The 58,545-nt window shown below is 40.0% G+C and overlaps 4 protein-coding genes and 1 pseudogene across 4 annotated transcripts; 2 read left to right on the plus strand and 3 right to left on the minus strand.

Moving 5' to 3' along the window:
- On the minus strand, window positions 8,124–9,071 carry LOC102181025 (olfactory receptor 7E24-like). The gene has a single exon (XM_005682438.1). The coding sequence runs from the start codon at window positions 9,051–9,053 to the stop codon at window positions 8,124–8,126; it is 930 nt and encodes a 309-aa protein (XP_005682495.1). The 5' UTR covers window positions 9,054–9,071.
- Window positions 13,342–14,408, minus strand: LOC102181294 (olfactory receptor 18-like). The gene is made up of 2 exons (XM_005682439.2): window positions 14,384–14,408; window positions 13,342–14,294 (listed from the first exon to the last, which is right to left on the minus strand). Exon 2 carries the CDS (start codon window positions 14,269–14,271, stop codon window positions 13,342–13,344), a length of 930 nt encoding a protein of 309 aa, XP_005682496.1. The 5' UTR covers window positions 14,272–14,294; window positions 14,384–14,408.
- LOC102181590 (olfactory receptor 7G2-like) lies at window positions 32,802–33,833 on the plus strand. The gene has a single exon (XM_005682440.2). The coding sequence runs from the start codon at window positions 32,841–32,843 to the stop codon at window positions 33,831–33,833; it is 993 nt and encodes a 330-aa protein (XP_005682497.2). The 5' UTR covers window positions 32,802–32,840.
- LOC102181862 lies at window positions 34,981–45,112 on the plus strand (annotated as a pseudogene).
- LOC102182122 (olfactory receptor 7E24-like) lies at window positions 51,233–52,213 on the minus strand. The gene has a single exon (XM_013965134.2). It carries the CDS (start codon window positions 52,160–52,162, stop codon window positions 51,233–51,235), a length of 930 nt encoding a protein of 309 aa, XP_013820588.2. The 5' UTR covers window positions 52,163–52,213.

The following is a 58,545-nucleotide window of genomic DNA, read 5'->3' on the forward strand; positions in this document are numbered from 1 at the left end:
CTCCGTTGTGTATATGTACCACAACTTTCTTATCCATTCGTCTGCTGATGGACATCTAGGTTGCTTCCATGTCCTGGCTATTGTAAACAGTGCTGTGATGAACATTGGGGTTCACATGTCTCTTTCAATTCTGGTTTCCTTTGTGTGTATGCCCAGCAGTGGGATTGCTGGGTCTTATGACTGTTCTATTTCCAGTTTCTTAAGGAATCTCCACACTGTTCTCCATAGTGGCTGTACTAGTTTGCATTCCCACCAACAGTGTGAGAGGGTTCCCTTTACTCCACACCCTCTCCAGCATTTGTTGCTTGTAGACTTTTGGATAGCAGCCATTCTGACTGGCTTCCCTGGTGGCTCAGAGGTTAAAGCGTCTGCCTGCAATGCAGGAGACCTGGGTTCAATCCTTGGGTTGGGAAGATCCCCTGGAGAAGGAAATGACAACCCACTCCAGTATTCTTGCCTAGAGAATCCCATGGAGGAAGGAATCTCGTAGGCTACAGTCCATGGAGTTACAAAGAGTCGGACACGACTGAGCTACTTCACTTTCATTCTGACTGGCATGAAATGGTACCTCTTTGTGGGTTTTTATTTTATTTTTTTTGATTTGCATTTATCTCATACTAAGTGATGTTGAGCATCTTTTCATCTTTTCATGTGTTTGTTAGCCATCTGTATGTCTTCTTTGGAGAAATGTCTGTTTAGGTCTTTGGCCCATTTTTAATTTGGTCATTTATTTTTCTGGAATTGAGCTGCAGGAGTTGCTTGTATATTTTTGAGATTAGTTCTTTGTCAGTTGCTTCATTTGCTATTATTTTCTCCTATTCTGAAGGCTGTCTTTCCACCTTGCCTATAGTTTCCTTTGTTGTGCAGAAGCTTTTAATTTTAATTAGGTCCCATTTGTTTATTTTTGCTTTTACTTCCAGTATTCTGGGAGGTGGGTCATAGAGGATCCTGCTGTGATTTATGTCGGAGAGTGTTTTGCCAATGTTCTCCTCTAGGAGTTTTATAGTTTCTGGTCTTAGTTTAAGAACTTCACATATTGATGAATATGTTTTTATTGAAAGAACAAAGCCATTTAGCATTGCTGATCTTGAAGATAGTATTGATATACAATGCACCAATGATTAACAATTAAATTTTAATATATATCTGAATTTGTTTTTCATATTTTCAAATTTTTAAAAACTGGAGTATAGTTGCTTCACAATGTTGTGTTAGTTTCTGCGGTACAGCAAAGCGAATCATGTATGTGTATACACATATCCCCTCCCTTATGGACCTCACTCCCACTTCCCCATCCCACCCACCTAGGTCAGCACAGAGCACCCGGTTGATCTCTCTGCACTATACAATAGTTTCCCATTAGCTGTCTGTTTCATACAGTACACAAATGTCAATTCTAGTCTCCCGATTTATCCCACCCTTCTCCTGCTCCATGACCACAAGTCCATTCTCCATGTCTGCGTCTCTATTCCTGCCCTGCAAATAGATTCATCTGTACTATTTTTCTAGATTCTTTTTCTAGATATTTGTTTTTCTCTTTCTGACTCACTTCACTCTGTATGACTGTCCATCCATGTCTCTACAAATGACCCAATGTCATTCCTTTTCATGGCTGAGTAATATTCCATTGCATATATGTACCACATCTTTATACATTCATCTCTTGGTGGATGTTTAGGTTGCTTCGATGTCCTGGTTATTGTGAATAGTGCTGCAATGAACATTGGGTGCATGTGTCTTTTTGATTTATGGTTTTCTCAGTGTATGCCCAGTACTGTGACTGCTGAATCATATGGTAGCTCTATTTTTAATTTTTTAAGGAATCTCCACACTATTCTCCATAGTAGCTTTATCAATCTACATTCCTACCACTCCCTAACACCATACACAAAAATAAACTCAAAATAGATTAAAGACCTAAATATAAGACTGGGCAGTTTAAAATACTTAGGGGAAAACATCAGAACACTCCTTGACAAAAAGCACAGCAAGATCTTTTTTGACCTACCTCCTACTGCTGCTGCTACTAAGTCACTTCAGTCATGTCCAACTCTGTGCGAAACCATAGACGGCAGCCCACCAAGCTCCCCTGTCCCTGGGATTCTCCAGGCAAGAACACTGGAGTGAGTTGCCATTTCCTTCTCCAATACATGAAAGTGAAAAGTGAAAGTGAAGTCGCTAAGTTATGTTCGACTCTTAGCGACCCCATGGACTGCAGCACACCAGGGTCCTCCGACCATGAGATTTTCCAGGCAAGAGTACTGGAGTGGGGTGCCATTGCCTTCTCTGGACCTACCTCCTAGGATAATGAAAATAAAAGCAAACATACAAATGGGACCTAATTAAAATTAAAAGATTTTGCCCAGCAAAGACAACCATAAATGAGATGAAAAGACAAACCTCAGAATGGGAGAAAGTATTTGCAAAGCAATACTTTGGACAAGCAATGGACAAGGTATTAATTTCCAAAATATACAGCTTATGAAACTCAATATCAGAAAAAATTAGCAACTCAATCAAAAAATGGATGGAAGACCTATGCAGACATTTCTCCAAAGTGTGTTAGTTGCTCAGTCATGTCCAACTCTTTGTGACCCCATGGACTGTAGCCTGCCAAGCTCCTCTGTCCCTGAAAATCTCCAGGTAAGAATACTGAAGTGGGTTGCCGTTCCCGTCTCCAGGGGATCTTCCTGACCCAGGGATTGAACCTGGGTCTACTGCATTGCAGGGAGATTCTTTACCATGAGCCATCAGGGAAGGCCTCCTCCAAAGACATAGAGGATGTCTTCTTAATCGATGGCATACACTCTCAGAGAAAGGTCAGAGGGTGAGTCTGTGTTTTGCTGTGTTTGTTTGTAGCAGCTAGGTAAAACTTCTTAAAGATGCCTCTAATCCTAAGTATTTGTGAAGGGTTGATTTCTCATCAGTCCTACCTTTTATGAACAGTCAAAAAAATCAAGACCTAATCAGGTCCTAAACACTACTTTAGCCTCCTTATGCCAGATTAAGAAGTTTTCATGCCAATTCTTCCTTATAGTGAGTTTCTCTTTCTCCTAAATTCAGCTCCCTGAATATTGGTTGGATTGGCAGGACAGAATACTGTCAAGGTGCCTTGTAAATGGAGTTTCACTGTCTGCATTTGAATCTGACTTTATCCCCTTCTATACTACAGGGCTTGATCAAAATTACATTAAAAATAAAATTTCCACCCTCAGGTGTAAAATGATAATAATGAATGTTGCTCTCATTTTGTGGGGGATAGTAATTCAGATAAAGGGCTTCCCTATTGGTTCAAAGAGTAAAGAATCTGCCTGCAACGTGGGACATTAGGGTTCGGTTTCTAGGTTGGGAAGATTCCCTGGAGAATGGATTGGCAACCCATGCCAGTATTCTTGCCTGGGGAATTTCACTGACAGAGGAGCCTTGGCAGACTACAGTTCATAGGGTTGAAAAGAGTTGGACATGACATAGAGAATAAAACTTTCACATTCACATTTTCAATGCAAATAAAATGGCAAACTACATTAAAAAAATCACTTCAGCCTCTGGTGTGTAAATTCTTACATAAGTTTTCGTATTACTGTGGTTATTGTCATGGTTTCATCACTGTCCCTTCCAGAGCATCTGGATAACTTAGGGGGACACTTTAGAGGGACCTGTTTCCTAATCAGGTAGAAATGATGCTCAAGGAAGATAGAACCAGTGTGGAAGGAAAGCAAAAACTTAAGTGTTCCGGGATCCCCACCACTAACAATAACATAAACCTCATGCTTAGAGCTGAATCTGCGCATGTTAGTGGCCTCCCGCCAACTATTCCAACTGTCCCACTGCTTTGATGGTGAGCAAACAAGGCTCCTCCAATGCCTCCTGCACTCAGTGTCTCCCACTGCACTTGGCACTCTCTGGGCTGGGCTGTGTCTCTGCTGGACCAGGACTGAAGGATGTAGATTGGCTGCCCCTCCCCTACCTACTGTTGGATGAGGGCTGAGGCTTTGTCCTCAGGACAGGCAACAAGACAGACTCAGGTGTGGGCCTCTGGTGCAGACAACAATTCTGGGGGGATGAGACACACAGGTATTGATCCCACTGCACTGGAGCTGGCTAATTGAAGGGCTGGGAAGCACAGGCTGCTTATTTACAGTGATGCAGCATGGAGAACTTCATGCACATAGCAAATTAGCCAAACTGGTCCACGGTCTCTCAATCCCTGAGAGTTTGTTAATTTAATGGAGGAGGAAAAGGAGAAAAGTGAATGTGTTAGAAAGGATCCTGTAGAGCCTAGAGGAGGCTGGCTTCTGCTTCTCACCTCTGCCTTACAGTTTATTTTCTCATCATAAAATTCAGACACATTTTTTTTTCAATTAAGGGAGGCAATACATGATTTTATGTCTGTAAATCCACTGAATTAGTCATGAAATTTAGCGAGATTGAGGTCTTCCCTTCCAAGATTCTGATAGTATTTCTATTTTCATGGTTAAGAGTTCTGTCTCTGGCATTGTCGTTTTTTTTCTATAGTTCTTGTCTGGAGTTTTGGATTTTCTGCCTTGGAGATTTATGGTTTTTGGAATTTTGAATGACAGTCCAAATTCTAGTTCTAATACGCTTGGAATTTTAAATCCTAAATTCTATTAATTTAAGGGCTTCCCTGGTAACTCAGACAGTAAAGTATCCACCTGCAATGCAGAAGACCTGGGTTTGATCCCCGATTCAGGAAGATCGCCTGGAGAAGGAAATGGAAACCCACTCCACTATTCTTGCCTGGAAAATTCCAAGGACAGAATTAATTTAAAATTCTAACTCTTAAGTTTTCTCTTCACTTGATGTATATTGTTACATTACACAACTCTTTATTTTAACATATTTGTCTCGTAACTTGCTAGCTTGCTCAAACACTTCAAGGGGCATCAGAGAATCTACATACAAAATGGGGGCCAGTGTTGTAGTCTTATCAAGGTTTGACTAGAAGAATGTTTGATTCCAAGCTCACTTCCATGTCTGTTCATAGTACTGACTGCTTTGGAGACTAGAGGATTCTCTTAGTTTCTTACCTCTTATGAAGCAACTGACTTCCATCAGAGCAAGGTCAGTAGACGGGAGAGGACTGGCAAGAGAAAGCTGAGCTATTTCACACATTAATGGTGGAAGCGACAGGCCAATAGTTTTCCAAATTCAGTTTACTGGAAACAAGTCACTGTGTTCAGTCCAAGGAGACACGTATGTACAAGGGCATGAACAGAGGTGGTGGGGATCTTTGAAAGCATCTTTGAAGCTACCCACTTAACCAGCCTCATTCTCCCTCTGTACAGTTGACTCTAAAAAGAATAAAGCTATGGAGATATTTCTCTGTGTTCCAGCCTTGGCTCCAAAACATCATCTTTTCAAGAAAAATTCCCCAGAGAAGAACTAGAACATGAAAAACTTGCCCTGTTGTGGGTACTTCTGCAGATCCCACCTTGCTGTTCCTAGTCTTACAGTCAGAACTCTCTTGTTTCTCTTACACCCATAGAGTCCTTCCATCACTGTTAGAATAAGCCACATCCTTTCCAGTGCTGGAGTTCTACAAACATCTCAGTGTTCATCCCTTAGTCGTGTCTGACTCTTTATGACCATTGGACTATAGCCCACCAGGCTCCTCTGTCCATGGGATTCTCTAGGCAAGAATACTGGAGTGGGTTGTCGTGCTCTCCTCCAGGGGATCTTCCCAACCCAAGAATTGAACCTGGGTCTCTGGCATCTCTTGCATTGCTTATTTCTACTCAATAAAGAGGTCACATCTCTCTCTAAATATATTTTTCTTTAAAACCTTTGTGTTTGAACTCTTGGTGTTCATTAAGACAGTGTCTTTTTAGTTTTAAAGCAGGATATGCAAGATGTGGTCTGTTGTGACCTTCTACATCTTATCCTTGCAGTACTCCTGGCTCATAGTCTGTGTATGAGGAACTCAGAGATTAAGTCTTCATTAAATAATAGACAGAAAACTAGATACACAGTTTTCTCAATTAAGCTGTACATATTTATCTAGTTTTCTGCCTATCAGATAATAAGAATATTCAGTTATATTGGACATGGGACTTCCCAAGGGGCGCAGTGGTAAAGAACCTGCCTGCCCTGCAGGAGATACAAGAAATGTGGGTTCTATCCCTGGGTTGTGAAGGTCCTCTGGGATAGGAAATGGCAACCAGCTCTAGTATTCTCGCCTGGAAAATTCCATGGACAGAGGAGCCTTGTGGGCTACAGTCCATGGGGTTGCTAATTGTTGGATATGATTGAGTACTGAGCACATTCAGCACAAATTGGACATGGAACCCTGGGAACCACTGCACTTCTGGTGGTATCTGATATAAGGGCAGTCTTGTGAGGATGGTTCTCTCGATTCTGTGGTGTGGCCAGTTCTCTTCAGTAGGAAAGGGCAATGGAAAAAGTAAAGCCAAGTTGAAGCCCCTCAGAGGTCTATAAAAACCACCAGGGTGCTCTAAAGATGATCCCTTGGAGTTGGCTGCAGTTGGGTGAAAAGGAATCAAATACTTACATACTCATATCATACAGTCTTCGGATGTAGGCTGCCTTGGGCTCTCTGTAGCTGAGGGAGATCCCTCTAGAAGTTGATTCTTTTTTAAAAAAGTTTATTTTAATTGGAGGATAATTACTTTATAATATTGTGATGGTTTTGCCATATAGCTACATGAATCTTGAGGGCTGAGTAACACCCAACATTTGGGGAAAGCGTCTCTCATTTCTAACTGATTTTGTGTGTGTGGTAAAACAACATAAGATAAATTTTACCCTGTTAACTATTTTTAAGTGGACAGTTGAGTGGCATTAAGTATATTCATATTGTTTTGCAACCATCACCACCATTCATCTCCAGAACTATTTTGTCTTCCCCAACTGAAGCTCTGTGCCCATTAAACACTAACTCCCCTTTCCAACTCCCAAAGCCTCTGGCAACCATCATTCTCTTCTCTGTCTATAGGAATTTGACTACTTTAGGTACTTCATATCGGTGGGGATCACTCAACTTCTGTTCTTTCTGTCTGATTATGTAATATGATTGGGCTTCCCTGATGACTCAAAGGGTAAAGCGTCTGCCTGAAATGAGGGAGACCTGAGTTCAATCCCTGGGTTTGGCAGATCCACTGGAGAAGGAAATGGCAACCCAGTCTTGCTTGGAAGATTCGACAGACGGAGGAGCCTTGTAGGCTAGTCCATGGGATTGTGAAGAGTCGCACACAGCTGAGCAACTCCACTTATGTAACATAATTGGGGAGAAGTTAGATGGAATGGGAAGGAGAATTATCAGGAAAATTGGGAATTGACTTTACTTTGGTGGGTACTCTATATCTACCCCTCAGGAAGCACACATCCCAGTTTTCCTAGTAAAGTCCCAATTAACAACTTCTTATTCAAACTTAGTATTCATGGTGTCCTATTTTAATGTCAGAATACTTTGGTTTGGAAATGAAATGAAATACCCATCCTATTTGCCAAAATTCATTAAGGAGCAAAAATATATTAGATGTCTTGGTCATTAAGGTAGGGTTTAAATACACATAACAAATAGGGAATAATAATAGGAAAACATAGAATCAATTGTTGTTTAGTCACTAACATGTTTTGGGACCTCCAGGACTGTAGCCTGCCAGGCTCCTCTGTGCATGAGATTTCCCAGGCAAGAATACTGGGGTGAGTTGTCATTTCCTTCTCCATGGAATCTTCCCAACCCAGGGATTGAACTCTCATCTCCTGTACTGCAGGATTCTTTACTGTTAGGCCAGAAGGAAAGCCCATAGATTCAGTATATGAGAAGAAATAGATCTGTATTTATTTGGAGGTGATAGAAATAAGACTGCCTGTGACCAAGGGCTTTGGGTAATACATAAGGAAATTGAGACGTGTACAATGAGGTGGTGTGCAAAATCTTGGAAGGGTTATGACCCCCAAATAATGTCCCAATTTCAGTAGAGCTAATTTAAGAGGGAAAAAAGGTGTAACCAGAAAGCCAGATTGCTACGTATATGCTATGGAACTGCAGATTCATCACAGTTACTTGTTGCACATATTTGATTTTACCATCTTTTATAGTCTTAACAAACAACAACAGAAAAATTACACAAGTATTGAAATTAGGCTTTTCTGATGATAATTCTCCGCAGGGCACTCTTGATGTCCTTGTTCCTTAGGCTGTAGATGAAGGGGTTCAGCATAGGGGTGACCACAGTGTACATCACCGAGGCCACTGCACTCTTCCTATGGGAAGATGAGACAGCTGAGCTGAGATACACCCCAAGGCCAGTTCCATAAAATAAGCAAACAACTGACAGATGAGAACCACAGGTAGAGAAGGCTTTGTACTTCCCATCTGATGGGGAGACTCTCAGAATGGAAGATATAATTCGAGTATAAGAGTAAATGATCCCTGAGAGTGGAACTCCACCCAAGATGGCACCAATGAAATAGATTAATATGTTATTGATGAAGGTGTCAGAACAGGAAAGGTTGAGGAGCTGAGAAAGTTCACAAAAGAAATGAGGAATTCCCACTTCTGCACAGGAGGTAAGCTGTGACACCATCAAGTAGTGCAGCAGGGAGGTCAAAAGGCTGATGGAAAATGACACCAGGACCAACAAGCCACAGAAGCGGGGGTTCATGATGACCAGGTAGTGTAGAGGGTGGCAAATGGCCACCAACCAGTCATAGGCCATCACTGTCAGAAGTAAACTCTCCAAACATGCAAAAAGAGAAAAAAAGGTGAGTTGAGTTAGGCAGCCTGCATAGGTGATTGATTTCCTATGTTTCTGGAGGCTCACTAGCATCTTGGGGATGGTGGTGGCGCTGAAACTGACATCAGTCAATGATAGGTTAGAAAGGAAGATATACATGGGGATGTGGAGGTGGGAATCAGAGGTGACAGCCAGGATGAGGAGCAGGTTCCCAAGGATGGTGACCAGGTACATGGACAGGAAGAGCCCAAAGAGAAGGGGCTGCAGGTCTGGATCATCTGAGAGGCCCAGGAGGAGGAATTCTGAGACACCTGTTAGATTCTGTGGTTTCATGTTGATGGGACACCTTTCAAAAAAAGTAGAGAGTGTTGAATACACAAAACAATGTTAGAGGCACCTAGATAAGTGTCCAAGCTGAATTTAATCAATTCACAAATAAAGTATTAAGGGAAAAACATAGGAAGAACGTTCCTTGACATACATAACAGTAAGATCTTTTTTGACTCACCACCTAGGGTAATGAAAATAAAATGATAACATAACAACAAATTAAAATTAAAAACTTTTGCACAGAAAAGATAACCATACATGAGATGAAAAGACAAACCTCAACACAGGAAAAAATATTTTCAAATGAAGCTATGGACAAAGAATTAATCCCAAAATATAGAAAAAGCCTGTGAAACTCAGTATCAGAAAAAAAAATCAATAAAAAATGGGTGGAAGGCCTACATAACATGTTTCCAGAGACACACAGAATTTTTTCCAATCAGTATCAAATACTTTCAGAAAAAGATTGGAGGTTGAGTTTATATTTTGCTGTATTTGTTTGTTGTGGCCAGGTAAAACTTCAATATCCCTCTCCTCCTGAATATATACACGAAGGCTTGATTTTTCATCAAATCCCACCTATTATGAACAGTCAAAAAATTTAAGACCTAATCAGGTCTCAAACACCAAGTTGGCCTCCTTATGCCAGCTTAAGAGAGCTTTTCATGCCAATTCTTCCTAATAGAGAGTTTATGTTTCTCCTAAATTCAGCCCCCTAATTGTTGGCTGGATTGGTACGAGACAATACTGTCAAGGTGACTTGTAAATGGAGTGTCACTTTTGCCCTGTAAATGGAGTGTCACAAGTGACAATACTGTCAAGGTGCCTTGTAAAATAGAGTGTCACTGTCTGCATTCGAATCTGACTTTATCCTCCTCTCTACCACAGAGCCTGATCAAAATTACATTAAAATTAAAATTCCTATCCTCAGGTGAAAAATGATAATAATGTATGTTGCTCTCTTTTGGGGAATGGGAATGCAGATAAAGGGCTTCCCTGTTGGATCAAAGAATAAAGAATCTGTCTGCAATAGAGGAGACCTGGGTTCAGTCCCTGGGTTTGGAAGATCCTCTGGAAAACAGAATGGCTACCCACTCCAGTATTCTTGCGGTTTCCCTGGTGGTTCAGATGGTAAAGAATCTGCCGGTAATGCAGGCGATCCAGGTTTGATCCCTGGATTGGGAAGATCCCCTGGAGAAGGGAATGGCAACCCACTCCAGTATTCTTGCCTGGAGAATTCCATTGACAGAGGAGCCTGGCAGACTACAGTCCATGCGGTCTCAAAGAGTTGGACATGAATTAGTGACTAAAACATTCACACTTTCAATGCAAATACAATAACAAACTACACTGAAAACTTACTCCAGCCTCTGACGTATGAATTCCTACATAAGTCTTTGTAATACCGTGGCTATTGTCACCATTTCATCACCATTGCCTTCAAGAGCATCTGGAGAACTTAGGGGACACTTTAGAAGGACCCATTTCCTAATCAGGTAGAAAAAATGCCCAAGGAAGACAGAACCAATGTGGAAGGAAAACAAAAACTTGAATAAGCACTCTAGGATCCCCACCACTAACAATAACATAAACCTCATAGGCTTTGAGCTGATCTTTGCATTTTGGTGGCCTCCCACTGACTATCATAACTCCCACTGCCTTGATGATGAGCATACAAGTCTTCCTCATCCCTCCTGCACTCAGTGTCTCCCACTGCACTTGGCACTCTCTGGGCTGGGCTGTGCCTCTGCTGGACCAGGACTGAGCGCTGCTGATTGGCTGCCTGTCCCCTACCTGCTATTGGATGAAGGCTGAGGCTTTGTCCTAAGAACAGGCAGTAAGACAGACTCAGGTGTGGGCCTCCTGGTGCAGACAACAACCCTGGGAGGATGAGACACATAGGTATTGATCCCATTGGACTGGAGCTGGCTAACTGAAGGGCTGGGAAGCACAGGCTGATTATTTACAGTGACGCAGCCTGGAGAACTTCATGCACGGAGCAGATAATTAGCCAAACTGGTCCAGGGTCTCTCAGTCCCTGAGGGTTTGCTAATTTATTGGAGGAGGAAAAGGAAAAAAGTGAATGTATTAGGAAGGATCCAGTAGAGCCTGGAAGAGGCTGACTTGTACTCCTCACCTCTGCCTTCCAGTTTATTTTGTCATCATCAAATTCAGACATTTTTTTTTTCAATTAGGGGAAGCAATACATGGTTGTATGTCTGTAAATTCACTGAATTAATCATGAAATCTAGAGAGATTTTGGTCTTCTCTCCCAAGAATGTGATAGCATTTCTATGTTCATGGTTAAGTTTTCTGCCTCTGGCATTGTCATATTTTTCTTTCTATAGTCCTGGTCTTGAGTTTTGGGCTTTCTGTCTTGGAGGTTTATGTTTTTTGTTATTATATTTTTTTAATTTGGAGCCAAGATGCCCAAGGTGAGAGTCACTCTGGGAACCACTGCACTTGTGTTGGTGTCTGAAATGAGGACAGTCTTGTGGGAACTGTTCCCTAGACTCTGGTTTGGCAAACTCTATGTAGCATGAAAGGGCAGTGGAAAAGTCAAGCCAAGCTGAAGACCCTCAAAGTTCTATGAAAACCACCAGGGTGCTCTAAAGATGATCCCTTAGAGTTGGCTGCAGTTGGGGGAAAGGAGCCCAATGCTTACAACCCTACATTATGCAGTCATCAGGTGTGGGCTCTCTGAAGCTGAGGCAGATACCTCTAGGAGTTGATTCCTGAAGGCTAACACCCAAATGTGGAGCAATTCATCTCTTATTTCTGACAAGAGTTTTTTTTTTGTTGTGGTAAGAAAAAAAAAAAAAACCCATAACATTTACCTCCCAAACTATTTTTAAGTGTACAATTCAGCAGCATTAAGTACATTCACATTGTTTAGCAACCATCACCACCATCCGTCTCCAGAACAATTTCATCTTCCCCTAATGGACACTCTGTGCCCATTAAACACTAACTCCCCTTTTCCTGATCCCAAAGCCTCTTGCAACCATCATTCTCTTTAAATTTGACTACTTAAGCTGTGGAATCAGTCATTTTTTTGTCCCTTCTGTCTCACTAAGTAATATGATTGGGGAGAAGTTAGATGGAATGGGAAGGAGATTTATCAGAAAATTTTGAAATCAATTTTTCTCTGGTAGGTAGTCTCCTCTCTACTCCTTGGGAAGCATATACCCCAGTTTTCCTAGGAAAGTCCCAATTGATAACTGCTTATGTAAACTCAGTATTCATAGTGCCCTATTTCAATTTCAAATTTCTCTGATTTAGAAATGAAATACCCATCCTATTTTCACAAAAAGATAATTAATGAGCAATAATATATTGGATGTATTGATTGTTATGGTAGAGTATGGATACATATGACAAATAGGGAATAATAAAAGGAAAAGTATAGAATCAATATGTAACAATAAATAGAGCTGTGTTTCCTTCCTTGGAAGGAAAGCTATGACAAACATAGTCTATTAAAAAGCAGAGACATCACTTTGCTGACAAAGGTCAATATCGTCAAAACTATGGTTTTTCTAGTCATGCACAAATGTGAGAGTTGGACCATGAAGGCTGAGCACCAGAGAATTGATGCTTTTGAATTGTGGTGCTGGAGAAGACTCTTGAGAATCCCTTGGACTGTTAGGAGATTAAACCAGTCAATTCTAAAGGAAATCAACCCTGAATATTCATTGGAAAAACTAATGCTGAAGCTGAAGCTTCAATACTTTGGCCACCTGATGCAAAGAGCTGACTCATTGGAAACTACTCTGATGATGGGAAAGATTGAGGGCAGGAAAAGTGGGTGGCAGAGGATGATATGGTTAGATAGCATCACCAAATCAATGCACATGAATTTGAGCAAACTCCAAGAGATAGTGGAGTACACAGGAGCCTGATATGCTATAGTTCATGAAGCCGCAAGAGTCGGACACGACAGAGACACTGAACAACACCAACAAAGAGCTGCATTTATATTGTAACTATAGAAACAAGACTGCCAGGGACCAAGGGCTCTGTGTAATGCATAAGGAAATTGACAAGGTGTAGTGATGTGGTATGCAAAATCTTGGAATGGTTATGACTCACATTGGGTGGCTAAATAATGTTCCAATTTCATTAGAGCTATTTTAATAGGAAAAATATATAAACATATATGGTGTGAGACTGAATATTCAGAATCACTTGTTGCACATATTTGTTGTTACTGCCTTTACCAGTCTTAGGAACATATATATATATATATACACACATACACATATAGTTACATATGACACAGGTATTGAAATTAGGTTCTTCTGATAATAATCCTCCAGAGGGCACTCTTTATGTCCTTGTTCCTTAGGCTGTAGATGAAGGGGTTCAGCATAGGGGTGACCACAGTGTACATTACTGAGGCCACTGCACCCTTCCTATGGGAAGATGAGACAGCTGAGCTGAGGTACACCCCAAGGCCAGTTCCATAAAACAAACAAACAACTGACAGGTGAGAACCACAGGTGGAGAAGGCTTTGTACTTCCCACCTGAAGATGAAACTCTTAGAATGGAGGAAATAATTCGAGTATAGGAGTAAAGGATCCCCGAGAGTGGAACTCCACCCAAGATGGCACCAATGAGATAGATTAATATGTTATTGATGAAGGTGTCAGAACAGGAAAGGTTGAAGAGTTGAGGAGGATCACAGAAAAAATGAGGAACTTCCACTGTGGCACAGAAAGTAAGCTGTGACATCATCAAGTAGTGCAGCAGGGAGGTCAAAAGGCTGATGGAAAATGACACCAGGACCAACAAGCCACAGAAGCAGGGGCTCATGATGACCAGGTAGTGTAGAGGGTGACAAATGGCCACCAACCGGTCATAGGCCATCACTGTCAGAAGGAGACTCTCCAAAAATGCAAAAAGAGAAAAAAAGGTGAGTTGAGTTAGGCAGCCTGCATAGGTGATGGATTTGCTGTGTGTTTGGAGGTTCACTAGCATCTTGGGGATGGTGGTGGTGCTGAAATTGACATCAGTCAAGAACAAATTGGAGAGGAAGAAGTACATAGGGGTGTGGAGGTAAAAATCGGAGCTGACAGCCAGGATGATGAGCAGGTTCCCAAGCACGGTGACCAGGTACATGGACAGGAAGAGCCCAAAGAGAAGGGGCTGCAGGTCTGGATCATCTGAGAGGCCCAAGAGAAGGAATTCGGAGACACCCGTTAAATTCTTTTTTTCCATGTAGATGGGGCACCTTGTGAAAAGAAGAGTGTTAAGTAAACAAAACAAATATAGAGGCACCCAGAGAAGTGTCCATACTTTGGATTTAAGTGGATTCATGTTGATGTATGGCAAAACCAATACAATATTGTAAAGTAATTCACCTCCAATTAAAATAAAAAAATTTAAATTAAAAAAAATAAAATATTCACACTTGATGACCACATGGCCTAGCAACTTTAGCAACATTTCTCAGTTGTGAGCTCATCTTTAATGAGGCCCCAAATATCATTTGCTTCTTTATTTACCTATTTTAGAGGCATGAGGCCAAAGAATGCAAGAAAAGTAAGGACTTTTTGACATAATAAATCCATCAACATGATGTGATATGTGTCCCCTTAATTTTGAAGGAAAAACCTATAGTAAAAGTTTTTTCTCTCTTAGAAAAGTCATTCTAATTAAAGGACACTAAAAAACGCTCAAATATACTGTATCTTATCCAAATACTCTACAAGAAACTCTCTTGATTTGTAATGTAGTGCTAAACAGCTAAAACCACTCTCTGGGGTATAAATTTTAGGGAGAATGGCATTGAAACATGTATAATATCATATATGAAATGAATCACCAGTCCAGGTTCGATGCATGACACTGGTTGCTTGGGGCTGGTGCACTGGGATGACCCAGAGGGATGGTACAGGGAGGGAGGAGGGAGGGGGGTTCAGGATGGGGAACACGTGTATACCTGTGGCGGATTCATGCTAATGTATGGCAAAATCAATACAATATTGTAAAGTAATTAACCTCCAATTAAAATAAATAAATTTATATTAAAAAATTCCTAATCAGCATTTCTATTTTTTAAATTAACTTCTAGAGATTTTTCATATTTATTTGGTTTTATGGCATCCATCTTCCATGGAAATATGTGTTCACTCAAATGTGTGTGTTGTGGTCAAAGTCTCTTCACATGTAACTCAAATATAAGTATTTGCTCTTAGTGGACTTCATATTTCTATAAATTCATTTTTAATATCTCTTTTTTCCTTTATTTATTTTTAATTGAAGGATAATTATAATATTGTGTTGGTTTATGCCATATATCAACATGGTGGAGCCATAGGTATACATATGTCCCCTCCCTCTTGAGGCTCCCTTCCAGCTCCTACCCCTCTAGGTTGTCACAGAGCCCCAGTTTGAGTTCCCTGAGTCATACAGCAAATTCCTCATACAGCAAATTCCTACTGGCTATACATTTTTTTCTTTTTTAAATATTTATTTATTTAATTTTAAAAATTTATTTATTTTTAATTGAATGATAATTGCTTTACAAAATTTTGAAGCATAAAATCATACACTATCACTGATCCTGAAGATAGCACTCATATACTATGCACCAATGATTAATTAATAAACTCTAATTAAGACCCTGAACTTGCTTTTCTTATTACAGAATATTTTTCTATCAGTACTATAATAGTCTCAGAGAAAGTTCTGAAATTGAGATGGCTGTTTGCTGTTTTTCTGTTTGTAGTGGCTAGGTAACACTTCTTAACTATGGTATATCTTTAACCCTAAAGGTTTGTGAAGGGTTGATTTCTCATCAGATCCAACCTCTTATGAACCATCAAAAAATTTAAGACCAAATAAGTTCTCAACATTAAGTGGGCTTCTCATCCCAGTTTAAGAGCTTTTCAAGCCAGTTCTTTTTTTTTTTCTCACTTAATTAATTTATTTTTTATTGAAGGATAATTGCTTTACAGAATTTTGCTGTTTTCTGTCAAACCTCAACATGAATCAGCCATAGGTATAAATTCTTTCTTATAGAGAGTTTGTGTTTCTTTTAAATTCAGCTCCCTGAATGTAGTTTGGGTTGGCAGGAGAGAAATCTGTTTAGGGGTCTTGTAAATGGAGTTTTGGGCTTCATTGGTGGCTCAGCGGTAAGGAATCTGCCTGCAATGAGATTCAATCCCTGGGTTGGGAAGATCCCCTGGAGGAGAAAATGGCAACCCACTCCAGTATTCTTAGCAGGAAAAACCCCATAAACAGAGGAACCTGATGGGCTACAGTCCTTGGGGTCTCAAAGAGTTCAATATGACTTAGCGACTGAATAATAACAAACAAAATGGAATTTCACTGTCTGTATTCAAATTGGACTTTACTGCCTCTCTACCACAGGGCAAGATTGAAATTACATTAAAATATCTATCCTAAGATGTGCTCCTATCCTCAAGTGTAAAATGATAATAAAGCATGTTGCTGTCTTTTGGGGGGTAATAATGTAGGTAAAAGAAAACAAGTTACATAAAAACATTAGTTCAGAGCCTGGCACATGAATTCCTACATAAGGCTTTGTGATATTGTGGTTATTGTCACAATTTTCATCACTATCACCTTTGTGATCATTTCAAGCACTTGAAGGACACTTTGCTGGGCTGTGCTAAGTTGCTTCAGTCATGTCCAGCTCTTTGCGACCTTGTGAACTGCAGCCCGCCAGGCTCCTCTGTCCATGGAATTCTGCTTGTAAGAATACTGGAGTGGATTGCCATGCCCTCCTCCAGGGGATCTTCCTGACCTAGGGATCGAACTTGTGTCTCCTGAGGCTCCTGATTTGCAGGCAGATTCTTTACCACTGAGCCACTGGGGAAGCCCAGAGGGTACTTCAGAGAAAACTATTACCTGCTCAAGTTTAAAAAAAAGATGCCTATGGAAGACAGAATAATTATGGGAGGAAAATAGACATTTAAATAAAAGTTCTAGCATCCCCACCAGTAACAACAACATCAACTTCATAGTCTTCTGAGTTTATCTATCCATTTTGGTGTCCTTCTACTGGCTATCCTATCTGTCCTCTGCTTTGATGATGAGAAAACAAGGCTCCCCCAATCCCTCCTGCATTCAGTGTCTCCCACTGCACTTGGCACTCATTGGGCTGTGCTGTGTCTCTGCTGGGGCAGGACTAAGGGATGCAGATGTCTTTCATCTCCCCTACCTGGTGTTGGATAAGGGCTGAGAGTTCGTCCTCAGAACATGCGGGAAGACAGCCTCAGGTATGTGCTTCCTGGTGCAGACAACATCTACAGGAGAATGAGACACACAGATATAGAACCCATTGGACTGGAGCTAGCTAACTGAAGGTCTGGGAAGCACAGGTCGATTATTTACAGTGACGCAGCCTGGAGACCTCCATGCATCTAGAAGATAATTAGCCAAATTGGCCCATGGCCTCAGTCTCTGAGGATTTGCTAACTTCATGGAAGAAGAAAAGGAGAAAAGTGAATGTATACGGAAGGACCTAGGCCCTTCCTACTCCCAAGAAGAGGTTGACCTCTACTTTTTACCTTTGAGTTCCAAGTTGTTTATTTCACCATAAAATCCACACACTTATTTCTTCAATGAGAGAAAGCAATATGTGATTTTATATTTGTAAATCTTTGATTAGTCATATGATTTAGAGAGATTTATGCCTTCCATGGGCTTCCCAAGCAGTGCTAGTGGTAAAGAACCAGCCTGCCATTGCAAGAAATGCAAGAGACGTGGGTTCAATCCTAGGTTGGGAAGATCCCCTGGAGGAGGGCAGAGCAACACACTCCAGTATTCTTGCCTAGAGAATGCCATCGACAGAGGAGCCTGGCAGGCTACAGTCCATGGGGGTCACAAAGAGTTGGACACTATTCCAGCAACCTCACCCGCACATATGCATGTCTTCCATACCAAAACTCTGATAGTATTTCTATTTCCTTAATTAAGATTTATATCTCTGAGAGCTTGCTACTGTTTTTTTTTTTTTAATAGTCCTGTTTGGGGTTTTGGAATTTATGCCTTGGAAATTTATGGTTCTTGCTATTCTGAGTGACAGTTCCAATTCTAGTTCTAATTCTGTTGGAATTTAAAATATTTCAATTCAATTAGTTTAAATTTTAGCTCTACTTTTTCTGCTCAATTGATGTATGTTGTTATATTGCACACTGTTTATTGTAGTGCATTCTGTTATTTTGCTTAAATACTTCTAGGCATCTTAGAGAGTCTACATTCAAAATGTGGGCCTGGGCTATATAGTCTTGTCAAATCTTGACTGGAAGAGTATCTGAATGCCAGCTCACATACATAGCTATTGGTAAGACTGAGTCCTTTGTGGGCCAGAGGACTCCCTTAGTTTCTTATCAAATGGGCTTCTGACAACAGGACAACTGACTTCTATCAGTGCAAGGTGGTGAGATGTCAAGAGAGGGCTGGCAAGATCAAATCTGAATCCTGGTGATGGAGGGTGAGGCGGGATGGATTGGGAATTTTGAATCAGCAAATGCAAAGTAGTGTATATATTAAATAGAATGAATAAACAAGGCCCTACTGTGTAGCACAGGCAACTATATTCAATATCCCTTAAAAAACAATAATGGAAAAGAAAAAGCAAAGCTCAGCCTTTCTGGATGTTTGTGTTGGCAGATTGAGTTTTTCTCATTTTAAGAAATTAGAAACTAACAAATTATTGCTTTTTTTCCTTCAGCTTCCCCCCAAAACCCTATGCATGTTGCTCCTTCTCCAATTGCTGTGTTTGTGGCGGATTCATGTTGATGTATGGCAAAACCAATACAATATTGTAAAGTAAAAATAAATAAATTTATATTAAAACATTAACCTCCAATTAAAATAAATAAATTTATATGAAAAAAGAAAAGAAAAAAGTGCTACTTTTTCACATTATGAGAAAAATATTTTTATCTTCAAGTAATTGGGGGGAAAGATAGTCTCATTAACAAAGTCTTGTGGTTTTTCTCACATATATTATGACCACAGTCATAAGAGCTGGGAGTTGCAGGTAATATATTCTAATCTTGACCTCAAGTCCTGAGTGTGAATCCTGCTGGATGCTTTCAGCTCAATAACTCAACGTCTTTGTGGTCAGAAATGATATCTTGAAAATCAGAAAAACTATTTGGGACTTTATTCAATTGGAAGTTTTCAAAAGGTAAGTGATGGAATCTGATCGACTCTTCAAGTCACATAATCCTTTTCTGCTCTGAGGTGAATTCTAAAGTCTGGAAGCCTGAGTTCAAATCCCTTCATCACCTCTTACAAAAGCACCATGAATCCATGTATGTAGAACTTAAACTTACCTTATACTTAAGTGAAATTATGGTAAAGTGGGGCGTGAGAAAAGCACCCAACTTATAGGTGTATGGAAAGAATGAAATTAGCTAACATAAGTAGATGCTGAGATAGCTGCCTAACAATAGCCAAAATGCTGTTATTAGTGGTGGTGGTAGAATATAATAATGATTATTTCAGTATTATGAAAGTGAAAGTGAATTGAAAGTCACTCAGTCATGTCTGATTCTTTGTGACCCCATGGATAGTCCATGGAATTCTCCAGGCCAGAATACTGGAGTGGGTAGACTTTCCCTTCTCCAGGGGATCTTCCCAACCCAGGGATCGAAGCCAGGGATTAAACCCAGGTCTCTTGCACTGCAGGCAAATTCTTTACCAGGTGAACCACAAGGGAAACCCAAGAATGCTGAGTGGGTAGCCTATCCCTTCACCAGTGTATCTTCCCGACCCAGGAATCGAACCAGAGTCTCCTGCATTGCAGACAGATTCTTTACCAGCTGAGCTACCAGGGAAGCCCATTTCAGTACTATGATTTCTAATAATTTTACTGTTAACCAGAAAATTTAGAACACAGATTTTGTGATAAGAACTCAAATGGCAGGACACAGAAATGAAAATAAAAGTTAGAAGAACAGATCTTTAAGGATCCATTAACAATGAAGAGGCTTAATTCACTCATGGATTTGAACTCCCAGCAGAGCTATGATGATCTGGGTCACCATCTGCTCAGGAAGTGTACTGGGTATGTACAAACCAGTGGATCAAGTTAATTATCCATGCTCCATAGTGGTCAATGCTTCAGAAGAGTGGTCCTCGTGTGTGACCATCACAGTAGCAACATCAACATTTAGGAATATTTTTAGACAGGCACATTTTAAAAAAATTATTGGTTTATTTTTGGCTGTGCTGGGTCTTTGCTGATGTGTGTCGGCCTTTCTCTGACTGCAGTGAACAGGGGCTACTCTCTAGTTGCGGCGCTCAGGCTTCTCATTGCAGTGGCTTCTGTGGCTGCAGAGCACAGGCTCTATGGCGCACAGGCTTCAGTAGTCGCAGCATTTGGGTTCAGTTGTTGTGGCTGCCAAGCTGTATACCACAAGCTCAGGAGTTGTAGTGCGTGGGCTTAGTAGTTCCGCAGCATGTGGAATCTTCCTGGATCAGGGATCAAACCTGTGTCTCCTCCACTGGCAGGCGTATTCTTTACCACTGGGCCACCAGGGAAGCCCTAGAAGGGCACATTTTTGAGTGCCATACCCAACCTTCTGAATTCAGTGCTCTGATATAATTGAATCACTTTGCTGTACAGAGCAGACTGGTGGGCTGCCGTCTATGGGGTCGCACAGAGTCGGACACAACTGAAGCAACTCAGCAGTAGCAGCTGTATGCCTGAAACTGACACAACTTTGTAAATCGACTATACTCTAAAAAACTTCTAAAATATAAAATTTAAATTTAAAAGTACATTCATTTTATTTTATTTTTTAATTTATATTATTATTATTTTATTTTTATTGTAACTTTATTTTGCTTTACAATACTGTATTGGTTTTGCCATACATTGGCATGAATCAGCCATGGGTGTACATGAGTTCCCAATCCTGAGACCCCCTCCCAACTCCCACCCCCCACACCATATCATCTCTCTGGATCATCCCTGTAAACCAGCCCCAAGCATCCTGTAATTGGAGGTTAATTACTTTACAATATTGTATTGGTTTTGCCATACATCTACATGAATCTGCCACAGGTATAAAATTATATTGAAAAAAATTAAGAACCAGAAAACAAAACAAACAATAAAAGTAAATTCATATAGAAAGAATTCAGTTCAGTCACTCAGTCGTGTCCAACTCTTTGCAACTCCATGAATTGCAGCATGCCAGGCCTCGCTGTCCATCACCATCTCCCGGAGTTCACTCAGTCTCACATCCATCGAGTCCGTGATGCCATCCAGCCATCTCATCCTCAGTCATCCCCTTCTCCTCCTGCTCTCAATCCCTCCCAGCATCAGAGTCTTTCCCAATGAGTCAACTCTTTGCATGAGGTGGCCAAAGTACTGGAGTTTCAGCTTAAGCATCATTCTTTCCAAGAAATCCCAGGGCTGTTCTCCTTCAGAATGGACTGACTGGATCTCCTTGCAGTCCAAGGGACTCTCAAGAGTCTTCTCCAACACCACATTTCAAAAGTATCAATTCTTCAGCGCTCAGGCTTTTTCACAGTCCAACTCTCACATCCATACATGACCACAGGAAAAACCATAGCCTTGACTAGATGGACCTTAGTCAGCAAACTAATGTCTCTGCCTTTGAATATACTATCTAGGCTGGTCATAACTTTTCTTCCAAGGAGTAAGCGTCTTTTAATTTCATGGCTGCAATCACCATCTGCAGTGATTTTGGAGCTCAAGAAAATAAAGTCTGACACTGTTTCCACTGTTTCCCCATCTATTTGCCATGAAGTGATGGGACCGGATGCCATGATATTCGTTTTCTGAATATTGAGCTTTAAGCCAACTTTTTCACTCTCCTCTTTCACTGTCATCAAGAGACTTTTTAGCTCCTCTTCACTTTCTGCCATAAGGGTGGTGTCATCTGCATATCTGAGGTTATTCATCTTTCTTCAGCAATCTTAATTCCACCTTGTGTTTCTTCCAGCCCAGCATTTCTCATGATGTACTCTGCATAGAAGTTAAATAAGCAGGGTGATAATATACAGCCTTGATGTACTCCTTTTCCTATTTGGAACCAGTCTGTTGTTCCATGTCTAGTTCTAACTGTTGCTTCCTGACCTGCATACAGATTTCTCAAGAGGCAGGTCAGGTGGTCTGGTATTCCCGTCTCTCTCAGAATTTTCCAGTTTACTGTGATCCACACAGTCAAAGTCTTTGGCATAGTCAATAAAGCAGAAATAGTTGTTTTTCTGGAACTCTCTTGCTTTTTTGATGATCCAGCAGATGTTGGCAATTTGAACTCTGGTTCCTCTGCCTTTTCTAAAACCAGCTTGAACATCAGGAAGTCCATGGTTCATGTGTTGCTGAAGCCTGGCTTGGAGAATTTTGAGCATTACTTTACTAGCATGTGAGATGAGTGCACTTGTGCAGTAGTTTGAGCATTCTTTGGCATTGCCTTTCTTTGGAATTGGAATGAAAACTGACCTTTTCCAGTCCTGTGGCCACTGTTGAGTTTTCCAAATTTGCTGGCATATTGAGTGCAGCACTTTCACAGCATCAGCTTTCAGGATTTGAAACAGCTCAACTGGAATTTCATCACCTCCACTAGGTTTGTTCATAGTGATGCTTTCTAAGGCCCACTTGATTTCACATTCCAAGAAGTCTGGCTCTAGATGAGTGATCACATCATCATGATTATCTGGGTCGTGAAGATCTTTTTCGTACAGTTCTTCCGTGTATTCTTGCCACCTCTTCTTAATATCTTCTGCTTCTGTTAGGTCCATACCATTTCTGTCCTTTATTGGGCCCATCTTTGCATGAAATATTCCCTTGGTATCTCTAATTTTCTTGAAGAGATCTCTAGTCTTTCCCATTCTGTTGTTTTCCTCTATTTCTTTGCATTGATCACTGAAGAAGTCTTTCTTATCTCTTCTTGCTATTCTTTGGAATTCTGCATTCAGATGCTGATATCTTTCCTTTTCTCCTTTGCTTTTCGCCTCTCTTCTTTTCACAGCTATTTGTAAGGCCTCCCCAGACAGCCATTTTGCCTTTTTGCATTTCTTTTCCATGGGGATGGTCTTGATCCCTGTCTCCTGTACAATGTCATGAACCTCATTCCATAGTTCATCAGGCACTCTATCTATCAGATCTAGGCCCTTAAATCTATTTCTCATTTCCACTGTATAATCATAAGGGATTTGATTTAGGTACCTTCTTCAATTTGAGTCTTAATTTGGTAATAAGGAGTTCATGATCTGAGCCACAGTCAGCTCCTGGTCTTGTTTTCGTTGACTGTATAGAGCTTCTCCATCTTTGGCTACAAAGAATATAATCAATCTGATTTCGGCGTTGACCATCTGGTGATGTCCATGTGTAGAGTCTTCTCTTGTGTTGTTGGAAGAGGGTGTTTGCTATGACCAGTGCATTTTCTTGGCAAAACTCTATGAGTCTTTGCCCTGATTCATTCCACATTCCAAGGCCAAATTTGCCTGTTACTCCAGGTGTTTCTTGACTTCCTACTTTTGCATTCCAGTCCCCTATAATGAAAAAGACATCTTTTGGGGGTGTTAGTTCTAAAAGGTCTTGTAGGTCTTCATAGAACCATTCTACTTCAGCTTCTTCAGCGTTACTGGTTGGGGCATAGTCTTGGATAACTCTGATATTGAATGGTTTGCCTTGGAGATGAACAGAGATCATTCTGTCGTTTTTGACATTGCATCCAAGTACTGCATTTCAGACTCTTTTGTTGACCATGATGGCTACTCCATTTCTTCTGAGGGATTCTTACCCGCAGTAGTAGATATAATGGTCATCTGAGTTAAATTCACCCATTCCAGTCCATTTTAGTTCACTGATTCCTAGAATATCGACATTCATCCTTGCCTACCCTTGTTTGACCACTTCCAATTTGCCTTGATTCATGGACCTGACATTTCAGGTTCCTATGCAATATTGCTCTTTACAGCACTGGATCTTGCTTCTATCACCAGTCACATCCACAGCTGGGTATTGTTTTTGCTTTGGCTTCATCTCTTCATTCTTTCTGGAGTTATTTCTCCACTGACCTCCAGTAGCATATTGGGCACCTAATGGCCTGGGGTGTTCCTCTTTTGGTATTCTATCATTTTGCCTTTTCATGCTGTTCATGGGGTTCTCAAGGCAAGAATACTGAAGTGGCTTGCCATTCCCTTCTCCTGTGGACCACATTCTGTCAGACCTCTCCACCATGACCCGCCCGTCTTGTGTTGCCCCGCAGGCATGGCTTGGTTTCATTGAGTTAGACAAGGTTGTAGTCCTAGCGTGATTAGATTGACTAGTTTTCTGTGAGTATGGTTTCAGTGCCTGCCTTCTGATGCCCTCTTGTAACACCTACCATCCTACTTGGGTTTCTCTTACCTTGAGCATGGGGTATCTCTTCATGGCTGTTCCAGCAGAGCACAGCCGCTGCTCCTTACCTTGGATGAGGAGTATCTCCTCACTGCCGCCCTTCCTGACCTCCAGCTTGGGATAGCTCCTCTAGGCCCTCCTGTGCCTGCGCAGCCACCGCTCCTCGGGTTGCTCCTCCCGGCTGCCAGCCCTGGCCTCGGGCTCGGGGTGGCTCCTCAGGGTCACCGACCCTGGCCTTGGGTGCGAGGTGGCTTCTCCCGGCCGCCACTGACCTTGGACGCGGGGTAGTTCCTCCCGACCGCCACTGAACTCGGACGCAGGTAGCTCCTTTCCGCCGCTGTCCCTGACCTTGGATGCAAGGTAGCTCCTTTCCGCTGTTCCTGCGCCTTTGCAGCCTGGCACTCTAGGCTGCTGCCCCTGACCTTGGACATGGGGTAGCTCCTCTCGGCCGCGCTTAGTGAAAGAAGAAAGAGTTAGAATGAGTATAAATTAAATAACAAAGGAAAATACTGAAGTTTTTAAAGAAAAATGTTTTTAAGTGAATATTGAATGGAGCACCATTCACAACGTAAGTAATGGATGAAATCTCATGTGAGCTAATAGACAAAACTGCACACTAGTGCCTTTCAGTGACTTGTTTTTGATCACAATACAATTGAAAATGAAGAACTACAATTCAATTAAAGGAAAATACATTGAATCTATTGTGTGAAAATTGGAAAGATTGGTTATTAAAGCCTAAAAGGAGATTATGAAATCTGTATATATTGATCACAGTCACAATGCATCACTGAGAATATATCAGATTTTGCTAGGTAAAATACAGACAACAAAACTTAAGAAAACATCAATGTATCTAAAGATGAAATATCTCTAGTTGTTTGAATGTTACAACATCTTGTTGTTGTTCAGTCACCCAGTCATGTCTGACTCTTTTTGACCCCATGGACTGCAGCACACCAGGCCTCCCTGTCCCTCACCATCTCCCAAAGTTTGCCAAAGTTCACGTCCATTTCATCGGTAATGCCATCCAGCTATCTCATCCTCTGATGACCTCTTCTCCTTCTGCCCTCAATCTTTCCGAGCATCAGGGACTTTTCTAATGACTCGGCTGTTTGCATCAGATAACCAAAATACTGGAGCTTCATCTCCAACATCAGTTCTTCTAATGAGTATTCAGAGTTGATTTTTCTTAAGAATGACTAGTTTGATCTCCTTGCTGCCCAAGAGACTTTCAGGAGTCTTCTCCAGCATCACAGTTTGAAGGCATCAATTCTTTGGCCCTATGCCTTCTTTACCATCCAGCTCTTACAACCGCATGTGGCCACTGGGAAGATAGTAGCCTTGATTATACAGACCTTTGTCAGCAGAGTAATGTCTCTACTTTTCAACACACTGTCTAGATTTGTCATAGCTTTCCTGCCAAAAAGCAATCATCTTCTGATTTCATGGCTGCAGCCACCATCTGCAGTGATTTTAGAGCCCAGGAAGATGAAATGTCACTACTTCCACCTTTTCCTCTTCTCTTTGCCATGAAGTAATGCAGCTGGATGCCATGATCTTAGATTTTTAATATTTAGCTTTAAGCCAGCTCTTTCATCCTCCTCCTTCACCTTCATCAAGAGACTCTTTAGTTCCTCTTCACTTTCTGCCATTAGAGTGGTATCATCTGCATATCTTTTTTTTAATGTTTTAAAACTTTATTTCAACATAGCTATACTTACAGAAATATGCATAACCAATATGCATCTTCATATCTTGATTCCAGCTTGTAACTCATCCAACCTGGCATTTCTCATGATGTGCTCAGTGTATAGGTTAAACAAACAGGGTGACAGGAGTTAGCCCTGTCTTACTCCTTTCTCAATCTTGAACCAATCAGTTGTTCCATACAGGGTTCTAACTGTTGCTTCGTGACCTGCATACAGGTTTCTTAGGAGACAGATAAGATGGTCTGGTATTCCCATCTCTTTAAGAGCTCTTCACAGTTTGTTATGATACACACAGTCAAAGGCTATAGTAAAACAGAGTAGATGTTTTTCTGAAATTCCCTTGCTTTCTCTATGATCCGCCAAATATTGGCAATTTGATCTCTAATATCTTAACTATCTTTATAAATATATTACTTGGCCAATATGTAAAATAGGTTTCTACACTTAAAATTGGAATCAGGCTTTCTGATTTTATAAATTAAATAGAGATGCCTTTGTATGTAACATTAATAAGGAATAGATTGGGAGTTTGGGATTGACAGGTAGACATTGCTATATTTAAAATATAATGACTTTCCATGAAAAAATAAATAAATAAACAAAATTCTTTGCCTCCCCCCCCACACAAACAATAGGAAGGAAGCCTAGAATTAATTAGAAAAAGAATGTTTATATGTGAAATGCAGGTGTATATGAATGGGTGGATAGAATACATGGTATACAGTTGGTCTAAGAAGATCAAGGATTATCCATCATGAAATTCTCTCTTGCACTGCTGTGGTCTTTAAGGATTTGCACAGTCCAGGGATCAGAATGGCACCAAAAATATTTGTCTAATGAGGAACTTTGGTTATTGATCCCCAGGGGTATAGCTATGGTTAGCCGTCAGCCTGTGATATGAAACAGCTCTTTTGCTTCCTAGGAAAGGCACACCTGAGCCAGCTTTCAGAGGTATTCTTCTTGACCAGGAGTCCATGGTCTCACATGCTCTGTTTGCCCTTCCTGAGGACAGATCTGTCTCCAATATCCAAGCATCATGTCATGTCAAGCATCATTACACACTGATGCCAGTTAGGTGAAGTCCCTTAGTTAATGATTTGGGGATTCTTTTTTATTTTTTGGTGACAGGAAAAGGTGTTTACTAAAAATTTATCTAAAGGACATAATGAGCAGAGTTCAAGCATGTAATGATCAGAATAAAGTGCCCTATGAGATTCCAGACAACCTGTCTTTTTGTTGACAAGTTTGTACCAATGTTCACCCAGTTCTCAATTTGCTGGTCTTCTATTTCCTGTAAAAATGGAAGAACTCTTTATCTACTCTTTATTCTCCTAAGCAGAAATATGCCCTTTCTCAAACCTGATGCCTCATAAAACTTTCTGACATTTGCGTGAATACCGTGGTGGTCGTGGGGAAGAGATTTGGTCAGTTTTTCCTTTATTTCCCTTTCTGGTTCTTCAAATACCACTGCACAGAAGTTCGTTTGCATTATTGCTGTACTTGGGCTGCAAAGACACAAGGGGTAAGTAGAGACACATGGAGCCTTAGCTGACTGTCCTCCTAGCAAACCTGTATCTATAAAATTTCTAAGAATTTAATACATGAACAGCTAAGATAGTATAATACCTTTAAAAATATATAACAATCCTTAAACTCTTTTGAAACTTTAAAATGGTGACATTCTGTTCCCAACTCCAGGTCTTAAATATAATGTTAGAAAATTATACACTTACAAAAGGCATCTGTTTTGTATCCTCTCTAGATCTTATTCCCTCGTCCTGAGAGTCAAAATCATCTTGAATGTGATAGTTTTCCCCCTTGCATTGTTTTATATTGTGCATGTGTTCACAAACATATGTAAGAAAAATGCATTAACCATAACACCTATGAGTTAGGAAACAGAGAAATAAAGTATGATGTAATAATATAGCGTTGAAATCTGCCTGCAATGTGGGAGACTTGGTTTTGATCTCTGGTTGGGAAGATCTCTTGGAGGAGGGCATGGCAACCCACTCCAGTATTCTTGCTTGGAGAACCCCATGGATAGAGGAGCCTGGTGGGCTACAGTCCATGGGGTTACAAAGAGTCAGACACAACTGATTGACTAAGCACAACAGTATAGTGGGGTTTCCCAGGTGGCTCATTGGTAAAAGAATCTGCCTGCCAATGTAGGAGACACAGACGTGGGTTCGATCCTTGGGCCAATAAGATCCCCTGGAGGAGGAAATGGCCACCCACTCCAATATTCTTGCCTGAAAAATTCCATGGACACAGGAGCCTGATGGGCTACAGTCCATAGGGTTTCAAAGAGTTGGCCACGATTGCATGACTGAGCACACACACAAGAGTATACTGGAATACTCTCTGGTAATTAAAATGAATGAAGAGGGATTAAAAATATCAACAATAAAGAGAAGAAAAATTACACAAGAATGCCAATTGTAAATGACATATACTATGTGGTCCTAACTATATAAAACTTCAAAACGCAGTACAATGCAATTGTCCACAAAACAATAACCCTGCTTATAGTAAAAATTGTTGAAGAATAATGTATATGTAATTAATTTAGTGGTTCTCTTGAGGAAGGAAAAGCATCAAGATTTGCCAAGCATGATGTGGGGACTCCATATATATCTGTGTTATTTATTGCAATGAAACACCTAGAATGAGGACTGTGATGTGTGGGAATTTGATACTTTTCACAAGATAGAAATGCTGCTTGTACTTATTTCTGTATTTCTTTGCTTGAATAATCCTCCAGGTTTATATTTGTTGTGGATTATTACTTATAAGTGTTTGATATATATTTTAAATTTTCTAGTGTTGTAGACTTTGTCATTCAAAAAATTTATCTTACCATTTTCATAACTGGTACTGATATGTGTATCTGATTTATCATTTTTTTCATTTTAATTTCTATCTATTCCATCATGTGTCCATGGCCAATGAACGTAGATATCATCAATGTTTCCTTCATATCTTTTCTATGTGATAATGATTTCTAACTGGAGTTTAAGCTCATAACACATTTCTGAAAGTTTCAGTTGCCATGGAAGCATATTCATTCCCCCTTTCTATTGTATTTTTTCAATCTGATCACTGCTTCCTTCTGAGGAGTGTAATGAGCCAGGTGCCTTTGTTCATGAAGAAAATTTTAAAATAGGATAGGTGAGTACAAGGGTCTCATATGCTGAGTACTATGCTGATGGCTCTTTATTCATTTCTCATCATTTCAATATTCCATAATGTTTTATAATAGCTCCCATGAAACAGATGAGTACATTGAAGTTTCTTACACAGTTGAACAATTTTTGAATTCTCAGAGAAAGTGCTGGTCCTGGATTAAGTTCATAGTATTTGAGTCTAAATAATGTATCAGCTAATAAGGACTGGCACAGCCACATCTGTCTCCCCCAGCTGCGGAGGACTATTGTTTTATTGTTTTATAGTCCTGTAGGATGCCTGAATATATATGTTGTTGTTCAGTCACTCAGTTGTATCCAACTCTTTGTGATCCCATGGACTGCAGCACTCCAGGCTTCCCTGTCTTTCACCATCTCCTGGAATTTGCTCATGTCTATTGAGTCAGTGATGCTATCTGACCATCTCATCCTCTTCCACCCTCTTCTCCTTTTGTCATCAATCTTTCCCAGCAGCAGGGTCTTTTCCAGCCAGTTGACTCCATCAGATGACCAAAGTATTGGAGCTTCAGCTTCAGCATCAGAGCTTCCAATGAATATTCAGGGCTGATTGTCTTTAGGACTCACTCCTTTGATCTCCCTGCTGTCCAGGGGACTCTCAAGAGTCTTCTCCAGCACCACAGTTTGAAGGCATCAGTTCTTTGGTGCTCAGCTATACAATTTTTATTTTGCCTGCACTGGGTCTTTGCTGCAGTGCTGGACTCTTTGTTGCTAGTTGTGGCATGTGGGCTTCTCCCTGTGGTGCACAAGCTTTGCTTGTTGCAACAGGAGGCTCTAGAGGAGGTGGGCTCAGGAGTTATGGTGCACAGGCTTAGTTGCCACATGGCATGATGTATCTTAGTTCCAAGACCAGGGATGGAACCCACCTCCCCTACATTAGGAGGTAGATCACTAGGGAAGTCTCAATGCCTGAATATTTTTGCAGTGTCACATATCTGTCTTATCTTGTAGTTTCCTGTTTTCTAAGGACCAAAAATTGTTGTTCAGCAGGCATGCTCAGTCTCTTCAGTTGTGTCTGACTCTTTGTGACCCTATGCACTGTAGCCCACCAGGCTCCTCTGTCCATGGGATTTCCCAGGCAAGAATATTGGAGTGGGTTGCCATTTCCTCTTCCAAGAGATCTTTCCAATCCAGAGATCAAACCTGTGTCTCCTATAGCTCCTGCTTGGGCAGGCAGATTCTTAACCACTGAGCCAACTGGGAAGCCCAAATTTTTGCTATTTTAATCTATTTTTTGAAGCTTATGAATTTAATTCTCTCTCATGTAGGTGTTTTTTTTTAATGATATCTCACCTATCATCTTAGGGGAAGAAATCCCCCTAGGATGAAACAGAATGTAATATTTGTCCAGCTTCTATTAGAATTAATTGTTAATGCAGATAAGTTGCATATCATGAAGGAATCTACATGACATTTTCTTTTTTAAAGTGAAAATTGATACAGTAAAACATCAAACTCAAACATAATCAACATCTTTTCTAAAAGTATTCCATTTTGTTACTATTGTAAATGAATCTTAGTTTTTACCTTTATAAACTACCAAAAATAAAGAGCTGGTTTTATGAAAAGGTCAAGTAAAATATTGTTATGGGTGAGGATATATGTCTCTTCTAGTCTTTGCTCAGTGCAGAGCATATACTTGTATAGATGCTGTGACCTGCTACACAATACTTCATGGGTAGAGACGAACATATGTTGTAGGCAGGAGAAAAGATCTGGCATGTTTTCAAGATGAAAATATTAAACTGTTAAAGGGAAATTATAAAATCTGAGTGTTGGTTTGGGAATGCTAATTCTGTACTATCCAGAGTCAACTCAGTGGTGAGAGGATCTGAGCTCAAACTTAATATTTTCTATCCACTGTGTATTTCATGACCTTGATATAACCTCACCTTACCTAAGTGTTTGCATGGATGAATAAAGATATATTATAACTTAGATATGATAAATGTAACTTAGATCTGATAACTCGTCTATAATCTGATAAGCCCCTCAAGTCATTTTGAGGTATGTCAAATTTGGGGCACCACACTCCACAAGACAGATTAAATATATGCATTCTCATTTTTCTGCTTGTTTGAGGTAAGAAATAATTCTGAAGGAAATGTCACATTTTATTCTTTTTTTTTTAATTTTTACTTTATATTACAATACTGTATTGGTTTTGCCATACATCGACATGAATCTGCCACGGGTGTACATGAGTTCCCAATCCTGAACCCTCCTCCCAGCTCCCTCCCCATACCATCCCTCTGGGTCATCCCAGTGCACCAGCCCCAAGAATCCTGTATCCTGCATCGAACCTAGACTGGCGATTTGTTTCTTATATGATATTATACATGTTTCAATGCCATTCTCCCAAATCATCCCACCCTCTCCCTCTCCCACAGAGTCCAAAAGACTGTTCGATATACCTGTGTCTCCTTTGCTGTCTCTCATACAGGGTTATCATACCATCTTTCTAAATTCCATATATATGTGTTAGTATGCTGTATTGGTGTTTTACTTTCTGGCTTGCTTTATTCTGTATAATTGGCTCCAGTTTCATCCATCTCATTAGAACTGATTCAAATGTATTCTTTTTAATGGCTGAGTAATACTCCATTGTGTATATGTACCACAGCTTTCTTATCCATTCATCTGCTGATGGACATCTAGGTTGCTTCCATGTCCTGGCTATTGTAAACAGTGCTGCGATGAACATTGGGGTACACGTGTCTCTTTCAGTTCTGGTTTCCTTGGTGTGTATGCCCAGCAGTGGGATTGCTGGGTCATAATGCAGTTCTATTTCCAGTTTTTTAAGGAATCTCCACACTGTTCTCCATAGTGGTTGTACTAGTTTGCATTCCCACCAACAGTGTAAGAGGGTTCCCTTTTCTCCACACCCTCTCCAGAATTTATTGCTTGTAGACTTTTGGATCTCAGCCATTCTGACTGGTGTGAAGTGGTAGTTCATTGTGGTCTTGATTTGCATTTCTCTGATAATGAGTGATGTTGAGTATCTTTTCATGTGTTTGTTAGCCATCTGTATGTCTTCTTTGGAGAAATATCTATTTAGTTCTTTGGCCTATTTTTTGATTGGGTCATTTATTTTTCTGGAATTGAGCTTTATTCTTTATTTCAGTCTCAGCACTTGGCACAAGGTGTGAAAATGTGTTGGTGATCAGTAAAAATAAATGCAAACAAAGTGTGAAATGTGATGATGGAGGGGAAAATTAGCAAAGGGAAATACTTAAATGCTTTCTTGGGTTTACAATATACATAGAATTTTATTTTTTATATTTAATACTTAAGCACTGTTTTTTTCAAACTTTACCATATATCAAATTCATCTGGTGGGTTTGTTGAAACTTGAATTTCTGGCCCTTGTCCCTATAGTTTATCAGCAGTAAATCTACAGTAGTACCAAGAATTTGCAGTTCTAATCAGTTCCCAAGGGCTGCTGCTGCTCACCTGGGGATCCTTCATTTTATTTTATTTTCACTCCATTTTTCCTTCAGATTCATCAACAATATGGAAACCAGAAATCAAACAGATGTTTCCAATTTTTATCTCCTGGGATTGACAGATGATCCAGAACTACAGCTCCACATTTTCTTCCTGTTCTTGTCCATGTACCTGATCACTCTCCTGGGAAACCTGCTCATCATCCTCGCTGTCAGCTGTGATCCCCACATCCACACCCCCATGTACTTCTTCCTCTCCAACCTGTCCTTTACTGACATCTGCATGAGCACAGCCACGATCCCGAAAATGCTGGTCAACATCCAAGCACAAAATCAGAGCATCACATATTCAGGCTGCCTCACCCAGATGTGCTTCGTCATGGTTTTTGCCTTTCTGGAAAATTTTCTCCTTACTGTCATGGCTTATGACCGTTATGTGGCCATTTGTCACCCCTTAAGATACTCAATTATCATGAACCCGCAAACCTGCACCCTGCTGATTATATTCTCACTGTTGCTAAGCATTCTGAATGCTCTGCTCCTCAGTCTGACAGCATTGCGGCTGTCCTTTTGTAAGAACCTGGAAATCCCTCACTTTTTCTGTGAACTTGCTCAGGTTGTCAAGCTAACATGTTCTGATACTCACATCAATGACCTTTTGTTATATTTGGTGGGTAGCGTATTTGGTGTCCTTCCTCTCTCTGGCATCATTTTCTCTTATACTCAAATTGTCTCCTCTGTTTTGAGAATGCCATCAGCGGGTGCAAAGCTGAAAGCTTTTTCCACCTGTGGGTCTCACTTGTCAGTTGTTTCCTTATTCTATGGGACAGGTTTTGGGGTTTATATAAGTTCTATACTGACTGGCTCATCCAGGAAGACTGCAGTGGCTTCAGTTATGTACATCGTGGTTTCTCAGATGATGAACCCTTTTATCTACAGCCTGAGAAACAGGGACATGAAGGGAGCCTTGAGAAAACTCATCAGTGGGACACCTTCTTTTCAGTGGTTGTGCCATCTACCTTGGACTTGTGTTTATAGAATGAAGCAAAATAATAGTTAATAGATATATTTAGAATATTCCATTCGTATGTGGCAGAATATACATTTTTTTCAAGTGTGCATGGACATTCTGTAGCATAGATCATATGTGGATCATTGATATACAACAAAAGAGGCAAGAATATGTAATGGGTAATTGACTATATGTATACAAATGAGTTGTATATAAATAATATATAAAAGAAACCTCCTGCAATAAAGGAAACCCAAGTTCAATCCCTAGGTCAGGAAGATCCCCTGGAGAAGGAAATGGCAACCCATTCCAGTATTCTTGCCTGGGAAATCCCATGAACGGAGGAGCATGGTGAGCTACAGTCCATGGGGTCACAAAAAGCAGACACAACTGAGTGACTAACAATTTCACACTTTCATGTATATATATTACACACACACACGTATGCAATATTACTCAGCCATAGACAGGAATGATATATTGCCATTTGCTACAGCATGAATGGACTTGGGGGTTACTATGATAGCGAAATTAGTCACAGAGAGAAAGACAAATAAAGTATGCTATCACTTACATGTGGAATCTAAAAAATAAAATACATGAGTGGATGTAACAAAATTAAACAGACTCACAGATATTGAGAACCACCCAGTTGTTACTAGTGGGAAGAAGAAGGTAGGAGAGGCAAGAAATTGGCAAGGGATTAAAGGTACAAACTACTATGTATAAAATAAATTAGCTACAAGGATGTGTTTTACTGTAAATGTAGCCAATATTTGATAATTCACTTCATGGTACAGAAGAAACCAACACAACACATACTCCCATAAAATATATAATAACTTTAAATGCAGATTAATTTATAAAAATTTTGGATAACTACACTGTACATCTGAAACTAATCTAAAATGTAAATCATCTACACCTCAGAAAAGATAAATAAACACTAGGGGTGCAATGTACAACATGATGACACTAGTTAACATTGATGTATGATATATAGGAAAGTAGTTAATCTTGAAAGTAAGAAAATGTATTTTCTTTCTTTTTTCTGTCTTTTTATTGTATCCCTTGATTATGACTGTTAGCTGAACCTGTGATAATCATTTCACAATGTATCAAATTATCTACTGTATAACTCAAACTTATGCAATGATGTGTGTTAATTATTTCTCAATAAACTAAGGAAAAGGAAATGTACAATGAAATTATTGTGGCAAAATTGGAAAAGGTGGATATGAACTCTGAAGAGGAATTAACTACCATGTTGATTGAAACAAAGCTGTACAAACAGAAGTGGAAAGAAGTAGATGGTGTGCAGCTGCCTTGCCTCAGAGGGTCGGACATTGGGCATCATGAACTCATCCATTCTAGAGTCTTGATCTGGAAGGTCCAGGGATCAGCATGACACTAAAATAGCTTGTCTGATGAGGAGCTTTAGTTATTGATCCCCAGGGAAGCAGAGATTGCAAGAGTCTGCCTGTGACCACCTCACTCAACAGTCCTTGCTCAGTAAGGAAGCAGGACACCTTTCTTGACCTGGAGCCTGTTGCCTCAATCAGTTTGTCTGGTCCTTCTGAGGAGAGATCTTCCACCTTCAAGATCCATGGGAGATATTAATATCAAGCACCATACTTCAGTGATGTCAACCAGGTAACACAAAGTCTCTTTGAGACTGTTATAGTATAATTTCTTACAGTAGAAGCAGTGAGGAGAGACATAAGATTAAAACCAAGACCCTCATGACCTGACTCTCTTTTTGACATGTTCACATATATGTTTGTAAGCATTCTCACCCAGCACTTTTCCCACTGGGATCCTACACTCGCTATAATGTCAGGACCCATTTTTCTCCTGAGTAGAAATCCTCCCCTTCACAAACATGGGTGCTATAACATTTTCAGATGTTTACTTGAATTCTTGTGCTGCTGGTGAAGGGGTCTGTACAACGTATTAGTTTGCTGTGCTGTGTGCTTTGTCACTTAGTCATGTCCATCTCTTTGTGACCCCATGGACTGCAGCCCACCAGGCTCCTCTGTCTATGGGAATTCTCCAGGCAAGAACACTGGAGTGGGTTGCCATGCCCTTCTCCAGGGGGTCTTCCCAACCCAGGGACTGAACCCAGGTCTTCCACATTGCAGGCATTCTTTACCATCTGAGCCCCCAGGAAGCTAGTGCTGCCATAACAGAGTAGCACAGACTGGGTGGCTTAATAACAAATTTATTGTCACAGTTCTGGAGATTGGAAGCTAGATCAAGGTGTCAGCAAGACTGGTTTCTTCTGAGGCCATTTTTCTTGGCTTATAGCTGGCCATATTCTCCATATTTCTTCATGTGGTCTTGCCTCTGTATGCATGTATCCAAATCTCTTCTTGTTGGATTAAGGTTCACCTTAATGATTCCATTTTAACCAAATTACCTCTTCAAAGATCTTATCTTAAATACAGTCATATTCTAAAGATTAGGATGTCAGTATATGAATGAAATTAAATTAAAAGACACTTGCTTCTTGGAGGGAAAGCTATGACAAACCTAGACAGCATAATAAAAAGCAAAGACATCACTTTGCTGACAGAATTCCATATAGTCAAACCTATGGTCTTTCCAGTAGTCTTGTAGAGATGTGAAATTTGGATTATAAAGAAGGCTGGGCATGGAAAGATTGAAGCTTTTGATTTGTGCTGGAGAAGATTCTTGAGAGTCCCTTGGACTGCAAGGAGATCAAAACAGGGAGTCCTAAAGGAAATCAACCATGAGTACTCCTTGGAAGGATGGATGCTGGAGCTCCAACACTTTGGCCACCTGATACAAACAGTCAACTCATTAGAAAATATCCTGATGCTAGGAAAGTTCAGTTCAGTCACTCATGTCCTACTCTTTTTGACACTATGTACTGAAGCACGTCAGGCTTCCCTGTCCATCACCAACTCCTTGAGCTTGCTCAAACTCATGTCCATCGAGTTGATGATGTCATCCAACCATCTCATCCTCTGTCATCTCCTTCTTGTCCTGCCTTCGACCTTTCCCAGCATCAGGGTCTTTTCTAATGAGTCGTCGATTTTTGCTTCAGGTAGCCAAAGTATTGGAGCTTCAATTTTCAGCATCAGTCCTTCCAATGAATATTAAGGGTTGATTTCCTTTAGAACTGACTGGCTTGACCTCCCTGTAGTCCAAGGGACTCTCAAGAGTCTTCTCCAACACCACAGTTCAAAAGTGTCAATTCTTCCATGCTCAGCTTTCTTTATGGTACAACTCTCACATCCATACATGACTACTGGAAAAAGCATAGCTTAGACTATACAAACCTCTGTTGGTAGAGTAATGTCTCTGCTTTTTAATATGCTGTCTAGGTTGGTCATAGCTTTTCTTCCAAGGAGCAAACATCTTTTAACTTCATGGCTGCAGTCACCATCTGCAGTGATTTTGGAGCCCAAAAACATAAAGTTTGTCACTGTTTCTGAGGAGATCTTACAATAGCTGAGAAATGAAGAGAAGCTAAAGGCAAAGGAGAAAAGGAAAGATATACCCATTTGAATGCAGAGTTCCAAAGAATAGCAAGGAGATAAGAAAGCCTTCCTCAATGATCAGTGCAAAGAAATAGAAGAAAACAATAGAATGGGAGATCTCTTCAAGAAAATTAGAGATACCAAGGGAACATTTCATGCAAAGATGGGCAAAATAAAGGAAGAAATGGTGTGGGCCTAACAGAAGCAGAAGCTATTAAGAAGACGTGGCAAGAATACACAGAAGAACTGTACAAAAAAGATCTTCATGACCCAGAAACCACAATGATGTGATCACTCATCTAGAGCCAGACATCCTGGAATGCAAAGTCGTAGGAAGCATCACTACGAACAAAGCTAGTGGAGGTGATGGAATTCCAGTTGAGCTATGTCAAATCCTAAAAGATGATGCTGTGAAAGTGCTGCACTCAATAAGCCAGCAAATCTGGAAAACTCAGCAGTGACCACAGGACCGGAAAAGTTCAGTTTTCATCCCAATCCCAAAGAAAGGCAATGCCAAAGAATGTTCAAACTACCTCACAATTGCACTTATCTCACACACTAGCAAAGTAATGCTCAAAATTCTCCAAGTGAGTCTTCAACAGTATGTGAACCATGAAATTCCAGATGTTTAAGTTGTATTTAGAAAAGGCAGTGGAACAAGAGAACAAATTGTCAACATCTGTTGGATCATCAAAAAATCAAGAGAGCTCCAGAAAAAGCATATACTTCTGCTTTATTCACTATGCCAAAGCCTTTGACTGTGTGGATCACCACAAACTTTGGAAAATTTTGAAAGAGATGGGAATACCTGACCTCCTTACCTGCCTTCTGAGAAATCTGTATGCAGGTCAAGAAGCAACAGTTAAAACTGGACATGGAACAACAGACTGGCTACAAATAGGGAAAGGAGTACGTCAAGGCTGTATACTGTCACCCTGCTTATTTAACTTATAGGCAGAGTACATCATACAAAATGCCAGGCTGGATGAATCACAAGCTGGAATGAAGGTTGCCTGGAGAAATAACAATAACCTCAGACACGCAGATGGTAGAAAGTGAAGAACTAAAGAGCGTCTTGATGAAAGTGAAAGAGGGGAGTGAAAAAGCTGGCTTAAAACTCAACATTCAAAAAAGTAAGATCATGGCATCCAGTCCCATCATTTCATGGCAAATAGATGGGGAAACAATGGAAATAGTGAGAGATGTTATTTTGGGGGCTCCCAAATCACTGCAGATGGTGACTGCAGCCATGAAATTAAAAGATACTTGCTCTTTGGAAGAAAAGCTATGACCAAGATAGATAGCATATTAAAAAGCAGAGACATTACTTTGCCAACAAATGTCCATCTAGTCAAAGCTATGGTTTTTCCAGTAGTCATGTATGGATGTGAGTTGGATTATAAAGAAAGCTGAGCACCAAAGAATTGATGCTTTTGAACTTTGGTGTTGGAGAAGACTCTTGAGAGTCCCTTGGACTGCAAGGAGATCCAACTACTCAATCCTAAAGGAATTCAGTCCTGAATATTCGTTGGAAGGACTGATGCTGAAGTTGAATCTCCAATGCTTTGGCCACTTGATGTGAAGAATTGACTCATTGGAAAAGACCCTGATGCTGGGAAAGATGGAAGGTAGGACAAGCAGGGGATGACAGAGGGTGGGATGGTTGGATGGCACCACTGACTCAATGGACTTGAGTTTGAGAAGTCTCCAGGAGTTGGTGATGGATAGGGAAGCCTGGTGTGCTGTAGTACATCTGGTTGCAAAGAGTTGGACATGGTTGAGTGACTGAACTGAACTGGTTCCATTATTTCCCCATCTATTTGCCATGAAGTGATGGGACTGGATGCCATGATCTTCCTTTTTTTATGCTGAGTTTTAAGCCAGGTTTTCAAGAGGCTCTTTAGTTCCGTTTCTCTTTCTGCCATAAGGGTGGTGTCATTTGCATATCTGAGGTTACTGATATTTCTCCCAGCAGACTTGATTCCAGCTTTGTTTCATCCAGCCCAGCATTTCTCATGATATACTCTGCATGAAAATTAAATAAGCAGGGTGACAATATATAGTCTTGACATACTCCTTTTCCAATTTGGAACCAGTACGTTGTTCCATGTTCGGTTCTAACTGTTGCTTCTTGACTTGCATACAGATTTCTCAAGAGGAAAGATTCCCATTACACAATGAGGACACTAGGTTACTCATTTAGTTGGACAAGTTTCTGCTTTCATAAAACAAGTAGTGGAGTCTGGATTAATTTCAGAGTTATGAGTCTAAGTACTCTTCCAAGCAATTAAGGCTGTCAAAACCACACATGTCCGCCTCCCTAACCCCCGGGGCCCCTGGCCCCGGAGACTGAGAGCCCTTCCCTAGTAGCTCAGATAGTAAAGAATCTGCCTGCAGTGTAGGAGAACCTGGGTTCTCAAGATCCCCTGAAGAAAGAATATGGCTATCCACTCAGTATCCTTGCCTGGAGAACTTCATGGACTGAGAAGCCTAGAGAACTCCATGGACTGAGAAGCCTAGAGGGCTACAGTCCATGGGGTCACAAAGAGTCAGATGACTAAGCCACTAACACTAACTAACTAGGAGAGGGAGAATCTCTGCTTACAGGGACACTCCTTCTAGGATGTTTGACATTTAGTGTTGTCTTGTAATATTCTTGTTATCTTCTAAATACTAGCAAATTGTTGCTATTTTCATCTGGATGTTTTAGGAGCCTATGCATTCAGTTTTTTCCTTACACTCATATTCAGCTTTCTTTTTTCAAATATGGATTTTTTTTAATTTTTATTTTTACTTTATTTTACTTTACAATACTGTATTGGTTTTGCCATACATTGACATGAATCCACCACAGGTGTACATGAGTTCCCAAACATGAACCCCCCTCCCACCTCCCACCCCATATCATCTCTCTGGATCATCCCCATGCACCAGCTCCAAGCATCTTGTATCCTACATCGAACATAGACTGGCGATTCATTTCTTACATGATAGTATACATGTTTCAACGCCATTCTCCCAAATCATCCCACCCTCTCCCTCTCCCTCAGTGTCCAAAAGTCTGCTCTACACATCTGTGTCTCTTTTGCTGTCTCGCATACAGGGTTATCATTACCATCTTTCTAAATTCCATATATATGTGTCAGGATACTGAATTGGTGTTTTTCTTTCTGGCTTACTTCACTCTGTATAATAGGCTCCAGTTTCATCCATCTCATTAGAACTGATTCAAATGTATTCTTTTTAATGGCTGAGTAATACTCCATTGTGTATATGTACCACAGCTTTCTTATCCATTCATCTGCTGATGGACATCTAGGTTGTTTCCATGTCCTGGCTATTATAAACAGTGTTGCGATGAACATTGGGGTACACATGTCTCTTTCAATTCTGGTTTCCTCGGTGTGTATGCCCAGCAGTGAGATTGCTAGGTCATAAGGCAGTTCTATTTCCAGTTTTTTAAGGAATCTCCACACTGTTCTCCGTAGTGGCTGTATTAGTTTGCATTCCCACCAACAGTGTAAGAGGGTTCCCTTTTCTCCACACCCTCTCCAGCATTTACTGCTTTCAGACTTTTGGATAGCAGCCATTCTGACTGGTGTGAAATGGTACCTCATTGTGGTCTTGATTTGCATTTCTCTAATAATGAGTGATGTTGAGCATCTTTTCATGTGTTTGTTAACCATCCGTATGTCTACTTTGGAGAAATGTCTATTTGGTTCTTTGGCCCATTTTTTGATTGGGTCATTTATTTTTCTGGAATTGAGCTGCATAAGTTGCTTGTATATTTTTGAGATTAGTTGTTTGTCAGTTGCTTCATTTGCTACTATTTTCTCCCATTCTGAAGGCTGTCTTTCACCTTGCTTATAGTTTCCTTTGCTGTGCAGAAGTTTTTAATTTTAATTAGGTCACATTTGTTTATTTTTGCTTTTATTTCCAATATTCTGGGAGGTGGATCATAGAGGATCCTGCTGTGATTTATGTCTGAGATTGTTTTGCCTATGTTCTCCTCTAGGAGTTTTATAGTTTCTGGTCTTCTGTTTAGATCTTTAATCCATTTTGAGTTTATTTTTGTGTGTGGTGTTAGAAAGTGTTCTAGTCTTATTCTTTTACAAGTGGTGGATCAGTTTTCCCAGCACCACTTGTGAAAGAGATTCTTTTCTCCATTGTATATTCTTGCCTCCTTTGTCAAAGATAAGGTATCCATAGGTTTGTGGATTTATCTCTGGGCTTTCTATTTTGCTCCATTGATCTATATTTCTGTCTTTGTGCCAGTACCATACTGTCTTGATGACTGTGGCTTTGTAGTAGAGCCTGAAGTCAGGTAGGTTGATTCCTCCAGTTCCATTCTTCTTTCTCAGGATTGCTTTGGCTGTTCAAAGTTTTTTGTATTTCCATACAAATTGTGAAATTATTTGTTCTAGCTCTGTGAAAAATACCATTGGTAGCTTGATAGGGGTTGCATTGAATCTATAGGTTGCTTTGGGTAGTATACTCATTTTCACTATATTGATTCTTCTGATCCATGAACATGGTATATTTCTCCATCTATTAGTGTCCTCTTTGATTTCTTTCACCAGTGTTTTATAGTTTTCTATATATAGGTCTTTAGTTTCTTTAGGTAGATATATTCCTAAGTATTTTATTCTTTTGGTTGCAATGGTGAATGGGATTGTCTCCTTAATTTCTTTTTCTACTTTCTCATTATTAGTGTATAGGAGTGCAAGGGATTTCTGTGTGTTGATTTTATATCCTGCAACTTTACTATATTCATTGATTAGCTCTAGTAATTTTCTGGTGGAGTCTTTAGGGTTTTCTATGTAGAGGATCATGTCATCTGCAGCAAGAGTTTGACTTCTTCTTTTCCAATTTGGATTCCTCTTATTTCTTTTTCTGCTCTGATTGCTGTGGCCAAAACTTCCAGAACTATGTTGAATAGTAGCGGTGAAAGTGGGAGCCCTTGTCTTGTTCCTGACTTTAGGGGAAATGCTTTCAATTTTTCACCATAGAGGATAATGTTTGCTGTGGGTTTGCCATATATAGCTTTTATTATGTTAAGGTATGTTCCTTCTATTCTTGCTTTCTGGAGAGTTTTTATCATAAATGGATGTTGAATTTTGTCAAAGGCCTTCTCTGCATCTATTGAGATAATCATATGGCTTTTATTTTTCAATTTGTTAATGTGGTGAATTACATTGATTGATTTGCGGATATTGAAGAATCCTTGCATCCCTGGGATAAAGCCCACTTGGTCATGGTGTATGATCTTTTTAATGTGTTGTTGGATTCTGATTGCTAGAATTTTGTTGAGGATTTTTGCATCTATGTTCATCAGTGATATTGGCCTGTAGTTTTCTTTTTTTTGTAGCATCTTTGTCAGGTTTTGGTATTAGGGTGATGGTGGCCTCATAGAATGAGTTTGGAAGTTTACCTTCCTCTGCAATTTTCTGGAAGAGTTTGAGTAGGATCGGTGTTAGCTAAAAGCAGTGCTAAGAGGAAAGTTCATAGCAATACAGGCATACCTCAAGAAACAAGAAAAAAAGTCAAATAAATAACCTAACTCTACACCTAAAGCAACTAGAAAAGGAAGAATTGGAGAACTCCAGAGTTAGTAGAAGGAAAGAAATCTTAAAAATTAGGGCAGAAATAAATGCAAAAGAAACAAAAGAGACCATAGCAAAAATCAACAAAGCCAAAAGCTGGTTCTTTGAAAGGATAAATAAAATTGACAAACCATTAGCCAGACTCATCAAGAAACAAAGGGAGAACAATCAAATCAATAAAATTAGAAATGAAAATGGAGAGATCACAACAGACAACACAGAAATACAAAGGATCATAAGAGACTACTATCAGCAATTATATGCCAATAAAATGGACAACGTGGAAGAAATGGACAAATTCTTAGGAAAGTACAACTTTCCAAAACTGAACCAGGAAGAAATAGAACATCTTAACAGACTCATCACAAGCATGGAAATAGAAACTGTAATCAGAAGTCTTCCAGCAAACAAAAGCCCAGGTCCAGACGGCTTCACAGTTGAATTCTATTCAGCTTTTTGTTTTTTTTTAATCATATGCCAGTTACCAGCTTAAGGAATGAACTTCCAGGAAGTTCATAATTTTATTCATAATTATGAATAAATAAACAGAATTCATAATTTTATTCTTATATTTCTTTTTGTTTGAAGTTGTGTAGTAATTCAGAAGAAATGTAGCAATGTCTTCTTCATTTTAGGGGGCGCAGTGATAAAGAATCTGCCTTTCAATACAGGAGATGCAGGAAATGTGGATTTGATCCCTGGGTTGGGAAGATCCCCTGGAGAAGGGAATGGCTACCCACTCAGTATTCTCGCCTGGAGAATTCCATGGAGAGAGGAGCCTGGCAGGATGCAGCTCATGAGGTCTCGAGGGATCAGACATGATTGAGCACACACATTTCTTTATTTTATTCTCAGCACTTGCCACAGTGTGTGAGGTTATCAGTGCTTAACAAAATATTTTGGCTAATAAAGTAAGTGGAGGGAGAAATAGGCAGAGAAGAAGATTCCGTTATTTTCTTGGGTTCATTATATAGATGAGTGTTTTTCTAAAGCAGTGGCTTTCAAAATTCATTGTTTGACAGAATCATCTAGAGACCTTATTAAAAATGTTGATTGTTAGTCCTTATTCCTAATGTTTGTCATCAGGGAATCAAGAACAGGGCCCAAGAATGGTTATTTTGAAAAAGTTCCAAAGTAATTTTGATGCTGCAGCTAGTCCATAGATTATAAATTTTATTGTTTCTCCACTTGATATTTTCCATCCAGTTTCTTCATAACAAGGAATCAGGAAATCAAACAGATGTTTCAGATTTTCTTCTCCTGAGAATGATAGAAGATCTTGAACTCCAGCTTATCCTCTTCACTCTATTCCTGTCCATATACATGGTCACTGTTTTTGGAAACCTGCTTGTCATCCTGGCTGTCAGCTCCGACTCCCACCTCTGTTTACCCATGTATTACTTTCTTTCAAATCTTTCCTTTGCTGACATCTGTTTAAGCATAACCACCATCGCGAAGATACTTGTCAATAAGTAAGCACAGAATGAGAGCACCACTTCTGCAAACTGCCTCACCCAAATGGCTTTTTTCCTGTTTTTGACCTGTTGGGAGAATTTTCTCCTTGCTATTATGGCCCATGACTGCTATGTGGTTATTTGTCAACCCCTAAGGTACATGTTTGGGCTTCCCACATGGCTCTGTAGTAAAGAATCTGCCTGCCAGTACAGGGGACATAAGAGACTCAAGTTGAACCCTTGAGTCAGGAAGACCCCCTGGAGGAGGGCATGACAACCCACTCCAGTATTCTTGCCTGGAGAATCTCATGGACAGAGAAGCCTGGCAGGCTATAGTCCATGGGGTTGCATTTAGTCAAACATGACTAAAGTGACTTAGCACACATGCATGCGGAAAGGACATGGGTATCTGGAGCCCTCCTTTCTGTGTTCTGCTGATTCCATTACTTCTGTTCTTTAGCATTATGAATGCCCTGCTCCACAGTCCAATAGCGCTGAGGCTGTCCTTTGGCAGAGACCTGGAAATTCCTCACTCATTCTGTGAGTTTCCTCAGATCATCAAGCTGGCCTGTTCTGATACCCTCATCAACAGCATTCTAATATATTTCATGGGTAGCTTATTTTGGAGTGTTTCTGTCTCTGGGACCATTTTCTCATGTACTCCAACTGTCTTCTCTGTTTCGAGAATGTCATCAATGAATAGAAAGTATAAAACTTTTTCCACCTGTGGGTCTCATCTGTTGGTTGTTTCCTTGTTCTATTGAACAGCTCATGGGGTTTATATTAGTTCTGCAGTTACTGGCTTGTCCAAAAAAATTGCCGTAGTCTCACTGACGTACGTTGTGGCCCTTAAATGGTGAACCCATTTATTTACACCATTTATTTACAGCCTGAGAAACAGGGACAAGAAGGAATCCTTGAGGAAACTCATTGATATGTTGGTTTTTTTGTTCTGTGATTACATTGCCTTTGGGTGGGGGGGCTTAGTTTTCTCAAGCCAAAATCATAGGCACCCTAGATGAACCAGAATACTTGATTCTTCCATTGTACAACTCCTCTAAAGTGACTAGATAGAGTCATGTTTAAAGTATTGAAACTTGGACTCAGAGCCCAACTTTGCTTTTAATCTAGCTCTGGGATGTTTGTCACAACATTTCAATTCTCCATACTCTATTTCTTTGCTCATGTTCTATAGAAGCAATATGACCCAGGAGTTCTAGTTTGACTGATTTTTGTTTGTGATGACTCTCAGAAAAGGAAAGTTGTAGGAAGTGGATGAGGCAAGGGGCTGGGGTGGGGGTGGGGAAGGAATGAAGGAAGCTGTGGTCCTGTATTGAGACCAGCTTCTGTCTGATTCTGTGGAAAGTGCCATGACAATCATATCTCAGAATTATCCCTCCCATGAGGCAAGGGAAATGAGCTCACACCACATATCAATAATTAGTAAGACCAGTCACTGGTGAATAGCATCCTTCTGAGGAACCATTAGCATCCACTATAATCAGTTTCAATATCTATAAAATTGTCGTCATCCTTGGTGGTTGAGATGATTGTAAGATATCTGAAATTTATCAGTGAGGAGACTTTAGTTCTAATGAGAAAAAGGAAAATTTTGTCTAATATGATTAAACAATAAAGAAAGTTATGACAAAGTCATGAAAGTCATGACAAAGACTTCAGAGATCATCAGGAACAGGAGCTAGGTACTCATCCACTCCTGTATGAGGTGCCCTTATCCTCAGATTGTTCTCTACAAAGATGGTGACAGCAAATGAAAATGTCAGACTTGGACATGAAGCCCAAAGATAGAAAACTGATTTTCCTTCCCTAATCCAGTTTTTAATAGATCTTTCTGTGGAGTCTGCCAGAACATCTCTGTAGTGAATTTGAATGGTAGCTCTCAAAACAGTATGTCCACTTCCTATTCTTCCTATCTTGTGAATCTTACTTTATACTACAACAGTGTGAATGTTACTTATTTGGAAAAAGAGTCTTTTCAGTGAAAGAATTTATCCAAGTTTATCTGGATAGCCTTTAAATGTAGTCACAGATATCCTTATTAAAGAGACAGAAGTAGAAAAGACACAGGAAAAAAGGAAGGGGAAAATACCTCCTTTGAGATAAAAATTGGATTGATGTGCCAGCATTAGATTGCTTGTATTTGACCCATTTTGCTGAACAAAATTTTCATTTTCATTGGACTCTAATGCATGTTGTTACCATCCCTATGTATACTGCTTTGTTGTTTAATCACTAAGTTGTGTCTGACTCCTTGGCGACCTCGTGGACTGTAGCCCACCAGGTTCCCCTATCCATGGGATTTCCCAGGCAAGAAGACTGGAATGGGTTGATGTTTCCTTCTCCAGAGGATCTTCTCAACCCAGGGATTGAACCTGCATCTCTTGCACTGGTAGGCAGTTTCTTTACCATTGAGCCACCAGGGACTTTATTAAATAAATTTGCTTTTTTGAGCTTGTTGGGAGGCCTTTTTATCAATTAATCAGACTTAACATGGACGAATTAATCTTGATTTAGTTATATTTTATGAAAATGAAGGTAATTTTAGAGAAGCAGTGATGTTTCAATGAATATCAAATTCTAATTCTGTTTATTGAAGTCAGTAGTCACTAAGACTCACTTCTCAGATAATTCCTTTCTGTTATGTTACATTGTGCAAAATTTAAGTAAATTATTAAAAGAATACTCCAAGTTTATTTCTGAAGCTTAACCCAATAATGTATCCTTGGATGAAGATCAGATGCCCCATGGTCTACAACCAGGAGATTAACACCCACGCCATGGTCATTTAAATTTAAAGAGTCCCTTAGACTGGGGACAATTAAAACATGCTGGGAATAATCAGTCTAATAACAGTAGGAAATTGGGCTAGATGCCTTATGGGCAATGCCAATATATAGTTTCCCTTAAAGATAAGGATCGGTACAGAACAGGTAAATTCAGATGACCTCGAATATACTGGGCTGCTTCTAAAGACAATTATTGACCAAAATTCTTACTTATGACCTCATTAATATTGCTAGCTATCTTGTTTTTATATTGCCTATTTTTACAAAATTGTTTCTTTCATTACCAAATGTGTGACTGAGCCACTGATAAAATGAAGATATAAAGCTTCATATGAGATTGATGGTTGTTATAGTGTGATTCTAGATAGGGGAAGAAGTAACAAGAGGAAATATTTTCCCAGACCAAAAGAGACTAGGAAGAAGGTGGTCCAGAGACTTTCAGCTACTGTTAGTAAGGCCTAGTCCAGTAATAGCACATTGAGTGGCCTATCAGAGAAATCTCTGCCAGACCTGAGAATGAACATTCCTAGAGTTGTGGGACAAAAGAGTCATGAAATGCCCCCCAAACCACAGTTGAATTTATTACCCTGAAGGGGCCCTGATAACTGAAAACTGGGCACTTCCCATCTGCCTCTCTAAGGATTAGGTCAGTGGCCACTACAGCCACTGACTTTCAACACATTTTGAAATGAGTTCAAGGTGGGGGAGCTTGAATGAGGTTCTGGAAGAACTTCAGGACAGGCCTTCAGATAGTTGCTTTCAGGAGAGATTTTATGAGCTCAAATTCTTGTATCTTCTTATAACGAAAAAAGTACTGAAGTCATTAATGGTAATATCTGCTTTGGCCATTAAGGAGAGAAATGCAATTGAAAGTCAAAATGGAATAGTTGCAGTTCAGACATCCAAGGTAATAATACTAGGTGGCATTATGAACATGATTTCTGAAAAGTCCCTGTATAGCTAAGAGCTTCAGTTTTCTGAGCTGTGGTAGACTTGTGATGTTACCAGCCATTCCCAAAACAATGTCTGCTGGCAGCTGGAAGCTGCAACCTTATGGGTTCAAGGTATCCTTTTGCAACTAAAATTTTTTGGAAAATGAAATTGCTTTAGATCAGATATTAGTAGAAAAAGGAGACAGGTAATGGCTAATAGCTTCTGTTATGTGTATGTTAATACCACATTGAAAGTTAAAACCTTCTCAGATAAAAGTAAACAACTGGCTACCTGGCTGCAATTCTCCCCAAGGTGTGAGGTCCAGATTGGGTTTCAGGCTTATCTCAGGGAATGAACTTTATTTTGTCTGTTAAAATTCCAGTTGTCACTCCTCCAACTACTTCTAGCTGAATATCTTACACCAAAATAGTGAACCAAGGAAGTGATATTGAGATCATACAAGACTTAGATCCAGGATTTGGAACTCAGAAATATTTCCAATTCAGTGTATATTCTCCAAATTGAGGGAGAATTATGCCCCATTTTACCCACTCTTGATTGGGAAATCCCATGGACAGAGGAGATTGCCAGGCTGCAGTTCATGGGGTCACAGAGTCAGACACGACTTAGCAAGTAAACAACAACAACAATAACTGCCCCTTTTTAGCAGGAAGCGACCAGAACCATTGTTGCACAGTTCCCTGAATTGAAACTGAAGAGGACTCTGTGGGACTCCAGAGTACAATCCTTTCTGCATCCCCTGTTTCTAATTTGTAGGCTCATTCAGCCTCCTTGATCTTCCCTGAGTTTCAAAGGGCAGATTCAGACAGTTGCTTATCAGGAAAGGGAGGGGATGCAGAAACATGGGAAAGTGAAAGTGTGAGTCACTCAGTCCCATGTCGGACTCATTGCAACCCCTTGGACTGTAATCCTCCAGGTTCCTCTGTCCTTGGAATTCTCCAGGCAGGAATACTAGAGTGGGTAGACATTCCCTTCTCCAGGGGATCATCCCAACCCAGGGATCGAATCCAGGTCTTCTGCATTGCAGGAAGATTCTTTACTATCTAGGCCACAAGACAAGCCAACAGAAACACGGGAGGAGCAGTCAAATGGTGGTGCAGCCTTGGGACAGGGTGCTGGTTCCTCCTCAAGGAGTATATATAACACTATCTTTGAGTTTTGAAGAACTGTATCCCCCATCCAGGAGGAGGATGGTAACTTCAGGCTGAGTGCAAGATTCCTGGAGCGCTGCCCTGTTACCTCAACACCAAATGATCAGAAGAAAGTCATACACTTTGTAGCCCTCACTCTCAACTTTGTCTTCCTTTTCTGGACACAGTGATGACATCCTGTTAGGCCTCTTGTTTGGCCCCTGTCTGTTAAAAGTACTTCTGTCTCTGACAGTTTCAGGTTAAATTTTTGTTACTACAAGGGTGGATGTCAGTTTCAGACATAAGATACCTCGATTTAAAACAGGTGGAGAGAAACTTCTACTCTACTAGACAGGACAATGTTCATTCTCAACAGAAAGTGGTTACAGAAGAAAGATCTCTGCCCCACTTCTCAAGAAGTTATCTTCAGTATGAAGTCCTGGCAGGGGAGGGGGTTAGGGGGCAGATTTTTAGGGGAACCACTGACTGAAACCACTAACTCTGGCCAAGCATGAGAGTAACCACTTGTTTGGGTTATCTTTCAATGGGCGTTTCTGGTAAGGGATGCAGAACTAAAAAGCTACGACCAACTGAGAGAATATGGGAAAGGTCAAAAGTAGGTACAGATGCAGTCCATATGTCCTACTGACCTCCTGGGATCCTTCTTGCTGGAATCCATCTTGGTTGAGTAATGCATGCCACCAGGAAGAACCCTGAGTCAGAATGATTGGCCAGAGACAACCCAGAAACTAACCCTATTACCATAAAACCTGAAACTGTGAACCATGTGGCAGAGTAGTTCTGAATTCCCTTACCCCACTTCGTTCTGCCCAAGCACCCTTTTCCAAGAAAGCCTCTTGCTTTGTCAGCATGTGTGTCTCCTTGGACAATGCATTTCCAAGTGTTAGAAAAGAGCCCCCTCTCAAACCCTCTCTCTCCTCTTTTTGTTTTGCAGCCATAAACCACTATTCATCTCCAGCACTATTCCATCTTCCCCAACTGAAATTTGTCTCCATTAAACCCTAACTCCCCATTCTTCCTCCCAAAGATTCTGGCAACAACCATTCTAATCACTATCTCTATGAGTTTGACTACTTTTGGTACTTTTTGAAATGGAACCATTCTATTTTCCCCTATTATGTCTGACTATGTAGTATGATCAGGAAGAAGCTAGATGGAATGGCAAGGAGAATTATTAGAAAAATTGAGAATTGACTTTTCTCTAGAAGGTAGTCTCTCATCATTCTTGGGAAATCATAATCCTATTTCCCAAAAGTACTAGTTGAAAACTCAGTGTTATAATGTCCAAATTCCATCCCAAAATATCCTGGGTAATCAGGAAATTAGTCAACCTACTTGCTCAAAAATCTGAACAACATGATATTATACATGTGGGGAGGGATGTGGGGGGGGGGTTCAGGATTGGGAACTCATGTACACCCGTGGCAGATTCATGTTGATGTATGGCAAAACCAATACAGTATTGTAAAGTAAAATAAAGTTTAAAAAATATCTGAACAACATCATTAAGAAACAAAAATATACTTAAGGTAGGGTTTAAATCCACCTAACAAACTGGGGGGGGGGGCAAATAATATGAAACCTATAGAAACAAAAAATAACAAAAAAGAAAGCTATGATTATTTTATAATCATAGAAACAATACTGCCCATGACCAAGGGTCTGACATAATACATAAGAAAATTGAGAACGGTATACTGATGTGCTATGCAAAATCCTGAATGGGCTATGACTCACATGGAATGTCCAAATGATGTCACAATTCCATTACTATTCTAAGTAATTGCTATTCTAAGTAATTCTACTATTTCCAGCTATTCTAAGAGGAAAACATTTGTAGACTGAAAGATGAAAGCCAGATAGGTATATATACAATATGGAACTGCAGATTCAAATCATTTGTTGCATATATGTGATTTTACTGCCTTTTCCAGTCTTACTAACCCAAAACAATATGGCACAGGTGTTGAGATTAGATTATTCTGCAGAAAATCCTCCACAGGGCATTCCTGATGTCCTTGTTCCTTAGACTGTAGATGAAGGGGTTCAGCATAGGGGTGACTATAGTGTACATCACCGAGGCCACTGCACTCTTCCTGGGGGAAGATAAGACAGTTGAACTAACATACATCCCAAGGCCTGTTCCAAAAAATAAGCAAACAACTGACAGGTGAGAGCCACAGGTGGAAAAGGCTTTGTACTTCCCATCTGATGAGGAGACTCTTAGAATGGAGGATATAATTCGAGCATAAGAGTAAAGGATTCCTAAGAGTGGAACTCCACCGAAGATAGTACCAATGAAATAGATTAATAGGTTACTGATGGAGGTGTTGGAACAGGCAAGGTTGACAAGTTGAGGAGGATCACAAAAGAAATGAGGGATTTTAACATTTGCACAGAAGGTAAGCTGTAACATCATCAAGTAGTGCAGCAGGGAGGTCAAAAAGCTGATGAAAAATGAGGCCAGGACCAACACGCCACAGGTACGGGGATTCATGATGACCAGGTAGTGTAGAGGATTACAGATGGCCACCAACCGATCATAGGCCATCACTGTCAGAAGGAGACTCTCCAAAAATGCAAAAAGAGAAAAAAAGGTTAGCTGAGTCAGACACCCTCTATAGGTGATGGATTTGTTGTATGTCTGGAGGTTCACTAGCATCTTGGGGACGGTGGTGGTGCTGATACTGATGTCAGCCAAGGACAAACTGGAAAGGAAGAAATACATTGGGATGTGGAGATGAGGATCAGAGCTGATGACCAGGATGATGAGCAGGTTCCCAAACAAGGTCACCAAGTACAGGGATAGGAAGAGCCCAAAAAGAAGGGGCTGCAGGTCTGGATCATCTGAGAGGCCCAGGAGGAGGAATTCTGAGACACCTGTTAGATTCTGTGATTCCATGTAGATGGAACACCTTTTGAAAAAGAAGAGAGCATTGAATACAGGAAATAAATATACAGGAACCTGGATAAATGTCCATACTTTGGATTCAAACAATTCACATGTAATGTATTCAGGCTTGAGTATCAAACACTGAAGTACATTCAGCAGTATTTATCAGTCTATACACCCATTTTAGAGTCATGGGGCCAAAGAATATGAGTGAAATAAGGAGACTGTGAAATAACAAGTCCATACACATAGCAAATTATGTGCCCCCTACTTTTGAAGGGAAAATATAGAATAAAATGTATTCTCCTTCCTTAAAAATATCATTCTAATTAAAGTACATTACAGTGGAAATGATTGATGGCATCACTGATTCAATGGACATGGGTTTGGGTGGACTCCAGGAGTTGATGTACAGGGAGGCCTGACGTGTTGCGGTTCATGGGGTCACAAAGAGTCAGACACAACTGAGCGACCAAACTGAACTGAACTGAACAGTGGAAATAGATAGGGAAACAATGAAAATAGTGAGAGACTTTTAATTTTTCTGGGCCCCAAAATCACTGCAGATGGTGACTGCAGCCATGAAATTAAAAGATGCTTCCTCGTTAGAAGAAAAGCTATGACCAAACCAGACAGCATATTAAAAAACAGAGACATTACTTTGCCAACAAAGGTACATCTAGTCAAAGCTATGACTTTTCCAGTAGTCATGTATGGATGTGAGAGTTGGACTATAAAGAAAGCTGAGCGCCGAAGAATTGATGCTTTTGAACTGTGGTGTTGGTGAAGACTCTTGAGAGTCCCTTGGACTACAAGGAGATCCAACCAGTCCATCCTAAAGGAAATCAGTTCTGAATATTCATTTGAAGGACTGATGCTGAAGCTGAAACTCCAATACTCTGGCCACCTGATGCGAAGAACTGACTCATTGGAAAAGACCCTGATTCTGGGAAAGATTGAAGGCTGGAGGAAAAGGGGATGACAGAGAATGAGATGGTTGAATGGTATCACCGACTCAATGGACATGAGTTTGAGTAAGCTCTGGGAGTTGGTGATGGACAGGGAAGCCTGGCATGCTGCAGTCCATGGGGTCGCAAAGAGTTGGACACAACTGAGCAACTGAACTGCACTGAACTGACAGTGGAATATTACTGAGCCATAAAAATAACAAAATAATATCATTTGCAGCATGTACCTAGAGATTGTCATACTGAGTGAAGTAAGTCAGACAGAGAAAGACAAATATCATATGATATTATATTTGTGGAATCTTTAAAAAAGGGTACAAATATATTGATTTACAAAACAACAATAAAGTTACAGACGTAGAAAACAGACTCATGGTTACTGGGAAGTGGGGGGGGCAGTATAAATTGGAAGGTTGGGGTTGACAGGTATACACTCCTATATATAAAATAGATAACTAATAAGGACCTACTGTACAGTACAGGGAACGCTACTCCATACTCTGTACTGGCCTATATGGGAAAATAATCTTAAAAAGAGTAAAAGTACAGATATGTATAAAAGACTCACTTTGTTGTATACCTGAAACTAACACAACACCATGAATCAACTATATCCTAATTAAAAAATTTAAAGTACACTTATAAAGCATTCAAATGTACTTTATCCTATTCAAATACAATACAAAAATTCCCTTATAGGGTAATCCTAAATACTTAAAACCCATAATCACTGGACTATAAATTAAACTCAAATATTCATAGTCAAATACCATTTTTATGCACCAATTATCTTTTAGAATGTTTCTTCATTTGGGTTTAAAAAATATTTGTTATTTATTTGTCTATGCCAGGTCTTAATTGTAGCACATGGTATCTCTGTTGCAGCATATGGGATCTAGTTCCCTGGCCATGGATTGAACCCAGTCCCTCTGCATTGGGAGCATGAAGTCTTAGCCCCTGGACCATGATTAATTAATTAATGATAATTAATTAATTATTTAATTTTGATATCTGTCTTTCTTGGAGTAAAATGCTCATTCCAGTGTTCAGGTTGTCTGATCAATGTCCCTTAACTTACATATCCAACACAAATATTTAGCCTTGACGGGCTTCACATTTTGATAATAACTAATTGTTAGAAGTGCAAAAAAATATGGCATCACTGATCTTGAAGATATCATTATTAATATATGGTACACCAGTGATTCAGTAACAATAAGCACTGTGTACCTATATTTTTTGCAGGTTTTTTTCTATCAGCATTACACACTCTTGGAGTAAGTTCTGAGGCTGAGTTTGCTTTTTCCTGTTTTTGTTTGCAGTGGCTAGGTAACACTTCTTAAATAAGTCTCTAATCCTAAACATGTGTGAAGAGCTGATTTCTCATCAAATCTAACTCTCATATGAACAATCAAGAAATTCCAGACCAAAGCATGTCTCGAACTCTAAGCTGGACTTATGCCAGCTTAAAAGCATTTTTAAGTCATTCTTTCTTATCAAGTAATTGTGTTTCTCCTACATTAAACTTCCTGAAGGCAATACAGGTCTTCATTTCTCCTGCCAGGTCAAAACAAGATATAATATGGGAAAAATCAAAAGGGAAAAAACCAAAGACTAATTTCACAAACACTGGGGTAGTTTATTCATCTATAAAACGGGTATATTAGTTTCACATACTTAACCAGGTTACTGTAAAGTAGTAAGTTAAAATAAAGATAAAGTACTTCAACAGTGGTTGTCAGTGTTAGCTCATCTTTATAATTACCTTTTTAAAAAGCTTTTTATTTTGTATTGGTGTATAGGTGATTTTTTTTCACTTTAAAAAATTTATTTAAAAAAATTTTAATATAAATTTATTTATTTTAATTGGAGGCTAATTACTTTACAATATTGTAGTGATTTTGTGATACATTGATATGAATCTGCCGTGGGTATACATGGTGATTAACAAAAAATATTCTGATAGTTTCAGGTAAACAGCAAAGGGACTTAGCCATATACATACTATAATTACCTTTTGATCTTTTATAATTTAAGTATGGACTGGCTACAGCCTAGAAGCAATTAAACCAGAATCTCTACCCATAGGTCCTTTTGGCTTATTAACATATTGCCAGGGTAGAGAACCATTGTCAGGCAATCAATTAATATTGCATTCATGTTACCTATTATTAACATCATTATTATACACTTCACATATTAAAATATAAATATTTAATAATACTTGCATTAGAACTTATATTTATTACTTAAAAAAAAACCAGAGTGTTTTGCTATCCCTATATGGTCCTATTCCCCTGCATTTCAGTGTTGTTCAGGATAAACATTGTCATGAATTCAATAGATGTATTTTCCTTTCAGTGTGTCCATAATATTTCTATTGACTTCTGTGTTTATAAGTAGTTTTCTTGCAAATTGGCCTAGATTCCAGCTGACATGAAGTTGTCATTTACCACAGGACTGCATTTTAAGTACATATATCTACATATATCTACATGTATCTATGTACCTATATCTCTTAAGTACATATATGAAGTATATATATATATCAGCACATAAAATGATGCACAGTATTACCTGAGGGTTAAATTTCATTTATTTTTCAATTTCTTATTATGACACAGATAAGTGAATTATCGTGCCACCCACCATCCTACACGAGTGATGATTTCCAAAATATATATGCATACAAGAGTACTGTTTTAGTTTTAAAGATGGAAACTTGTGCAACTTTACTATTAATTACTTATTTTCCTGATGGAAATATCAGACAAAAGCAAATGTACACTCTGATTGTCAAGGTATCAAATCAGAAAGGTTCTTGAAATTTGACTAGCAAGGCTTTTTGTGATAGAGTCATATGAACATTTCCATTTTTCAAAGAGAATGATATTTCCATGGCTCAGATTTACAAAATGGTCTGAAAAATGCATTATTATTCATAGAAAACCCTATATCTATAATATTCATGTAAAAGCCCCCTGCAAATCACTTGTTCCACTCTACTAATTCACAGATAGACTCACCAGATCCCAGAAGAAGCAATCCATGGTTCTAATTGCATTTGCTCATCTGGGACTAAAGAAGGTTTCAAAAGAAAATAATTCACTCAGGCAGTACGGAGACTTGGGACTGGAATTAAGAAGCCTTTGTGTGAGACCCACATCTTTCACCCACTAAAGGTGGAGTGTGTGTAAATCTCCCCACTTCTATACTGGTATCCCTTACACTGAAGTAGGATCAGTAATATCCATTTGTAGGATATGTGGAGGCTTCCCAGATAACTCATTGGTAAAGAAGTAACAGTGTACTAGAATTAACAGGAGTACCAGGCAGGGAGCTGTTCCCCCAAGTTTGGTGCTGAAAATAAAACCACCCCTCAACCTCCAACGAGCGCTGAAGAACTGATGCCTTCAAATTGTGGTCCTGGACCTGAAGATTCCACGTGCCATAATGGAAGAAAGAAGATCCTGTGTGCTACAACTAAGACCAGGTGCAACTAATTAAATAAATATTTAAAAGAAATGTGATGCTGGAGAAGATTCTTTTTTTTAATTTTAATAATATATTCTATTTAACACGATATTCTTGAGAGTCCCTTGGACTGCAAGGAGATCAAACCAGTCAATCCTAAAGGAAAGTGAGTGAAGTTGCTCAGTCGTGTCAGACTCTTTGAGACCCCATGGACTGTAGCCTCCCAGGCTCCTCTGTCCATGGGATTTTCCAGGCAATAGTACTGGAGTGGATTGCCATTTCTTTCTCCAGGGGATCTTCCCAACCCAGGGTTCGAACCCGGGTCTCCCACATTGTAGACAGATGCTTTACCGGAAATGAACCCTAAATATTCATTGAAAGGATTGGTGCTGAAGCTGAAGCTGCAATACTTTGGCCACCTGATGCGAATAGCCAAAAGACCCTGATACTGGGAATGATTGAAGGCAGAAGGAGAAGCAGATGACAGAGTATGAGATAGTTGGATGGCTTCATTGACTCAATGGACATGAGTTTGAACAAACTCCAGGAGATGGTGAAGGACAGGGAAGCCTGGAGTGCTTCAGTTCATGGGGTCACAAAGAGTCGGGCACAACTTAGCAACTGAACAACAGCAACAACTAGCTCCAATAAAGAATCTGCCTTCCAGTGTTGGAGACACAAGAGATATGGGTGGGAAAGATCCCCTGGATCTTTACAAAATGGCAACCTGCTCCAGTATTCTTGCCTGGAAAATTTCATGGACAGAGGAGCCTGGCCAGCTACAGTCCATGGGCTCACAAAGAGTTGGACATGACTGAGAGCACACACACATATGCACACACAAACACATACACATGGGTTTCACACCATAAGTTAACCTTCTTATGTCAGGTTTAGAGCCTTTCAAGTCATTTCTCCCTTATAGAGAGTTTGTATGCATGTGTGCTAAGTCGTCTCAGCCATGTCCAACTCTGCGATCCCATGCACTGTAGCCTGCCAGGTTCCTCTATCCATGGGATTCTCCAGGCAAGAATACTGGAGTGGGTTGCCATTCCCTCTCCAGGGGATCTCCCCGATCCAAGGATGGAACTACTGTCTCCTGCACTGGCAGATGGATTCTCTACCCCTGAGCCACCAAGGAAGCCCAACAGAGAGTTTGCATTTGCCCTAAATTCAGCTCCCTGAATGCAGGTTGAGTTAGCAGGATAGGATACTGTCTAGGCACCCTATGGATGGAATTTCATTTTCTGCATTCAAATCTGACCTTACACTCTATACCCCAGTGATTGATCAAAATTACATTAAAGTAAAATGTTTCTATCCTAACTGTAAAATAACGATAATGCATTTGACTTTCTTTGAGAGGTAAAAATGCATATAATAGGAAACAGGCTGCATGATGGTATGGGGAGGGAGGTGGGAGGGGGGTTCAGGAGTGGGAACTTATGTACACCCATGGCGGATTCATGTTGATGTATGGCAAAACCAATACAGTATTGTAAAGTAAAAAAAAATAAAAAATATAACAACTTAAAAAAAAAGAACTTGGCTCTTAGAATCATCGAGTAAGGTTTTGTGATGTTGTGGTTACTGTTATCATTTTTAAAAGAAAGGATTTTTAAAAATAGTTTTGTTTATTTATTTTTGGCTATGGTGGATCTTTATTACTATGCAGCTTTTCCCCTAGTTACAGCTGCTTGGGGGGTGGGGGGGTGGCTATACTTCATTGCAGTGCACAGTTTTCTCATTCCAGAGGCTTCTCTTGTTGCAGACATGGACTCAGTATTTCCCATACATGGGCTCAATAGTTAGCAGCTCTGGGCCTCTAGAACATGTGCAGTCAATACTTGTAGAGCACAGGATTAGCTGCTCCTCAGAGTGTGGGATCTTCCCGGACCAAGGACTGAACACATGTCTCCTGCACTGGCAAGTGAATTCCTTAACCCTGAG

The sequence above is a fragment of the Capra hircus genome, chromosome 7 (assembly GCF_001704415.2).
Source record: "Capra hircus breed San Clemente chromosome 7, ASM170441v1, whole genome shotgun sequence".
In the NCBI taxonomy this organism is placed as follows: Eukaryota; Metazoa; Chordata; class Mammalia; order Artiodactyla; family Bovidae; genus Capra; species Capra hircus.

What these genes read in the sequence shown, in the direction of transcription:
- LOC102181025 (XM_005682438.1), bottom strand. Translation starts at nt 9,053, where the DNA reads ATGAAACCACAGAATCTAACAGGTGTCTCAGAATTCCTCCTCCTGGGC.
- LOC102181294 (XM_005682439.2), bottom strand. Translation starts at nt 14,271, where the DNA reads ATGGAAAAAAAGAATTTAACGGGTGTCTCCGAATTCCTTCTCTTGGGC.
- LOC102181590 (XM_005682440.2), top strand. Translation starts at nt 32,841, where the DNA reads ATGGAAACCAGAAATCAAACAGATGTTTCCAATTTTTATCTCCTGGGA.
- LOC102182122 (XM_013965134.2), bottom strand. Translation starts at nt 52,162, where the DNA reads ATGGAATCACAGAATCTAACAGGTGTCTCAGAATTCCTCCTCCTGGGC.